Source organism: Pseudorca crassidens, chromosome 13 (genome assembly GCF_039906515.1).
Source record: "Pseudorca crassidens isolate mPseCra1 chromosome 13, mPseCra1.hap1, whole genome shotgun sequence".
NCBI classification, from domain to species: domain Eukaryota; kingdom Metazoa; phylum Chordata; class Mammalia; order Artiodactyla; family Delphinidae; genus Pseudorca; species Pseudorca crassidens.
This window is the reverse complement of record NC_090308.1, coordinates 77624782-77690600: the sequence shown is the minus strand read 5'-3', so window position 1 is coordinate 77690600 and position 65819 is coordinate 77624782. Positions and strand designations below refer to the sequence as shown.

The window sequence follows — 65819 nt, the reverse complement described above, 5'->3', positions numbered from 1 at the left end:
ATTAACCTCAGCTATGTCTGCAAGAATATAGTGATGTGATTTTTGTTTTGAGGTTTCTTTTTTTTCCTTTTGGAATGTGGAACGTTAGGTCATGCCTCAATTTTGTCCAGACTTAACCACCCCTCCTCTACTTTATATGTCTTGCTGGACCCACAGAGTCTGAGAATGGGACAGAGGATGCTTCCACATCTGGAAATGGGACGGGGAACCGATTATATCTATTTTTAAATCTTCAACATTTTTGTAGTAGCTGAAACCTGGAAACTGGACTTGAATTATCTCATTGTTGGCCCTCACCTAATACCCACTTATCCTTTCCCGCATGTGGTCACTTGGAGATTTCTCCTGCCATTTCTGCAATGTTGTCAGAGGCCACCATCACTTCCTCATTCATTCCCCAACCACTCGCCACCCCAATACTCTAATTAAATGATAACCTACTGGCTGGAAAGAGTTAAGATAGCTTTCTAAAGGCCAAACTAAATTCCATTCAGTAAAGCAATTGGATGGTATCTTTGTGAGTTTGAATAGTTAAATAACGTCCACAGGAATGGAGACTAACAAAATCCAATAGAGCAGACTAACAAAGAGACTGGAGCCTCACACTCTGGGGAGGGGAGTTGAGTTTTTGTCCCTTTAAATAACATTGATACACGAGAAATAAGCTGAATATGCTACAGCCACTCCATTTCCAGATGTACTCCCAATGGGTTCTCCATCCGAGATTCAGTTTAACTGAGTACGTGCTAACTGAGTACTTCCTGCAGGAGAGGCTCTGTGTTTACTACTCCTCTCTGTCAGACTCTGTAATAAGAAATGGGTCCCATGCATCCTCCTTCCTTGATGGGCTCATAGTTTAATAGGGAAGAGAGGCACTGACAACTCTATTAGAAAAGGGTTGACCTGGAAATATAGCCAGAATGAGTTGGGACCTCAGCAAAGGGACACCAATCCAGCCTGAAGATAGAAGTGAATAGTTTCTGGAGAGAGATACCTGGTAGATGACAGTGGGTGGATAACAAGAAGGGTGGGAGATGAGAGGAGGTGCTTTTAGGCAAGGGGAACAACACAGATGAAAGCATGTAACAAAGCACAGTACGTTAAGGAACAACAAATTGTTTGGTGTGCTGGGAGCACATAAGAAGGTGTGAGCTGATACGGGCTGGGGAGATAATAGCACGAGATAGTATCATGAAGGGTCTTCTATTCCCAGTCTACAGAATGTGGATTTTATCTACAGGCAATGAGGAGCCATTGAATCAGTGCATGATTTAACCAGGGGAAAGAAGAGATTTTTCATTAAAAGAATTCTCAAAGTAGGATGCTGAGTTAGAGTTGTAAACTAAAGCAGTGGTCCTGGAAATGAGAAAGAAATTTGGAAGCTGTTTGGAAGTGCTCTTGATTACAGGGTATTTGGGAAAAGAAGCAAGTTAGGGAGGGAAATAATGTGAGAGGAATAATAGAAGCAAGTTAGGGAGTGTTTTGATGTAGCAAGTTAGGGAGTGTTTTGATGTAGGTAACTTTGAGGTGCCTGAGAGACATCCAGGAAAAAATGGAAATAATTATACATGTATACACCAATAATGCAGCTCAGGAAAGAGTTTTGGGCTAGAAAGTGATATCATGAGCTCTTGAACAAAGCTCACATGTCACAAAAATATTCAAAAGATAAACAAAGCACAGGTAAGTGAGAAGTTAACCCAGGGATGCTCCTTCCCTGAGACTTTCACTCATGAAGGCATTTGTTCAACCCCATCTCTTGGAGGCTGCTGAGGGATAGACTCTCTGCTGGGGCTTTTAAAGATGAGTGGAATCCAGCTTCTGCCCTCAAATGCTCACAGTGGGGGGAAGGTTCTTAAATGGGAACAAACAGTAGAGTGTGAAGAATAAGTAACAGAGGCACACTACAGTGGTTGTTTAGGACATAATTTGTTTTTCCTAGGAGACAGAGTCATAAGGAGACAGTGTCACAGAAAGCTTCACATAGTAAGAGTGACATATAAGAAAAGTCTTGAATATCTTTAAATGTAAATTAAATGAAGAAGAAGAGAGTATTATAGCACAGAGTTTAAAGTTCCACATAGTAAGACTCTCTAGAGTTCAATAGTGCTAGACACAGACCAGAGTTTCCAAAAAAAAAAAAAAGGAAGAATGGCTAAAGATGATATAAGGCTTAGTTTTTTATGTTTGTTTGCTTATTTTGAGTTTTCGTTTTCAAATAATGATGGATTCGATTAAGCCATGGTTTCTCAAAATCAGCATTATTGAAATGTTGGACCAGATAATTCTTACTGTGAGGGCTGCCCTGTGTGCTATAGGATGTTCATCAGTAGCCCTAGCCTTTACCCACTACATACCAGTAGCACCCTTACTCTCATTTATGACAAGCAGAAATGTCTCCAGACAGTGCAAACAACCCCTGGGGGAAAAAAAACCCCTTGAGAACCACTGGGTTAAGTTATCCATACTTTCAATTTCCCACATCACACAAAAAAGACAATAGTTAAAAGGTCCATGTGCCTTTTCTGCATTCTTAGTACCTAAGTGTTTACCCATGCAACAAAATTATACTCATATTTGAATCAGGGATCACCGGAATCGTAATTTCCCAGCCTCTGAACAGGATTCAACTTATACTTCTGCTCTCCTCTGATTATCACTAAGTGATTAAATTGAGCAATACCTATGCCTTCTGGTCTCCTGTTTATTTCTATTATGTTTTCCTTTTTATTTCCATAGCAATTGTTACTTAACATTACTACAGTACCTTATAGTGTTCAGAGTTCTTCCACAAAGAGAAACGATTAGGCATGTTCCGTGGTTGTGAAGACAGGGAGTTTGGAAGTCTGCTATTGGCAAATCTTAGAAATGAGAAAAAATAAAGAAGTAGACATAGTAACTAAGGAAATAAGCTCTACTGGGAAACAGGAGGGAGAACGAGCAGGAAGGAGGGAAGGAAAGGGGCCTCCTTAATAGACACAATCTCTTTTCTCTCCCTTCTGAGAAGCCCATTAAGCCTTCAGAAACAGAATAATTCATTTTTATATACACTTGATATTCTGTAAAAGTCCATAATTACATTAACAATGAAAACATCATGGATGCATTGGAATAGTGCTAAGGCCTCCCAGGTTCAATACCCTACAAATCATTTAACAGAAAACAAACACAGGGCAGTCATGCAACCAGGTCACCACGTAAATAGGTTCCATCCCCATCTGCTCAAACTTTTGACACATTTAAGCCTCAATATCCTTTCATCCAAGAAATTTTCAGAAATGTTTTATTTTAAGAAGAGCCAAAGGAAAACCTCTTTGCATTTCAAATACCTTATTTAGACACTGAGTAGCTAATGTTTTATTTAGAAAAATGAGTAATCATCCTGCAAGACTTATAAAATGCTTATGAGAGGAAAAAAAGACCTTTAAGTTGGAAAATTCCTCTCGAAGGAATTCTAAATGTTGCAAAGAACATACTGGACCAATTTTTTTTTTTAATTCTCTTTGCATCAGCGTGTATAATTCACATCTGGGTTGCAACACAGAGGCTGAGACTGTTTACAGATCATCATTATCAGAGACAGAAAAATGTAACTCTAGTGAAGTGGGGTCCAGGGTGACTGAAATCACCAGCAAATCTCCCCGAAGGAAGCCCTTGAATCTCGTCTCCCCTGCAAGCCAGAGAAGTGGAGCCAGACCATGAAAACATTTTTGTGTAGATACATGCTACCCCCCCCAGAGGACTCCCTGGAAGGACCAAGACTTCTTGGTGGTTAGCGCTTTCCCATCATTTCTGTCCCCTTCAACCAGTCTGCTTCTGGACCAACTTTACAAGGTTGGATAAGATAGATGTTTTCTGTTAGCCTCCATGTGAGCTGGAGAAAGTGTACTCCAATCCTTTCACTGAAATGAAGAATTTACAGCTTCCTACCAGTAGTTTGGGTTTACGTTCTGGGCCTCAAGGCAAGATTTCTGTGACAGCTTCAACTGCCCCACAGACTGTTCGCTCTACAGATCCTCTGACTGGTCCTCCTTGAAACCCGGTCTTGCTTAACAGAGAGTCCTTCCAAATCCAGTGCCTGAGCAAAACAGGGCCAGACTGGGGGGCCCAGGGGTACCCTGGGTGGATTAGAAGCAACAGAAGAAAACAGGGAGTAAGGGGAGGATGTAAGAGAATCCAAACAGCTAAACATCCTTTTCAGTTGCTTTAAATGCCCTTCTTCCTCCCTGGACCCCCAGGGAGGAAGACCCCCAGGAGGAAGGATTGTATTAATTTGTTGCCTTTCCTTTTGATCAAATGCTCTAGAGCTCAGCTGCCACAGATAGTAAAATAAATCAATGTCTAGAATCCTGCCAGAAGGGAGGTGCTGCTACAGAGAGTGTGAGGAACCAGAAGTGAGTATAACAGCCATGTTGCCTACCGAGAAGCTGCCCTCCCTGGGTGGGTCCCCAGCCCTGGATGAGGCAGCTTATTTACTTTTATATCCATGGTTTCCACAAAGGTATGATCCTGATCATTGTTATATCTGTGAAGAACAAACTAAAAAGGTTTTTCCCTCAGTAAATGAGCTCCCCAGTAAGGAATAGAAGAAGGTCTTCTCAATGAACCTTCTACATAGCATCAAGAATCCAAGGACAACTCTCCATGGACTAAGTTGCCAATCCTATGATCAACTTCAGGCATGAGAATGGACACCATCATTTGTTGTCCAAATGAAATGCAAACCTCAGAATATTTTAAAGGATATCAGTATTTCTTGGGAAAATAAAGTATTAACAGAAAATACTTAATAAATTCATGATGAAGTTTTATTTGCTTATAAAGCTTATGTTCGATTTTTTAAAATCTGGTATTTATCCTTTCTTCTACAGTTATAACTTGACCCTATTTGTCAAACACCAGATGTTTAAAAAATTATTTCTGCTAATATTGTGCTTTTAAAAATTGTATCTCATTAAAGTTCTCATTTGCTTTTTTTCTCAGTATTAGCACTGAGATCATGATTTTTCTTTTCATATGTTTGAGTCATTTCTATTTCTTTTTCTCTCTGGTCACATTCTTTGTGCATTTTATTGTGGTTTCTCTGACCTTCTTTTTAAAATCAATTTGTAAAAGCTATTCATATAGCAAGGAAATTAACCAGTTAGCTGTCTTATGAATACAAAATTACTTTTTTTCTGTCATGTTATCTGTTTTGACTTTTTATAGTATATATGCCATATACAATCTTTTTTTTCCTGACACCACTTTTCTTTCTAGAGGTATAATGGTATATACTATTTCTGGGTTGTGATTATATGTTCTTATCTGTTTCTTTAAAAAGTATTTGAAGGCGGGAACTATATTCATCTTTACAGCCTCAACACAGTGTCTGGTACATATTGGATGCTCAATGAATGTTTCAGTTCCCTCATGGCAGAGGTTTTGTCTATTTTGTTCACTAACGTGTACCTAGGACCTAACCAGAGACTGCTTCTAGTTCTCAAAAAGTATTTGCCAAATGAATGCATGAATGAAGAACTCAAATAATGTTCTGGGAGAAACATTAATTCAGGCATCATTATTTTTTGTCTTTAGAGAAGAAATTCAGATTTTTAAATATAATACAGTGTTATCAACTGTAGTCACCATGTTTTTACATTAGATCCTCAGAAGTTATTCACCTTATAGCTGAAAGTTTTTACCCATTTCCAACCTCTCCCTATTTGTCCCTTCCCCCAGCCCCTGGCAACCACTTTCAACTCTCTATTTCTAAGGGTTTGACTTTTTAGTTAGATTCCATATATAAGTAATACTGTGCAGTATCTGTCTTTCTCTGTCCGGCTTATTTCACTTAGTATAATGCCCTCAAGTGCCATCCATGTTGTCACAAAAGGCAGGATTTCCTTCTTCTTAATGGTTGAGTAATATTCCACATCTTTTTTATCCATTCCTCTGTTAACAGACACTGAGGTTATTTCCATATCTAGGCAGTTGTGAATAATGCTGCAACAAACATGAAAGTGCAGTCATCGCTTCGATATCCCGCTTTCATTTCCTTTGGATATACACCCAGAAGTCGGATTTTTGGATCATATAGTAGTACTATTTTTAACTTTTTGAGGAACCTCCATACTGTTTTCCACAGTGGCTGCACCCATTAACAATCCCACCAACAGTGTACTAGGGTTCCCTTTTCTCCACATCTTTACCAATATTTGTTATTTACTGACATGAAATGCCACCTTCACCATATACAAAATTCCCACGTGAATATTCAGTTTGGTTCCATGGATCTATTTATGTTTTCATGGATCAATGTTGTTTTATTCATTCAGATGCTCAAACTTTCCTGAGCATCTACTAAGTGCCAGGCATTGTTCTGTTTCAGGCACTAAAGATACAGCCTTTGGAGGGTTTTGAGCAAGGGAATTATATGATATGCTTTCTGCATTAAAAAATTATGATGAGAAATGTATTGAGAATAATTACAGGTTGAAGGTGTAGAAAAAGGGCAACCAGTTTAGGAGGTGAACAACAATGGTAGCTTAGAGCTAAATGGTAGAGGTGACGTTGGAAAGAAGTGGTAATAGTATGGATGTATTTTGAAGGTAAAACCAATCAGATTGACGATCAGATTGGAGGCTGAGTGTGAAAGAAAGAGAAACATGGAAGATAAGATTTTTTAACCAAAAAACAGAGCAAATGGAATTGCTATTAAGTAAATTAGGAAGAGTATGAAAGAAACAGGCTTGGGGGAACTATCAGGATTGTTAAGAATTCTTGTGCATTCCACATCTGCACCACAGATGGGCAAGTTAAAATAGCAAAAGCTAGAACCAATTACTATTTTGCTCCAACGATTATAAAATTCGTTAGAGCTGTTCACAAACATTCCAGTTTTCTTTCCAGGCATCTGGTAGTCTTACAATTCCCCATCCAATTTGAAGTTAGGTGTAGCCAAGTAACTAGCTATAGTCAATGAATGCTAGTTACACGGAGCCTTCATCAACTAGAGGCTCCATCAGTCTGAGTCCCTGAACATCCACAAGGAAAAAAGTTCTTCTATTATCCTGTGTTGGACATGTAGCTGGAGGAGGAAATAAACTTTGTTGGGTTAAGCCACTGAAGTTTTAGGGATGTTTGTTACTACAGCATATTCTAGCTAGCACTACGTAGCATATTCTTACTGATACAGAAGTTAGCACATAGTGTGATGTGCAGTCGTGATATATAACATAAAACCACAAATACATAGCATTGCTTAGTAATCAGGTGATGGGCAGCTAGGAAACTGTTACTGGAAGCTGAAAAGATGAGGATTAATGCTGCATACCAATGATATTTTTGGTAAAACTGTTGCCTGAAATAACTTGGAGGGAAGATAATATGTAGAGAGAATCTGTAGCTTTAGTGAAAGACATAAGAAAATAATGTTACTGTTGTGTGCTGGTTGCTGTTAGCTTCGTTTGATAAAGTATTATGAGGAATAGATGAGTTCAGAAAAGAATTGGCTAGCTTCATGCAGAAGTAAAAGCAAATAAACTGGAATAGATAAAATCCACAAATCAAAAAGCTGCAAGAGGCTACTACTTCTCCTTTCTCAATTTGTACAAGAAAGAATTAAGGATGCCTTAGAATGATAGAGACCAGTTAGAACACATGGAGGATAAAATCAAGGGTGTGGCTTTCAAGCTCATTGTTAAAACCTCTGAATTGATTAAGGAGACAGAACAGCAAGGTACAGCTAAAGGTTTAATGCTTATTTCTTCCAACTGGAAACAGGGTTTAGGGAAAGAAGATAAAAGCTTCATACACTCTTAATTAAGTCAAGTGGAGACAGGAGAACTTCAGCAAAATGAATTAGTATGTCTAAAAGGAACTGGTTATTGGCAAATATAACTGAATGGAATCTAAAAGATATGGTGCTTGCTATTTTCAACAGTTATATTACCACAGAAACCATATATGGGAACTGAAAAAGGGTGGTGACTGTTCAAGACTTAAAATGATCTCAGGTGTCCACAGGTATGAAGCAGATTGATAAAACTGCTCAGTACTCAATGACAGACAAACTTCCCAGTATCTGTTTTGATTATCTCAAAGAATAATGGAAAAGAAAGAACATTCTAGAGCGACAGAGTCAAAAGCCATGGGGAACAGTGGACCAGGAAGCTCTCCCATTGAGCAGAGTTGGGGTCTAAATCAAGGAATGTTCCTCACTGTCTGGATTTCAGAATCGTTATGGACCTGAAGCTGCTTTATGTCTCCAGTTCTTCCCTCTTTCTAAATGGGAATGTTGATTTTGCTTGTCCTATGCCTCTCCCACCACTTTGTAATGGGTGTGTGGGAGGTAGGTAATTTGTCTATCACATTCACAGGTCTTCAGACTAACAGCGGCCATGTCTAGACCTGGTAAAGACACTCTGCAGCATCACTCAGAGATTTTGGACTTGGGGCTGAATGCAATACCTGGATGGAACTTTTGGGTAAGAGGTAGCCAACTATTTGAGGACCAGAAAGGTAGACTACGGTAGTCATTGGCTGATAAAAACTGACTAGAAGTGAGATAAGCCACTTCCAGATGGAAACTTTAAGAATGTAGGATTCCCTCACATTCCCTTTTTCCTCCATCTGTCAGTATAAAAGTACATAAGGAAGTGGGTAAGTGCAACTCCTCCAAGTGTCAGGAAGGAGAACAGAAATCCCGATGAGCAGCCCTAATGACCACCAGAGTCTGCCTGTTCTCAGAGAAGAACAGTTATCCCTGAGGTATTCTAGTCTCAGCCTCCTTTCTGCAAGTGAAAGAGAAGTAAAGGAGCAGACCCTGCCCACTCCCATTCCAAATCTACTGGCAGAGAGGACGAGCTAAGTTTTCAGTCAGAAAGACGACCAGAGTTTTAAAATCGACTCACTTTAAATCATCCAAAGTGACCCCAATTCTAATCTGGCCAAGATGTTGTCCAAGATACAACAAAGAGAAATTCATCTGAGCTTGGTCCCAGTCAGTGACTACAGGAAAACCGGATGGTTTCGTGTTCATTCCCCACTGAGTTCAGACTGCTTGAGAAACCAGTTACAGCTGTGACCCCGTCGGAGCCCTGTTGTGCAAAGATAAACGTGGACTCTCAAAACGACAGATGTGGGAAATACCAGTGGATGTGACAGAACTGAGTTTGAAAGCATGTACAGAATGCTTTAAATCTCCTAAGAAAGTGTAGAGTAATACTCAAAAAGTTTAGAAAGGAAAAATAGCTGAGAACAATCTTAAGAGTTTGCCTAAGAGGTGGATTTCTCTGTCATTACTAGAGAAACACCAAAAATAGAGGAGTATAGAAATTGATTTTTGAAGTCTCTGTCTCAGATCCTGAATTTCCAAACAGGAAACGTCTTCATAAACAAGGAGTGCCCACGATGACCTGGATGCCAGAGTCCTGGGGTATGAAAACACTCCCATGGTCCCTCACTTAAACATACCACCCAAGACAGCAGTTAACACACTGAAACAGGCAGTGGGGGGCAGCTGTATTCCCTCTGATGCAAAAAGTAAGTTATCAATAACTGAGTTTATTTCCAGAAACAGAATTCCCACCCTTTAGGGCATTAGTGAATTTGAATGACTGTCTCACTAATGAAAACAGATGCCCCGATGTGTTGAATACCAGAGATCAGAGCATGTCAGTTGTTTGAATGAACGCCAGGAGGCCAGTTGAACAGGTGTGTGTGTAGATACACACTACAATGTGGACGGATTGGAGGGGTTCTAGCCACGGTCCCTTTAGACTCAGGAAATGTGGATGGTCTCTTAAAAACAAGTACAGCACGACAATTTTCGGCCACTTGCTTTGCTCTGAGATCAATTTGACTAAACCCTGACACATCTCTCATTTTTTTCAACTACCGATGCCATTATAGAAAAAAGCAGAGGAAGGCCGCGATGGCCCACCTCCAATATTTGAGAAACAGGCGTCAAATGGATGATTTCAGGGGAACTGGCCTAAGCTGTAACCAGCTAAAGTGGACAAGACATTATCAGAGCAGCTGAAAGCTCAGTCAGCTGCTTTGTCAGCTGTTGGGAAGCCTGGGGTCAGCACCTTTCCTGAGGCCCCTTCCAAAACACACTGGCAGATAAGATAGCTCATACCTACCAGTGGGCAGGCCTGTCAGTCCGCTTGCTTGTGACTAGTCAGTGTGACTAGTCAGGCAACAGGCAAAGGTCCAGGGTTTGCAGGAGAAGGACCGAGCCCACAGTGAGGCTAAGGACCACACCGCACAACCACAACAAGGGGGTTGAGAAGTGCAACTGCCCGTTGGTTAGCTTTACGTGTGGGAAGGGTGAGTGGACTGGAACAAGCTGCAGTCACCAATCTGAAAACAAGGGCATAGGCATCACGTGAAAGCAAAAGCAGGCCTGGTGGAGCTTGAAAACCACAAACCAGGTGGGGAGGGAGAATGTCCTGGTCCCCCAAGAAACTGGTCTCTGACCCAGGTAGGCAAGAGAAAAAAACCTGACATTACACCTGGTGATGGACACGCAGTAGAAAAGGGATGGGCTGCGAAGTGGCAATGCCAGCCTCTCCTGGGCCCAGGAAGGACCTGCAAAGTCCACAGCCTGGATCCTTCTCTCCCAGGGACCTCCGTAGAAATAGAAACATGAAATTTTTGAGATTCTCAGTTAGAGATTCTGGTTGGAAGATCAGCCCAACTTTCAGCTCAAAATTAAATCCTACATGGCTTCCTTTAAGGCAAAGGCAGCTTCTCACTAGCTGATGAAGCTGTGACTGCTATAACCATGGGAAAGTGAGGGGCTCAGAGGGTCCTGGTCCAAGTTTTCTGACCAGCTAAGACCCTGGAACTTTTGCCAAAGCCTCTGGAAGAATAGAATCTTCTCATAAAAGCAGAACTACAGTTAAATTTCCCACCAATAAAGCACAGAGCCTGGAAGCCAGGTTATATTTGAGTAACAAAATATATTAAAATGTGACTTTTTTCCACCTGAGTTTCATGGAGCAAATTCAAATCTAAATACATATATTAGATAGATAGGACTCCAATCAAGAGCTACTCTTTTATACAAAAACATTTTTTGTATTATTGGAAAACATGGATAAAAAAGAGAAGGAATATCTGCATGATTTTGCCACTAAAACTTCAGGCCATTAGTGACTAGTGGGTATATGACTTCAACCAAATGAGTCATTCTAATGAGTCAGACAGCATTATGTACCTCTTGGAACAAACAGCCTTGGAGTTGTTCAAGGTTTGATATAGTTGCTGTTGTTACTCCCAGTCTCATAATTTTTTTATTGAAGTATAGTTGATGTACAATATCGTGTTAGTTTCAGGTGTACAGCACAGCGATTCAGTTATACATACATAAATGTATACTCTTTTTCAGATTCTTTTCCCTTATAGGTTATTACAAGGTATTGAGTGTAGTTCCCTGGGCTATACAGCAGGTCCTTGTTGGTTATCTATTTTATATATAGTAGTGTGAATATGTTATCTCTCCCCCCACCTTCTTTTTCCCTTTGGTAACCATAAGTTTGTTTTCTGTGTCTGTGAGTCTCTTTCTGTTTTGGGAATAAGTTCATTTGTATCTTTTTTTAAGATTCCACACATAAGTGATATCATATGATATTTGTCTTTCTCTATCTGGCTTACTTCACTTAGTATGATAAGCACTAGGTCCACCCATTTTGCTACAAATGACATCATTTCATTCTTTTTTATGGCTGAGTAATATTCCATTGTGTGTGTATGTGTGTGTGTGTGTGTGTGTGTGTGTGTGTGTGTATATATATATATATATATATATACCACAGTCCCATAATTTAAATACCATCTATATATTCTAATGATTTCAAAGTTTATATTTTCATCCTACACTCACTTCTAAGCTCCATGCATTCAACTGCCTGCTTTATACCTCCGCCAGATGCTCGCAAATCACACTTGGTTTGCACATCTCCTCGTCCAGTCGTGCTCTCCACCTTAACTGGTGCCGCTTCCATCACCCAGTCTCTCAAGCAGGGATTCTGAGAATCACTCTTGATAGTGCCTCATCACTCAGTCTTCATTTTTTAAAAAAAATCCATCCCAATTACTGTCAGTTCTACACACAAAATAGATTTCGAACTCATCCACTTTTCATGAGTTCCACTGCCCCACGGTAATCCCTAGTCCCAGCCTCCATCATCCCTCCTCTGGGCCACCACTGCCCAGCCTCCTCTTTTGCCTCGTTTTCTTCTCCCGCTGCTCTCAATGTTATGTCTCCATCATCCAGTTTTCTTCTGCCACATGAGGTCTTCTTTCAGTTCTTCTTGCAGCACTGACACCGTGAAAAATGAAAATGCCCATGGAAATCCAACCTCAATCTAGGATCACAAGATCCCTTCCTTCCCAATGTTTCTTTCAAGTTTGCTTAAAAATGTAAAACATGAAAAAAATTGTACATGATTTTGAAGACCTCAAACATTGCAGTTCAACAGAGCAGACTTCTTTTTCCTACCAACCAAGACTTTCCTTCCTTCTAATGCCAATTTATGCTCAAATACCGTTTTTCCCCTAACAACCTGAAGTGTGAAAACATACGCTTTCCTCTGTTCACACCCTGTCCGTAGCACGTCCTGTAAAATTCCATCCTTCAGCAGTTAACTTATAGCTGTAGAATGATTATAGGTCTTAAAATGAAAGTTTGAGGGCTCAAGGAAAATAGTGGGTTCCTACTGTAAATATATCATGAGGCCAAACATTTCAGAAAATATTTGAGTTCCATAAACTTGCCTTTCTTAAAGGAGTCTTTCGAGAGCTATTGCTTTTTTCGTTTCCATTTAAAAATATGAAGTTTGTGCAATGATCATTTCCCCTAGGTTTGTAAATGGAGGCAAGTTGTACTTGGCTCTCCAAGAAAGATCACAAAGCCTAGCCTTTCAGGATACTCTGGAAAAATGAACCATTTTTAAAGCAGTTTCTGCACTGTTGGGATAAAATGCAGTACTGAATTCGGTGTATGCCTCAGTCTGGAAAAAAAAGTTTTTAAACCCACAATAAACTTTTTTGTCTAATGTGAGTATGATCCCAAAGTATATAAGGTGGCACTGTTCAGTAGCTAAAAATTAGATGGCAAAATGTACTGTAGCCAAGCCATTTCTGTATGGATCCCATAACCTCAGAAAACAGTGCAGTGAATGAAGTGGGTATGAATATCCCATATTCTGTCAAAACCTATAATAATGAAGGGAGTAAGGAGAATAAAACTTATAATTTTAGTGCAGGTGGATTCAATGAGGGGAAAAAAATGTTTTTTGGATCCAGAAATTGCAGAGGCATAATAAGTATCTTTTGAATGAAATAAAAGAGGCAGATAGTCTTTTATTAGTAGCAATGAGCATACATAACTGAAGGGATAACCAGAAGAGAAGATGACAGAAAACAAATCACCAGACCTGGAAGTCCGTTGTAGCAGAGTGGTTGACACTGTGTGACTTATTTCAAGAGGCGACTGATAACTGGAGACGGGTTTCTCTTCTATGGGACTTTGGCATCACTCGGTCTCTCCCTCGTCTGTTTCCGAATGTAAAGGTTGTATGAGATAATGTCCAATGGCAACGTTTGCATGAACAGGCTGTACCATGTCCCTAAGAAAGAATCACACCTGTGCAACTTCCCACAGGCTTTAAAATGCCAGAAAGTACTAAGTAGCCTTTCCAAAGGATAACGGTATTCTATATCTGGAATCCCAGATGCATTTTGTTAAAGAAATACTGAGTTCAGAACTGACAATTAATATGGATGATTCAGGGGGGGTTGTTTTGTTTTGTTTTGTTTTGTAGCATTAAAAGTAACCCTAGATCATGCTGAATAACGGGAGGGTGGAGAAAGATCAAAGTCTGACAAGTAGAAGAATGACTGGGCTAATTGTTGTATGCAGCTACTGAAGATGATAATTATGAAAATGAAACATTAAAACCGTTATAATTTAATCGTCATTGATAAGAACACAACATTGATTATAATCATGGAAAAATATTTTTTGCACAAGGGCTAGAAGGGAGTATAACACATGAAAGTTATGTTTGGATGGTTGTGTGATGGATTTTTAAAAATTTTTAGATCAATTTTAATATTGTTTTATAAATTTTAAAACAATTCCTGACTACCAAGTTTATTATACTCTGTATGTCTAATATGAAAATAGAAATTTAAAATTCGAAATTAAGCAATTTTTATCTTCATTAAAGAGGTACAAGAGCATAACATTCAGCTGGTTCAAAGCCTAGCTCGGCCCCTAGATAAGGGGTTAACTTTAGATAAGTTAACCTTTCTGCACCTCAATTCTCTCCTCCACAAAATGGAAATACTAACTCCTCATGACTATTGTCAAAACTAAATTAGATAATTCATAAAAAGACTTAGCAGAGTACTTGGCACGTAGGAAATGACAACTACTATTGTGAATATACAAAATATAAAGCTCATTTATATTCATGTTTGTATTACATATATATTTATGTATGTAAAGGCACTTAGCACATGCCTGTCACATACACTCAGTACGAAGGAGCGATAACATGATACTCATATAGCTACATCTATGAGCACATAGTATATGCCAAGAATTCTGCTAAGAATCTTTTTTTGTTTGTTTTTGTTTTGTTTTGCGGTACGCAGGCCTCTCACTGTTGTGACCTCTCTCGTTGCGGAGCACAGGCTCCCGATGCGCAGGCTCAGCGGCCATGGCTTAGGGGCCCAGCCACTCCGCGGCATGCGGGATCCTCCCGGACCAGGGCACGAACCCGCGTCCCCTGCATCGGCAGGCAGACTCTCAACCACTGCGCCACCAGGGAAGCCCCACTGCTAAGAATCTTAAACACATATATTATGCACTGTATGTGACATGTTATATGTTCTGTACTATAGCAACTCATTCTTACAAATATTCTGAGGGTGGGGAATTATTATCCCCATTCTACAGATAAGGAAATGGAGGCTCAAAAAGCTTAAATAACTTCCCCAAGATCACAGAACTGCTAAATGCCATAGCTAGACAAGAACAAGGCTAGCTGACAGCAAATACAAACTCTTCCCTGCTGGCCATACTGCTTTCAATAAACGAGAAATAAGGTATACTTAGCTCATATTTCAGCCCAGTAGATGCATCAATGGTCTGTTGACACTCAGTAAAACGGAGGTGCCAGTCAATCTCCTGGGAGTGTAAAGTCCTGTTGTGAAGACCGTGACTTTTCTTGTTGCTAAGAATCCTGGTCCTTCTGACTTCAGCTGCACCCAGCAAAGGCTGTGGGCCGCGCTAATTTGAGAAATGAGGACGAGGGGTGTGAGGTCATCCCAAACTGGTGTTAAGGGAAAACAATTCCCCATTAGCAAGATGTACAGAGAAAGTCTTTCTCTGCAGATATGTCATCTTAACTATTAACACTGTTAAAGAATTTTTTTGTTTTGGGGGGTTTTGTTTTGTTTTGTTTTTACCTTTGGAACTCCTTTAAGTTTCTAATGTGCTACTATGAAACCTGGATCCCCAAGAGAAGGATTTAACATGCAGTATTTCCAAGACTCTTTTTCTCCCTAGAACCCTTTGTTAATACCTTCTGGAATGAGTGTCCCTAGCAGCCCATTCCGGGGATACTGATCGAGCAGAATAAGCCACTGCCTGGCATCAGGAGATGGAGTCTGGGTCCCAGCCCTCCACATATATCCAAGTGATCTTAGGCAACTGCCGTGAGCCTCGGTTCTCGCCTATAAGATTAGGAGATGGTATCTAAAATGCTATGAGTGGTACAGAATGTCTTTCTCTGTCAACTTCTGGAAAAAATCAACCCACACAACTACTCCACACCAGTGTGGCTCTTAATTCCATCCTTCCATGTGGTTGAGAACTGGTTGATACAGGAACAAGTGTTAAAAAGATTGAAGCCCACATTGTTTGTTCTCAGCATAATACAGGAGGAATGTAAGAATTATAAAGCTAATAATGGAAAACTTAACAACCTAACAGGGCTCAGGAAAAATATTCTTCTGCCAGGCAACACACTGATGCCATGCTCAGAAAGCAATCCCAAGTGTTTTTACTGTGGAATTTCTCTCTTTGCCTATCCAGCCCTACCGCCCACCACTCTCCAACACCCCCTCCCCTCCAGCCAAGCCAATGCCTCAGGTAAACAAAGCTCACCACACCTAAAATGCTTACTCCCTTCCCATAATGCTCTATTCTTTTGCCCAAAACAGTGCCTCTCACCTGACATGTGGTGCCTTCCTTGATTCAGGAGATTCTGACCTTCTTGAGAATAAGAACTCTGTCTTCTTGAATTTCCAGTTCCTCACATAATACTAGGCATATCATAAAGACCAAATGATAACACCAGCTTATCATGTTCTCTCCAATCGCTAACGCCTTTTCTACTTCTGTAAGCATACAGATAAGCATTTAAAACTATAATCTGCCACATATAATCATTTTTTCCATATTTTTCATGGCTGCTTGTGATATCTCTTTTGTAGGTTATAAGAGACTTATTCCTGCAGGTCATAATACCAAGAAAAGTATTAGGCAAGTAGAAAGTATTCCTTGAATACTTGGGATTGTCTAGTTGATTGTAGCCCTTTTTTAAGAACCATTATAATATTAATAATATTGCTAGACTGTGATTAGCACTTGACACATATTATTTTCTTTATCCCTCATACTTAACTTTGACATAAGTAACATCATCCCCATTTGTACATAAGAAAAATAAGACTAATGTAGTTAAGTGATTTTCTTAAGGTCATGCAGCTACTAAAATAAGATGTCTATAAAATCTGTTGTCAACTGGGATACATCTGAACATGAGCAAAAGCACAGTCATTAAAGTTATAGGACTTTCTGAAATATTTATTGAGAGTTGGTTTTATTACATTAGTAAACCTACTAAATAATTTTATTCAAAATTTTTCAAAATTATAATTGTTTTAAAATAAAAATAAAGCAAATTAAAAAATTCATGACTAACTGAACATTAAAAATAACATAAATTAATAATTAGTTATGATACATATTTCAATATCTAAAATTGTTTTATAGTATCTTTTGAGGAATTTTATTTTCATGATAGTTTTATTATTTTTACATTTTTCATAAAGTTTCCTGAAATCTTCAAAATTGCATTTTTGATAAGTAGATATAAAATTATAACACTTTCAATGGAATTTTTCCTATGAAACATACTTTTTATTAATTAAGAAAAATACTTTCTAAAGGTTTTGAGGTACTCAGAAAAATGTCTGCTAAAGGAAGTCTATCCTCATTTCTATTTTCCTCATCCTTTTTGTTTGGGAACAGATCAATTTTGTAGGCCAAGTAATTTCATTCAACATTGTCTATTCAAAGAATGTTTCCTTTTAAGGAAAGTTCTTAATATAAGTTGATTTATTACCCCTTAAATACTTTTCCAAACACAGACCCTGCAAAATTATAGGTAGGCACTCTCATTCCACTGCAATTCCAATATATAATAAATATTTGTCCAATTAAAATAGGAGTTCCACCAGAAGGTTCTTCCCATGAGTCAAGATATTCCAAAATACAAGTACAGAGTTTATAAATCATCTTTTTTTCAGTTTTACTGGGGTATAATTGACCTATGAGATTGTAAGATATTTAAAGTGTACCTTGTGGGGCTTCCCTGGTGGTGCAGTGGTTGAGAGTCTGCCTACCGATGCAGGAGACGCGGGTTCGTGCCCCGGTCTGGGAAGATCCCACATGCCGCAGAGCGGCTGGGCCCGTGAGCCATGGCCGCTGAGCCTGCACATCTGGAGCCTGTGCTCCGCAATGGGAGAGGCCACAACAGTGAGAGGCCAATGTACCACCAAAAAAAAAAAAAAAAGTGTACCTTGTGGTGATTTGCTATAAGTACACATTGTGAAAGAATTCCCCTTATCTAGTTAATTAGCATGTCCATCACATCACATCTTTCTGTGTGTGTGAACATTTAAGTTTTACTCTCTTAGCAAATTTTGATTGTACAATACAGTGTTATAAAATATACTCACCATATTTTATAGGAGATCTGAGGACCTTATTCATCTTATAGGTGAAAATCATAGTAACTTTTTAACCAACTTTTTCCTATTTTCCTCACTCCCTAACCCTTGGCAACCACTTTTCTACTCTGTTTCTATGAGTTTTGACTTTTATTTTTGATTCCACATGTAAGTGATACCGTGCATGACTTGTCTTTCTCTGTTTGGCTTATTTCACTTAGTATAATTTGTCCAATTAAAATAGGAGGGTCCATCTATGTTGTCAACAAAGGGCAGGATTTTCTTCTTTGTCATGGCTGAATAACATTCCATGGTGTGTGTGTGTGTGTGTGTGTGTGTGTGTGTGTGTGTGTATGTGTGTGTGTGTATAATACCACATCTTTATCCATTCATCCATCAGTTATTGACATATCTTGGCTATTGTGATTAATGCTGCAATGAACATGGAAGTACAGATATCTCTTTAATATCTTGCTTTCATTTCCTTTGGATATATACCCAGAAGTGGAACTGCTGGATTGTATGGTAGTTCTATTTTTAATTTTTTGAAGAATCTCCGTACTGTTCTCCACAGTGGCTGCACCAACTTACATTCCCCCCAATAGTGCACAAGTGTCCCTTTTTCTCCACAGCTTCCCCGGCACTTGTTATCTCTTGTCTTTTTTGATGAGAGACATTCCAGCTGGTGTGAGGTGATATCTCATTACGGTTTTGCTTTGCATTTCCCTGACGATTAGTGAGGTTGATTATTTTTAGATAATTGTCTCTTCATCCAGGCAATAAGTTTCTAAAAAGCAGGAATTTCTAATTATTAAAATTTGTCTTTCTAGTTACTACTTTATCATCTCTTTTTACTTCAATTAAATAATTAAATCGTCCCTTTTCTAAAAAGTAGAATTTTTTTAATTAAAAAATTTTTGACTCAAAGGTTTCTGTAGATAGGAACAAAGCTATGCCTTGGAGCAAAAGCTCATCACCAACACATAGTGTTAGTGTTTGTAGCAGGTTGTTACAGAACTGGCCATTGTGGATTTTATTAGTCGATGTGTTTTCTCTATAGGTGATTAATTTTTAACTATCTTCCAAACATTAGGGACTTTATAAGGTCCTGGAAGTGCAAACACACAGTGAGAATGTTGAAAGTATTATTAAAAGGCATAAAATTACAAGAGAAATAAAAATAGAAGAAATAAAAATGAAAGTGGAGAAAAAATGACCAATGTTGTACCCCATACAGGATGAGTTGTTTGACAATGGAAATATTTGTGAAGAATAAAGAAGAAACTATGCATGCAAGAGTTACATGGTGCCTGAGCAGTGACATTAATCCAAATAGTTCAAACGTAAGTTCCATGAGGACAGAGAGCCTGTCTGACGTTTCAGCTTTGTCCACTGTGCCTGGCACATGTGCTGCAAATATTTGTTGAATAAGTTAATTAATCAACCAATCAACCAAAGACAAGGAAATGTAATTGGCCAAATAAAGACATTTTAGGGTATATTTAGAGAATCAGCGTCCATGTTTCTTAAAGACTGAAGGGAAAACTTAAATGCTGAGCCTGATAGAAGCGCTATCACCCACAGATTATGACCACCCAGGAATAATTCAGTGGGTTCACGACCCTTTAAAGTCATCAGAAGCAGAGAGTGTGTGGCAAGGTAGTGTCGCTTCCAAGGAGCTTCCTGTCTCAGTGGTGTCACCATCTAGAAAAATAACTGATTTTTTAAAAGATGCCTGAAGAAAGTTGTCAGCCAGAATTATAGGACTGCACTGGTTTACAAATGAGCAAAGAAAATGCATCTACCTTTCCTCACAAGTCCTCATTAGGAAGAGAGTGAGATCCTAACCTTGCAGACTAGTGGCATCTCAACATCTTCCAGTACAAGGGACAATTTTCTGTGACTCTGTCTCTTTTGAATAAAGGCTTAATCATTCACACTTCCTCCCCTCTCCACACTCGCCTTCAAGATCGATCTGGGTTAAAGCAGGAGGTGTAGGAGGTCCACATGCCTTCATTGAGGGAAAGGAGCAGCAATCCTTGTCTCCTCCATCTGGGGGGATTTCTGCTCTCTATGGTGCTGTCCCCAGTTAACCTGGTCATTTGTACCCTGCTGGCCTCCAGGCAGCGGTGTTCTCTTTTCTGCATATCTTGATGACTACGCCTACTGTAGCTTTCACCTGCACTTGGGTCTCCTATGAGGTCTGCTTGTGACTTCTATTCCATCCTGCCTCAACAAGTCTGCCTTTCTCCAATCCTGGTGAAACATCCAGTCACCTCTGCTATGATAAACCCTCTGGCAAGTTCACCAGTCAAATTCTTAAATATATTCCACTTCATCCAGAGAGCATGTCAGAATTTCTGGACCCTTTCCATGACAACACAGTCCAAGGTCAGCTTGATACAAACAAGCTTGTTTTTCCAGACATCTTTTGCTGCTACTGCTACTCTAATGGGAACCACTATTATCCCTCTGCCATGTTGTTTTTGAGACCACACACTAAGACAAACTCTTTCTAGGGTTCCAAAAGGGGAGTGGCCTAACATTCCTCGGCATTGGGTTTTTCCCTTAAACTAAATGACACAATCTGTTCCCTAAGATTTGAGCCTAGAGTTAGAAGTTTTGTCACTTATCTAATCTCCATCTACCCCTTTCCACAATCCCTGGGAGAAACTGTTGGCTTCCTACTCCCTCTTCCTTTCTGGGTGGAACTTTGTCTATATCTTACCCTACTTCTTTCAGAGAAAATACTGCTGATCTCCATCTTAATGGCAAAAAGTTATCCTTTCTTTACAATGGGAAAATTTTGTGATCTAAATCAGGCAACTAAAGATATTCATAAATAAGGGCTTAATATCCAAAATATACCAAAAATTCATACAACTCAATGGAAAGAAAAAACAGATTAAAAATGGGCAGAGGACTTGAAGAGACATTCTTCTGAAAGAAGGCATACAGATGGCCAAGAGGCCCATGAAAAGATGCTCAACATCACTAATCATCAGGGAAATGCAAATCAAAACCACAATGAGATACCACTTCCTAGCTGTCAGAATGGCTAGTATCAAAAAGACAACAAATAAGTGTTAGTAAGGATGTGGAGGGAAGGGAACCCTTGTGCACCTTTGGGGGGAATGTAAATTAGTGCAGCTACTGTGGAGAACAGTGTGCAGGTTCCTCAAAAACTTAAAAATAGAACTACTGGGACTTCCCTGGCGGCGCAGTGGTTAAGAATCCGCCTGCCAATGCAGGGGACACGGGCTTGAGCCCTGGTCCGGGAAGATTCCACATGCCGCAGAGCAACTAAGCCCGTGCGCCACAACTACTGAGCCTGCGTTCTAGAGCCCGCGAGCCACAACTACTGAAGCCCGCTGTGCCTAGAGCCCCTGCTGCTCAACAAGAGAAGCCACCGCAATGAGAAGCCCGTGCACCGCAACGAAGAGTAGCCCTGACTCGCCGCAACTAGAGAAAGCCTGCGTGCAGTAATGAAGACCCAACACAGCCAATTAATTAATTAATTAATTAATTTTTAAAAAGTAGAACTACCATATGATCCAGCAATTCCACTTCTAGGTATTTTTCCTGAAGAAAATGAAAACACCAATTCCAAAAGATATGTACACCCCTATGTTCATTGAGCATTATTTACAATAGCCAAGATATGGAAGCAACATAAGTGCTCATTGATAGATGAATGGGTAAAGGATATGTGAGATATCTATATATAGATAGATATATAGATAGCTATATATATACAATAGAATATATATATCCTATATATAATAGATAATATATATAATGCATAATAGAATATTATTCAACCATAAAAAAGACTGAAATCTTGCCTTTTGTGACAACATGGACAGACCTTGAGGGCATTAATCTAAGTGAAATAAGTCAGGCAGAGTAAGACAAATACCATATGATTTCCCTTATACACGGAACCTAAAAAACAAAACAAAAGAGCAACCATAACAAGACAGAAACAGAGTCATAGATAGATGCAAAGAAAAACGGGTGGTTGCCAGAGGGCAGTGAGGCGGAGAGATGAGTGAAATAGGTGAGGAGATTAAGAGGTACAAAGTTCCAGTTACAAAATAAATGAGACATGGGGCTGAAATGTACACAATGGGGAATAGAGTCGATAATAATTTAATATATTTGAATGGTGATGAAGGGTTCCAGCTATATAATAAATAAGCGCTAGGGATGTGATGTACAACATGATTAATATAATGAGTGCTGCTGTGTGGCACAGATGAGAGCTGCTAAGAGAGTAATTCCTAAGAGCTCTCATCACAAAAAATTATTTTCCTATTTTGTATCTACATGAGATGATGCACATTCACAGTAACTGTTTTTAGAATTATATACTCTATATATTAATAAATATGTATTATTTATAAGTATCATAAAAGCTTAAGATTCAGAAGTAATATATAATTCAAATACTATTCAATTGCTTAATATAATACCACAAAACTAGGAATTTGGCTATATTTTATTCAATTAGCCTGCATAAATACCTTCTGGTGTGTCCTAGATAAGCTCCATTAGTTAAATATAAAGAAGTGAAGAAAAGTTCAAAATCTGTTATTATATGTACCAGTTTAAACGTGGACAGAGAAATATATATGCAGCAATAACCCATCACATTTTGTAATTATTTACAAAATAAATCATTAGCAGTTCAAGGAAGAGTAATGAATTATACTACTACTGAGAAATAATTTAAAATAACAAAATTCTTAACTTCTTTCAACACAGAAAAGATTAAGCCAATAAGAGAAATTATTTAACTCTCAAGAACTGATTATATAGGGAGGGTGGGAGGGAGGGAGACGCAAGAGGGAAGAGATATGGGAACATATGTATATATATAACTGATTCATTTTGTTGTAAAGCAGAAACTAACACACCACTGTAAAGCAATTATACTCCAATAAAGATGTTAAAAAAAAAAGAACTGATTATAACTTTCGTCTACACAGCATGAGAACTATTGATTTCTCCTTTACATTTCTAAATAAAAGTTTTCCATGTTTTTCTTTCTGTTTTATTTTCATGGTGTACATTAAACTAAGATGTAGGGTGTATATATAAGATAGTTTCAAATAAAAATAGCCTTTTATTATCTTAGAGAATCTCTCTTTGGGATGCCAAAAGAGTAATCTCCACTAGCCCATCAAATAAGGCCTATTTCACGTCCGCTTTGTGTAAAGAGTTGGGCTAGAGGACGTAGACTTAAAGATGATTAAGACACAATGAGGGACTTCCCTCGTGGCACAGTGGTTAAGAATCTGCCTGCCAATGCAGGGACACGGGTTCGAGCCCTGGTCAAGGAAGATCCCACATGTCATGGAGCAACAAAGCCTGTGCGCCACAACTATTGAGCCTGCGCTCTAGAGCCTGCACGCCACAACTATTGAAGCCCGCACGCTCTAGGGCCCATGTGCCGCAACTATTGAGCCTGCATGCTGCAACTACTGAAGCCCACACACCTAGAGCATGTGCTCCACAACACGAGAAGCCACCGCAATTAAAAGCCCATGCACTGCAACGAAGAGTAGCCCCCGCTCGCCACAACTAGAGGAAGTCCGCGTGCAGCAATGAAGACCCAACACAGCCAAAAATAAAATTTTAAAAATTTTTTTAAAAAGTATGTTGATGAAAAATCAGAGATTAAAAATAAAAAAGACACAATGAGTATTATTATGCAGTTATGGAAATAGGAAATACAATTTTAAAATATTTTAATATAAAAGAGCTAAAGGTAAGCGACATACATGTGAAACTTGTCACTGATGAGTGCCCTGGTGAGCCCCAGTGGGGTGCGGAGCAGCAGGTACTGGATTGTGGAGGAAGGAACCTGGTCCTTGAGATCCAACAGATCTGTATTCCTCCCTGTTCTGCAATGTACTAGATAGAAGAACTTGGGTAGGTCACTTCATGTCTCTGGGTCTGTCTACAAAATGGGATGACAGCATTCATCGAGGGTTATGTAAGGGCTCAATGGGATGTCAGCTTTAAAGGCTATCACAGTGACTGGCATAGATGATACATCACTTCTCTCCCCAAAGACCCCATACAGGTTATGTTATCTATGTTTCCTTCCCCAAGAGCTGTATTTGGTCGTCTGAATTTGCTCATTCTCTTTGAAAGCACTGTGTAGCTCATTTGTTCTAGAATATCCATCCTGTTCTTTGGGGATTGAGAAGAACAGGACAGCGCAGACTATGGAGAATCAGCTGTTTTATGGTGAGAACCTCTATTCCAGCATTTACACAACATATTACAATGTTCTTCTATGATACTTAATAACATAGTAATGACACACATAATTTTTTTTTACTTTATCTCATTTTATGGTGCCTCTATGGGTTACAAACTTTAATCTGGTAAACTATTTCAGATGAAGAATTTAACTTTATTTTGTCCTTTCCTTTGCATGTTTTATATGGAATCTGTTCATTTCTGTTTTTCCCATCTGGAGACTTGGTGAATTCAGCAGGTACACTTGGTTTTTTGAATTGCCTTGTTCACATTTGGTTTAATCATATAAAAATGTCAGAAAAAAATAGATCACTATGTAAAAATACCTAGTGTTTAAAATAATAATAATAATCAAACAAGAAATTAAGAAAGTGCTCCATTGATTGGTATTTATAATTTTTCACCAGGCCCCCAAAATGATCCTTTTGTAAAATTATGGACAAACAGCACTTAAATACGTTGAGCAAAATTTACCTTAATAAAACCCAAATCCAATTGAAAGCAAAGATCCAGAACCTGGAGCCCAGAATAACAGCAAATACTGCCATCTGAGAATGCCACTCTTCTTTTCCTCAAAGTGGTGGTTTTACCACCCACTCTCTGTCCTTCTGTGCACAATTTTAACAAGCTCCCTTAAAGTTATTAGAAAAAAAAAAGGAGATAAATTCATGTTCCATTGAATGCTATGATTTTTGAGAATTTTGTCACTTTTTTATTATGATATAAATCAGTTTCTAAGTGCGTGTGTGGTGTACAGAGAGATAGCGAGACACAGAGATAGATATTGATTAAATGTACGTTAAAAAAGATCTAGAAAGATGCACCATTACCTGTTAACAGTGCTCAACTCTAAGGAGTGAGATTACAAAGGTAGATTTTTCTCGTATACTTTTATACTCTTTGCATTTCCCACAAATATTACACTTGAAAATATTTAAGTAAAGGAAAAATATTTCTTGGTGCACTTAACGTAACAAAACATAGCAAGCTACATTCAAGGGTTAGGATAAGTCTTCCCTCAAGATTTCCCCCCTCAGAAAAGAAAGGCAGCGTTCGCCGTCTCACATAGGAGCAAAACATAGGATTCCTGTGTGCTTCTCTTTCCTTGACACGGTACTTCCAGCAAGATCTGTTGGTACCTTACCTCCTTCACCAGCAGCAGGCCATGTCCAGGGCACATTCTTGTCCATGTGGGCTACAGCACATGCCTGAGAACTGGTCTTCTGCTTCCGCTTCGCTCTGCTAAGTCACTCATGTCAATCCCCCGTGCAAAAACCTGTTCACACTTACTAGGAACAAAACCCAGCTTCCTTATCACCACGTGATCCAGTCCCTGTCTGTCTTTCCAGTCCTATCTCGTACCACTCACTCTTCCCTTCTCAGTCTGATCTACCTGCCATTCAGCAAACATATCGAGCTCTTGACAGCTGACATACTTGTATTAGTCGGCTTGGGCTGCCATAACAAGATACCAGAGTCTGGGTGGCTTAAACAATAGAAATTAATTCCTCACAGTTCTGGAGGCTGGAAGTATAGGATCAGAGTGTCGGCAGGTTTGGTTTGTCCTGAGGCCCCTCTCCTTGGCTCACAGATGCTACCTTTCCTGTGTCTTCACATGACCATCTCTGTCTGTTTCTGTGTCCAGATCCCCTCTTCTCATAAAGATACCAGTCATATTGGATTAGAGACCACCCATGTGAGCTCATTTTACCTTAATTGCCTCTTTAAAGGCTGTATCTCCAAACATAGTCACATTCTGAGGTGCTGGGGGTTAGGACCTCAACACTGCAATATGGAAAGGATACAATTGAGGTCGTAACAGTGCTCTTGTCTCCGCCTAAAATGTTCTTTCCCAAGGACTTTCATGGTTCCTCCTTTCATATCATTCAGCCCTCTGCCTAAATATCATCTCTTCAAGCAGGCCGTCTTCTATACCAGTTTACAGTAGCACGTAGGACCTCTTCATCCTATACCTTACCTACTTTAGCTTTCTTCACGGCACCTCAATGCTTTAGTAGCGCTATATGATTTCTTTTTTAATTTTCATTGTTTCTTCACCCTCACTTCCAGCACACATGCACACACTTGCATTCACACACATGCACACACACACAGACACACACACATTAATGTATGTTTTATGAAGGCAGGGATTTTTATGTCTTATTTATTGCTGTAATTCAGTGTGCATAATTCTACCCAGAACACATTCTCAGCTCAGCAAATATTTACTTAACTAATTAATAATATTTCAAAGATTTTGCAAAGAAATTTCCATGAGGTCTTTCTAAGAGCATAAAAGCATGGGGTAAAAAATAAACAATTCCTTATATAGACCATGTACAGAAATGAGCATGGAACATGTTATTTTGGTCATGTTCCCTACAATTAATGTTTGCTGTTGGCTATTTAACAACAAATTTAACAGAATGTGTTTTACCGTGATTGATGTAGTTTATTAATTATGTACTGAATTAGACCAGCTGTTCTCAACCAAGGTCACTTAAATTCTCCCCAGAAGACAGTTGGCAGCATCTTATATATTTTTGGTTGTCATGACTGGGGCAGGAGTTCTCCTGGCATCTAGTAGGTAGAAGCCAGGGATGCTTTAAACATTATACAATTCAATGGATATCTTCCCACAACAAAAAATTATTTGGCCCAAAATGTCAATAGTGCAGAGGTTGAAAAACCCTGATCCAGAGAAATTTAAATCAGAATAACAGAGATTCTTCTACTAATTACCCCTAATTTACTCCTATAGCTTTTTTATTTTTTTGCATAAATGATGGGTTCTATATAATAAAATATCAGTGTGTCTTTTTAAAATGCCCTATTCCTAGCCAGCTCTAGACAAAATTGCAAATTTTGTCTTCGGAGGCCTTTCACTTTTTCCCTTCTGCCTTACTCCCCTTTTAATACCTCTTTATCCCTGTTAGTGTGGTCCCTTAAAGACTAAGATGTTCTCCCACTGAAGCTCCCTAGGGGCCAAAGTTTTCACTAGATACAATACCAGGATCTATCCTTACATGGGATAAGCCCCAGATGCCCACCAAGCTTTGTCACTTGTCTATGTCAGCTCAAAATGCTAGAACAATGGAAACAAACCATTAAAAAAAATAACTAGAAGGGGAAAATATAGAGCTCTGCATTTACGTCTCATGGACCAAATTTCACCAAGACGACTGGATCAGGGAGATGATTTTCATGTTGAAAAGATCTGGGATATTTTATTGAGCCCCAAGCTCAGCATGAGCCAGGACTGTACTGGAGGCTTAATGCCCTAATCTAAGAGCATAATAAAACAACCATACTTGATCTGGTAAGCAGAACCTGGAATATACAAGAAAGTGTTGGGAACCTACAATGATTATGTGAGCATCAATTTCTGGGGGTACACTAATAAATCACTCTATTCAGTGGAACTGCTGAAGTGACTGGGTACCTCAAAGCCATGCTTTATATGGAACAACTAAAGAAACTTGAAATGCTGGTGCAGCAGAAGAGAACACTTAGAACAGACAGAATAACAATCTCCAAATATTTGTGCAATGACTACCCAAATAAATACTTTTCCCTTGCTTTAGAGGGAAGAACTAATAGTATTGAGGTGAAGTGGCTGCCTTATGCTCAATATGGAAGAATTTTATGACATCTTGGTAAAAAGTGCTGCTTCACAAATAGTGTGTTTCTCATTACTAGAAATATGCAAGCAGAGACCACAGGACTGCTTCTCAGAGACACTGCAGAAGAGATTCCTATTTTGGGTAGGAAGTTAGACTAGAAATCTCTATGTGTCCTTCCAATTCTGGGATTCCATGAGTCTAACCATTCTTTTATTAAAAGCAAAATATTTAACTATTTTCTCCCCAAAGAAAATATATTTGAAATAAGTTTTTCTCCTTACTCTCAATGGCCCTAAGCAAATCTTGAGAGAAATAGATTATCGAACATCTTTCAAACACTAGAAGGTTGTCATTAAATAAGTACCCTAACAAAGTTATAATAAAAATTATAATTGATATCACTTTTTTGACATATAATTATAGTTTACTCTGGGCATTAGAGTAAGAATACATATAACTTTTAGTAGCACTATCTGTCTATTAATCTCTTTTGATTTTTATTTAAATGCTTTCTTAGATATATTTTTTCAGGTAGGTATAAAAATTTTCTATAAGTTACATTTTTTTTAACAGACATTAGGGAATAATCAAAAAAGCTATTAATTAGATACAGAGAGATGGGTTTCCAGTTGTGGCTTGTTCCAGTATTCTAGCATTCTGGCCACTAATGACTGTGTCCTCTGTCCAATTAATAAGTCTCTGGATCTCATTTTCCTCATCCTTAAAATTAGAGTTTTGTACTCGATTATACCTGAGATTTCTTTCATCACTTATTTTTATTATTCTATTACTTGCCATCATAGATTAAGTTGCTACACAAGCTACCAGTGTAAGTCTTGAAGACTTCAAAGAATTACAAACAAAAGAGAGGTCAGAAAATCAAAGGAATAGGGCAGACCCCAGACTCCTCAAAATGCTGACGTTTCATGTGTTATTACTGACATATAAAAGTGTAAACAGAACTGTGGTGCCCCAATCAACTAATTTTAGAAATCATAGCTTTTTGAGAATTAATCATTCACATGGTCCTGTTTGGTATGATGGAATCAAAAAGGAGGATGCAGTGCACATGTGAATAAGAGCAAGGGAAGTAAACCTATATCATATTTTTTCTTTTCCTTTCATTCAATTCTACCCAAAGACTCAGTACCTGCAGCAGCTGAGAAAAACTGAGTTTCTTTGGCATAGGTGAAGAAGCCATTCTGAAATGTCTATAGCAGCCTAAAATGCCAAGCCACAGTGCTGATTAATATTGGTGAGAATACTGATTGGTTCTTCACACTTGGGTTTCTTCAATGCCACATCAGTGTGACTGTAAAACCACATGGAAGCCCCAATGCTATGAGTGGACCATTGAAATAGAAGAAGTCACCATAAAAGCTGTTGCCTTCCCCTCTTCATCAGATAGGGAAATTGAGATCCTTTACTTGAAATCTGTATGTTATATCAAAACTTTAAGCAAGTTACACTCTTGACAATTAAAATTGTACTTTAACAACTTTCTCAACTTGATGATGAAACAAAATCATTGTTCAATTATTTCTTTTTTCCTACAAAGGAAACCCCTCAATATTATGATTTAAATCAATAGTTTATTGGCTATCATCTACAATGTATGTCTCATTTTTAACCAACAATCTCCAATTTCCCAGCATATGATATATTGCTTGAGATTGAGAACACACACTCAGAACTGGTACGGTGCTGTGCCCCTCCAATGAACTCTCCACCCTTCTCCACTCTGCTCTGTAGCCTAAGAGGCTGACCTGTATGGACAAGATCAGTGAATTCCAGGGCCCTCTGTTGGCTTCCAGTTGGGTTCACCAATGGGGAATTCCATCCGGAGACAGGAAGGAAAGAGCAGAGTGAGGCTGGGGCATATACTTCCTGCCTCCTTTTCCGCAGGGTCAGTGCAGGCTGGCTTTGACTCTGCACTGAAAGCCATGGAAGATGGCTTCCCTGCACAACTCTCCTCTTCCACGTTCTACTTGTAGCTTCCTCTCCTTGTCCCTTCAAAAGTGAATAGTGATAACAACTCTACTGTTAATACCTGAAGATACTGTGCTACTTTCTTCATTTCTCCTACCCCGTACCCTTGTCTTAGTGAACAGTATCTTTTTCAAACCATCCTGGAATTATTCTAATAATTTGAGTGAACCATTTATTTTTTTGTTGGAGCCTGATCGTGTCACATATTTAGGTGAAGTTTAATAGAAATATATAGTTTTCTTTCAAAACACCTGCTTTTGGACTCATTTATCCTTTTAATAATTTTTGCTTTCTATTTCATTAAGTTTAGGTCTTATACCAGTTAATCCCCTCTTCCCAGTTTCTTTTCGTTTATTTTTAATTTCAGTAAGAGAAGTAACTAGTTATTTTGTCTCATCCTTACTTTTTAATAATGGTGATATCTAATATTATACTTTTTTATGAGAACTATAGCTGCTAGGTTTCAATGAACTTGAATAAAGTATTTTTTCCCATTGATTTCTAGAAAATGATTTTCCTTTTAATTTCCTTTTTGGTTCAAATGTTATCTACCACTATTTCTTAATTTTTAAATATTTTAAGTTTTTGATGGGGTCTCCATCTTACTATTTATTTGTAATTTTAACATGGTATATATCCTTTAAAGTCTCCCTTTTTTTGAATTCAGTAAGGACTTCTTTGTGGCCTAGTACATAATCAATTTCTTTGTACTTAGATACTTGAAAAAAGTATATTTTCTATTTGAAGAATGTAAGATCCATACATCCAATACATCAAGTTTGCTAAAGAAATTCTTATTTTTCTGCCTAATAAATTAATCTATTTCTGAGAGAGATATAATCAAAAATCTTTCACCATCATTGTACTTGTATGAGGTTTTCTTTGCATTTCTAATAGTTTTTGCTTTGTCATTTTATGACAAATATTTATTGGCTTAGATTTATATCATTACACAATATGTCTGTTTATTCTAAGTGCTTTTAATCTTCAATTTCATCTTGTGTGATGTTAATATTGTCATTCCAGTTTTCTTTCGGTTTGCATTTCCTTATGTGGCCCTACCCCTTTACTGGGAAGAAGGAAAGAAGGAAGGAAGGAAGGAAGGAAGGAAGAAAGAAGGGAGGGAAGGAGGGAGGGAAGGAGGGAGGGAGGAAGGAAGAGACAGAGAGAGACAATTATTTATTTTTTTTATTTTTTTGTTTCGTGCTATGCGGGCCTCTCACCGCTGCGGCCTCTCCCGTTGCGGAGCACAGGCTCCGGACGCACAGGCTCAGCGGCCATGGCTCACGGGCCCAGCCGCTCCGCGGCATGTGGGTTCTTCCCGGACTGGGGCACGAACCCGTGTCCCCTGCATCGGCAGGCGGACTCTCAACCACTGTGCCACCAGGGAAGCCCGAGACAATTATTTTTGACTCAATATGCACTTCATTGCAGACTCACATATCTGGAATTTGTTTTTTAGCCCAAAGTAGCAGTTTCTAGATTTTAATGGATGAATTCAGTCCATTCACATTTGGCACAAGATCTAATGTTGTTGATTTTATTCTTTCCACTTTACTCCATTGTTTTCTACTCATTTACATTGTCATTTCCCTATTTTTCTTCCCCTTGGTTTTGCTAGTTTGATTGAATTGCTGCTTGTTCCTATTTCCCCCATGTTAATTTAAAGGTTCTGGTGGATTTTTCCATTTCCTTAATGGTTACCATCTCTTTCCCTGCTCTCCTAATCAGACACATATGTCACTACGATTGCTTTAAAAACAACGTACTAACTATATTCCTGTTTCCCCCACCATGATGTTCTAATCCTACCTTCTTTCCCACCTTTCCAATAGAAAAAGAGCTTTAAAGTAACTGATCATCCCTCCCATCCTTCCCCCCTGACATATGCCCCCCATTCCTTGGGATACTTTTATCTCTCCTTTCTTGCCCCTACAGAGCAAAGGTTTGCCAGGATTCTTAAGTGCTCACTGTATCAAAACTTCCCTTATGGAATGTCTCCTCTATTTCAAGACTCCTTAACCAGCAGTTATATTGTCTATTCTTACACAGCATTTTCTTAAACTATTTTATAGAATCATAATGATATAACATTTACTGAGCATATATTACATGCCAGATTCTCTTCTAAATGTTTTACATTTATTAAACCACTTATTCTTTGCAACCACACTATGGGATAAACTCTACCATTATTCCCATTCTTTATTTTACAGATGAAGAAACTGAGGCAAAGAGATGTTCAATACATGCCTAATGTCACACAGAAAATGTGACACAAGCGAGAATTGAATCCAGGTGTGCCACTCAGACCTTGTGTTTCCAAGTTCTGGACCACACTCTCCCACCACTGTGGTTGTCTCTCTTCATTGCTGTTCAGGTTGAAGTCCCTACTTCGGTTAATTTGTTGTCTAGTTATAGTCTATTTCGTGCATTTTCCTAATATGGGGAAGGTGGGTGGCATTCAGCCTGAGTTCTTGCTTATTCCCGAGTTCATGCCTTTTACCCGACATATGAATGAGTGTTGGCTCTGTATAGGATTCTTGGACTGCGAATCTTTTCTCTATATGGCTTGTCTCCTAGTCTCTGAGACTGAAAATGAGAAGCCTTCCTTACCTTACTTGACCAAGAAACTATGGGAAGGTAGAGAGTAAAGAGACTTTACATGGTGCTAACATCCTGCCTGTAGCCCATAGGCTAATGGATGAATTGCAGCAGGATTCCCACCAGTCCCACCAGTATTTCAAGCTCCAATGTGCTGGCAGAAAAAAATAACTACTGATCTGTGGAGCCCCAAAAGCCTAAAAGAAAAGGATCAAACTAACAATTTGAACACACACTATAGAACTGCTAGAAGAGACAGGTGATCATCTGAATAAAAATTAATCATGAATGCTTAAGGAGAACAAAATGGAATAACACAAACAAAAACAATTTCTAGAAATTAAAATCATTTTCAAACTAGACAAATCAGTAGATAATAAAGGAGAGTTTGACCACCGAATGCTCAGATCAGCAGCTTAATTTTAAGAAATATCTTAAGGCACAAGAATGAGAGAAGTAAAAGTCATGTGGGAAAAGGTGAAAGAGTGGTAGAAGATCTAGCAAACACATCATGGGTGTTTGGGGAGAAAAAAGTGGACCAGATACATGAAAGAAAAATATTCCTGGGGCTGAAAAAAGATCTGAATCTGCACACTGAGATTCAAATGGTTTTCATGAAAAAAAAATCCACGTCTAGGCACGTTCTGATGGATAAGAAAAATACATCAAAATCTAGATAGAGAAAAAGTCACCTATCAGTGCTTATTTCACTCTCAACCTGTGAACAGAAAACTCAAGTGTTGTCAATGTTGAGAACAAACTGAATCCCATCCTAAAATAATCCACAAAGTTGTTCCTGCCATGGTTGTTGGGCAATATATTTAAAAGAAGGAGACCCATCCTGCAGGCAAGTGGCCCTGTTTGTTCAGCAAAATGGTGTCACGATACAAAGGGACTGTGATGGAAAGAGACTTAAGGGGCATAACTACACAAAGCAAACTGTGGCTGTGAATTGGATACTCTTTTGGACAAACCAGCCACAGAGGTCATCCTGGAGTCAACTGGAGAAATTTCAATAAACTTTGGGTTATCACGTGAAAGAGAGATGCACTGATATAGTAAAATGGAGATGGTTAACTGAAGAAAACAGGTTACGAAGTAACAAACCACACACACCATACACACGTATATGCATGTATTTTATATGTATGTACATACACAAAACATACAAATGTGTTTACATATACATAACAACTATATATATATGAAAAACCACATATGTATATTATATATGTTCTATATAGATATGAGACCTGAAATGATGTACATTAGAGCTTAAAATGATGATCTATGGTTGGTGGCAATATGATGTTTATTCATCCAATTTTCTAATTTTTAACAATGCAAAATACTTCTACCATTAAATTTATATCTATATACTTATATCTAAATCTATAAGAGAAGGAAGAGGAGGGGAGAGAGGAGGAGAAGAGAAATGGGAGGAAGATGAGAAGCAGGAAGGGAAATTGTAAGAGAAAATCCAAAGGCCTCCAGATAGAAGGAAGGTGTAGATTCAAGGACAAAGGACACCCACATTGCATGATCGTCGTGGAGTGTCTGGTGCACAGCACAGATACAGATGCAGAGTATGGAAGAGTGTTTCTTGTTGCAAATCACCCGAACTACCATCGGAGGAAGATTTAACCCTGACCGTTTATGTTTAGTTTTTCACACATCAAAATGTGGCATAAAAGGTTTCAGAAAGACAGAACTAGATTCAATTTTGAAAAAAGAAGCCCAAAACATAAATTAATTATTGATGTCCCCAATTTACAGTGCTTGTTTATACACATGTTAATGATTTGATGAGTTTTACGATGTATATTTCTCTTATAAGAATATCTAAAATTATTTAAAATGAACCTGGTCTTTGTTTTGTTAGGTCCATATTCTCAGCAGTTTTAAATATCATTAATTTAGACTTCACAATTTTGAACTATATAAAATTTAAGCTGGTGCAAAGCAATATTTACATAAAGTAGTCCATGAAAAGGGATTTGTGGACAAGTTCATCTTGTAAATAAAATTGCATGAAGCATGTTTAATTTTCATAAATTACATACTCTTATTGAAGAATTTGTAAAACTCTATGTACACTGAAGATGCTGAATTCGGTTAAATCTTAGTATACATCAGCAGCAGCTGATCAAACTCATCAGTATTTTTTTTCCCTGACTTTTACTAACTATACCAACTTGACAAAATAGGCTTAGTTCTGTATTTATCCTCCCAACAATTAGTCAAGATTGGGGAACCTCGAATGTTCTGAGAGTTAAATATATTTAAAATAAATTTCCAATTTAGTTTTTTCTCTATTTCATAAGGAAACGCATTGGGCATGTTGATATTGCTGCACTGAGCCACACTCAGGGTTAACTCCTGCACACGCTGTGATAATGTCCCTCATCAACGGTTGCTAGGACAGTATAGAATTTTCAAGCCAAATGGTTTGATGAATTTCCTTCCACCAACTGACTGATCCTAATTAAAATTTCCCCCATTTTTGGTTCTGTAACACTTCATTTTGGGGGGGTTCCCAGGAACTAACAAACAGCCACAAAACCAACATAAGAATACAAATTATTGACATTGTTAAACAATCAATGTGATGTATATACAATGATATTGCTGAAGCCAAACCTCTCACCACCAGTGTTTGGCCCTGTGACAGCATGAAGAATCAGATTTCATGCTGCTTTGAGAGTTTTCCTCTTGCACCTAAAAATGATGTCTATGTGGCAGCATAGAAACCAAGCATTCAGTCACTCATTTTTTCTGCAACACAGTTATTTTTAGTTTGTTATATATGTAAATACTGAGTCAACAAATAATGTTACCTTCGGAGAATTTTGATCCTCTTTCAAGTTCATTACTGTTTGTCAAAATACAACAACATATAAAGAATTCGTTCAGGGTCCTCTTTTTTTTTTTTTTTTGTACATAAAATTCTTCCGAAGGTATTCAACTAAATATGGTTCTAATGAAATGCTGGCAGTAATGTCATAAAGTAGCAAAACCTTCCAGGCAGTCTGAGATTTTGTTTTCCAGGAAGCATGAAATGTAAACGGTTGGAATGTATCCTGGGATGAGGAATATCAGTGGCATGCTTACACAAACAGAGGAGATAACTTTTCCAGTTCTCTGATGTACTAGATCCATGGAGCACATGGACACAGTTGGCATTATAGCCTACTATCTTATTCCCTGTGTGCTGAATTGAACACGCTGTCCTCTGCCCCAAATTATCAACTCTTTCCCATTCATGGTTAGTCTGAATACTTTCACCTAGCCGCAGAGCCCACAGCTGCCAGAGCTGCATACAGGCACACCCTCATATTCTTAAAATGGACGTACTTAGAAATTTCAGAGCTCCTTTGCTTAATGTCTCAAGATTTTCTGCTGTCAGCCTGTCTGTTCAACTTTAAAATAAGCTTGTTCCCGTAATTGTTCAGGTTTTAAAAGCGTGGGTGTGCCTAAAATCTGGGACACGGTTCACAAGCAACTTCAGTCATTCATTTTTGCATTAACTCATTGTCATTTGTTCTAATTAGGGCCTTGTTTCAATTTGGATGAAGGTAGAAATCTCCCAAAAGGAAGAAGCATGTGGAGAGAGAGACACTTAACCAAGGTTCGCACAACATGATCTTTTCCTTTTCCACAGTCATTCTTTACTTCCCATTGGTTTTGTCTGGTTAACGCCTTTACACAAGGCAGGTACTGCAGTCTTTCCTAACTGAACGTGATGAAACCATTCTTAGTGATCAGATCCCTTCTCTCTTACAACCAGGCCACCATGGTGGCTGAAAGGTAGGGTCAAGTGTGAAAGCGGGGGTTGTCTGTGACAGAGGCTCCCTCAGTTCACTTCAACTGAAGATACTTGTGGTCCAGCTGGAACTGCCACCCCCAGGAGACTGCCAATCCTTCTGTCTGCACATGTGCTCAGCTCTCATCTCACACTCATTGTTCACTTCTTCTTCTATGACCTTAGTTAACTAGCTGCTTCTCCAACTGCCAAACCACCTCATTAGACACTGGCCAAGCCACAGCTGGACACATTTGAGTCAATAGCCTGAGTCTGATGCAGCACAGGTCTGCCTCTGAGCCTGGGGATGAGTGTAGTCAGTTCAGCAAGATTGAAAATAGTACATGGTGAGTACCCACTCTGGCAGATGCAGCGCAGGTCGCCAGGCTCCAAAGCTTGATAAAAGGTTTTATAATGTAGCATGCCCCACAAGACAGTATTTTCCACTCAAGTTTTGAGCCACATCTTCTTGGTTACCCTTGACTTTTATACAACTGATTTTCGGCAAAACTCAAAATGCTGGTTTTGGTGGATGAAGTCCCAATTCTGTTTTCTTATTTTGACAACTTGCATTTTCAGTAGCCGGTCTATTGAATTCTTCTAACTGACTCTAAGACTTAGCTCTTCTGGTACGTAAGAAGAATTCCAGATCTGTAAGGCGGGGAGGTGAAACTACACAAAAGCAATACTGCATTTTTTAGCTAGCTTCCTCAAAAAACAGACCCCTTTACCAGAAAAAGAAGATTATACTAAGAAATTCATGAGATGGCATGACAGGTAGGGAACTCAAGGGTCTTCAGTTAAAAGGTTTATGGATAGAATTATGGATTATGGAGGCTATGCCCTCCCTACACCAGGGCACTTGCCTGGAATAACTGCCCTTCTTCAGTGCTTTCAGATACTGTAGGAGTGAGAATGCAAGTGGAAACCGATGTTTTGCTAAGTTGACTCTCAGGACAGTTTTCTCCCCTCTGGAGGTGTGTACATGTGTAGAGCCTGGGTCCACATTTACTGCTGAAGAGATCATCCCATTTATGTAACCAGCTGTTTCGATAAATGTCACAGATTTTATATATAATTACAAAAAAGGAGTTAGAGAACTTCAGTCCCCTAAGGAAAGCAGAATATGTCTTTATTATTTAAAATGTGATCCCCAGACATCAGATATGTTAGGGTTAGCCACAAAACAAACAGATTCAAAAGAAGACAAAATCAACTAGGTAAAATGAGTGATGCCAGGTGAAGAAAAGAAGGAACAAGGCAATTCTATAATCTGGACTATTAGTTAGATGTTGACAAATTAAAGACAATTCTCTTGGATTTCAGAAAGTCACATTCATTTCTATTTCCATATTTCTTATATTAGAGCACAGCTTAAGGCTGCACAGGTTGTTCACCGCACAAATCTAGGGAGTGCAATTCATATAGACAATACTCATATGAATCATATTATAGAGATAAGACCCTAGGAACTGTGCAGGGCAGCAGCTCTGCCTTCCAGTCTGTGTAGCATAAGAACAATAGCGTTAAAAGACACTTGTCTGCTTACAGGTTCCTCTCTCTTCTATGGCTCATTTGATACAGTATTTCTTTATAATTCATGGGAATTTAAGTCTTCCTAGCTTGCCCAACACCTAAACAAAAAAACAGAAGTTGAAGTCAGTTCCTCACCCAAAGTCACACCTCTTCCAAGGTGGCCCACATCCAATGATTAATTGATGGAGAGACAAAGGCTTGGTCCTCTCCTCTACCTCGAGACAGCTCAGAAAGGCCATCCCATCGTAAGAACTTTGTCACTGTCAGCTGAGGTCTCCATTGTGGCTACATCAAAGCTCGATTTCTTCCTCTCTCCTAACCCTAACCCTAACCCTTCTTTCCTTCCCTTCCATGGATGTTGATCTCAAGAGCACCCCCCAGTAAACCTCCTACACACGAATTTCATCACAGATTCTGTTTCTGGGGGAACCCAAGTTGAGGTATCCTTGAATTCCAAATCCCATGCTCTCTTTACCGAATTGCACTTGACACCCTCATGAAGTTTGTCTGTAGTAGATTTGGAACAACTCAATCATACATAGAACAGACAGGCCCTTTTCTGTTCACACCTCCTTAATTCTTCTCATCCCCAGACATCGCTTTTTCATCACTGATTCTTGAAATCCCCTTAACAATGCAAAATTATCCATTCTACAGAGTATATTTTTATGACAATACCTACAAAGGGTAACACAATAAAAAGTGACTACAGTGCATGATGTGCAGGCCGAAGTTCAGGGATCCTGCTACTGGAAGTGTATGGGGATAAGATGAATGATAATACAATCTACCTGATAAAATAAATCTATGTGTAATCCGGTCATTGTTAGCTCTGTGTTGCATCTACACACTCAGCAGACACGTTTGTGCATAAGGGTCAATGTCTCATAGACTTACTTCCTCTGCCCTCTCTCATGCCTCAGCTCCCTGGACAACAGGTTTAATGTCTCTCTTATTCGTGAAGATTCAATCATGCCTCTTATATAGCATTAACATATGACAACATAAAGTCATAAGCTAGACAGATCTGCAAAAGCAACCAGATTCAATTCCTTCCTAATTATTAGACAGAAACAAGACAGTATTCTCCTTGTCCTCCTAACGCAATAAGAAATGGAGGAGGGCTTCCCTGGTGGTGCAGTTGTTGGGAGTCTGCCTGCCCATGCAGGAGACACGGGTTTGTGCCCCGGTCCGGGAAGATCCCACATGCTGTGGAGCGGCTGGGCCTGTGAGCCATGGCCACTGGGCCTGCACGTCCGGAGCCTGTGCTCTGCAACGGGAGAGGCCACGGCAGTGAGAGGCCCGCGTACTGCAAAAAAAAAAAAAGAAATGGAGGAAACAAACCCCAGACGTGACCATTGTTCCTCGTACACTCACTTCTCTAATTATAGGTAGAGAGAGGAATGTGTAGCCTGAAGAATGGGAAAAGTTTTATCATCCAGTGTCCTCACACAAATAAGGATACATGCACAAGATCACACATACACACACACACACACACACACACACACACACACACAATCCTACTGATCCCTTGTAAGCCTCTGTTGTTGTTGCTATTGTTTACCTAATTATAACTTTGTAGCAGTCAATGTACATCAAATCATACTGTGACAAAAACCAACCCCAGTGGCTTGCACCATAAAGTAAATATTCACTCAAACTACCTGTGCATCACAAGACTTCTCCACCTTGTCTTCATTCCAGGACCCAGGCTGAGGGAATGGCTCTGATTGGTTTTCTTCTACATATTTAGTAATATATTGATATTGTGTGAAATAGAAGAATGTGTTTAAGTTTCTTCATAGGTACCTGGCAGAGGAAGCAAACCGATGATTTTTTATTTTAAAAAACTGGAAAACTGAATAATAAAAGGCTTTCTTAGCCATATTTTACCACATATAAAAAATAAATTTCTGTTTTCTAGGTTGAAGACTTTTTTTTGTTTTGTTTTGTTTTGTTTTGTTTTGTTTTGTTTTTTTGGTTTTGTTTTTTTTTAATTTTTTTTATTTATTTATTTTTTTTGAAGACTTTTTATTTCCTTAAGGATTTAGTCTAGAAAGACATACTGTCCACTTGGAAGGAAGGATAAGGTAAATCTGCACTCCTTTGTCCTATCACTCATGGCCAAGGTAAATGTGATTATTCAGGTCACTATGAGGTTATAACTTAGAAAGATTATCATCTGCCATCTTTGTTCCTGATTCTTTTGTCCAAGTTTGACTCACAAACCAGTTACAAACCTCCTCTGACCTCACACCTGCTGAGGGAAGTGCGTCAACCTGACCAGTCTTGGCCATAGTCAGTGACCTCTCTAAAGAAAACCGAAAAACAAAAACAATGAAACAAAACAAAACTTGAAAATAGTACTTCAATAACAGTTTCAACTATTATCCTGATGTTCTGGCTTCTACTGAAAATCTTGCTTAAGATTATCTTAATTTCAGATTTGGGGGGTTTTCCCCCTAAAAAAACTATCTCCTGGTTCACCTCTGTCCCATACTCCATTTTGTCAGCAAGTAGCCACATAGGAGGGCGAGTTATTACAGGAAGACAGAAAAAAAGACCAAACAGGAAAGCAGCTAAGAAAAGAGTAAGAAGAATAAATGGCTTGAATGGGTATTCTGTGAAAATTTTTCAGTGTTAAGGACCATGTTTTGATGGAGAAGTTGAAACAGGAAGCAAATACTCATTCTTAAGAGGAAGTTTACTGTCCTAGCTACATAAAGACCACACCTGGGACTTTAGCAGGGAAAAGCGATACATGAGTAAGACCGTTATTCCAATCACTTGAATGACCTCAGGCATAAAAGTTACAGAAGCCACCACATCTTGATCCAAGTACTGCAAGTTGCCAAGAGTGCTGCCCCAGCCTTGACAACCTAGATTGCTGGAAGTAACTAGTCACTAGTAACTAGTCACTTCTTTGGATTCAGATATTTTAGGGCCATTTGTCTAGTCTTAATATAATTATATTATTTTAAAGAAAGAAACAAACAATGTTTAGTTATTTTTTTCTACTGTTTATTAAAGCCTTAAGATGAAAGAAATATAATATTTCCTAGAAAATAAGAAAGCAATGTCTGGGCTCAGCAGCAGTACAAAGGGGCCCCCCGGGAAGACTGAAACCCACTGCCCATAATCTCCATCAGCCTCTCCCAAAGCACCTCAAATATGTGTTCAATTTGAAGAAAATGCTGTGTCTGTTCACAAATGTAGCTTCACAGCACATCTCACAGATTTCCCTTCCAATCAGATTACCCATCCTAATTTCCTTACACAAACTCTGCATCGGCCAGACCACAGGCCTCTCCCGACCCTGAGCAGAGCCAAAGACAGCTCCACATATGGAAGCTCTGGAGAGCAGGAGGGTGGCATTTGGTATCTGGCAAGCTAAGTTGGGAAACTTAAGGAAACACAAATTGGGGAAGGCAGCATTGCAGTTCATGGCTGTATCAAAACAGGCTTCGTGGAAGCAATGGCAACAAGAATTCCAAACTAGCTGATGGAGAAAAGCACCAGCCAGAGCAACAGGAAAGTTTGTGACTGGGAGGAGGATTATGTACTCAGAGCAAGGCCCCAACCAGGATTAGAGGTTCAGAGAACAGAATCAAACGCCCTGGGAAGAGGACAAGCATTACGCAAGGCCCCAGCCGAGGAGGCCCGGCTCAGCTCGTGCCATTCCCAGCACAATCAAACTCAATTTTTGCCAAAGAGAAGACCCACCATACCAGGCCACGCCTGGCTTAGGAACTGAACTATGTCTGGGACTAAACACAGGCGCAAAATAGCGCTACCTCAGGAACTCAGGAAGAAGCAGCAGGGGACAATTTTTAAAACAATCTGTATCTTATGATGCATGTTCTAACAAAGTTCTCATGTAATAAAGCTTAACACCGTTGTAAAAATTTAAAATAGTTGGCTAATGTTATTTTGATTTTGCTAAGTTTTTAGAAAGAAAATACAAATGGTAGCATATATGTTGCAATAACTTTCATCTTAGAACAAATAGCTACTCTATTTCCTGTGTACTCTGAGAACATTACTCAGTAATCTGTTAATATATTAACACTCAAATTTGATCCAATGATTATATGCACAAGAAACAAACATTTCCACTTGTTTGACGTTATTCACCTGATGTTTAAAATTTAACATGTAGTTCCTCGTGTATATCAGCTGTCTATACGGCTCACTATAAATATTTAAACTGAACCACACTTGAACATCTCAAGTAGCTTTCCCCTGGGATTATGATCATGTACAGAAGCTCTAGATAAACACGATCCATCAATTCAACTGTGAGTAGAACAGAGACCTCTCTCAAGGGCTGAAAACAAGACCCACAATGAGAGAGGGGCAGGGGAGCCAAGGAAAAGTTGATGAGGAGACTGGCTAAAACATATCTCTGTTTTTACCATTTTTTTAATTATTAATTTATTAATTTTTGGCCGTGTTGGGTCTTTGTTGCTGTGCACGGGCGGTGAGCGGAGGCTACTCTTCATTGCAGTGTACGGGCTTCTCATTGCGGTAGCTTCTCTTGTTGCGGAGCACAGGCTTCAGTAGTTGTGGCTCACGGGCTCAGTAGTTGTGGCCACACAGGCTTAGTTGCTCCACGACATGTGGGATCTTCCTGGACCAGGACTCAAACCCGTGTCCCCTGCATTGGCGGGCAGATTCTTAACCACTGCACCACCAGGGAAGTCCCTGTTTTTACCTTTACGAGTCACTTTTCATATACAAATGTGAAGTCTCTTTCAGATGGGACTGTGCCCCTCTTATGGCTTAAAGATACTAAAGACAGAGGAAATAACTTGTGTCTCATGTTCCATGTTGGCTTCTGTGGAAATTTATTGGTTCTCAAAAAAAGAAAAGAAAAGAAAATCAAACATACTTTGTATCTATCAGGTTTACAGAGCTGTGAATAGATTTGAGCCTTCTTCCATGTTGATAGCTCTACAGTGTCAGCAAAGTTCCTTGGAAACACATAAGCTTGCAGTCCTAGGAATAAGGGATACTCAAACCATCAGGGAATTCCAGCATGCAAGGGGATTCAGATGCCTGTGTCCAGACCCACTAGATGTCACTGTGTGTGGGAGTACATCTGAGTTAGACTGATACATGCAGAAGAGGAGAGACATCACAACATACAAAAGAGAAAACCACGAGAGGACAGAGGTAGCGATTGACATGTGCGTCTACAAGCTAAGAGAAAGGTATGAAACAAACTCTCCCCTAGAGACTTCAGCAAGAGCTTGGCCCCTCCAACACCTTGGTTCTGGACTTCTAGCCTCAAGAACTGTGAGAGAATAAATGTCCATTGTTTTAAGCCTCCTAGTTTGTGGTACTTTGTTACGGTAACCCCAAGAAACTAAAACAGCCCAGCCACTTCTAGACCAGGCTACCTGACCAGCAATGCCCCAACTGAACACACTCTGCCTGTTCAGCAATGTCCAGACTTCCTTGCTGCCTGGAATACTGATAAATGCTCTTTTCAACAGCTACCACTAATTTTTACCAAGAAGTTCCAGTTACTTTTTCCACTTCTGGCTCATTCCAAAGAGTTCAAGAGGTTTATGAAATGTTTGGAAAACTAGAGGTTTCTTTTTACAAAAGGAAAAAGAACTCTCTCATCTTAAACCTCTCTCCCAGAATGACCTTAAAAGGCTTGAAATTGTAGGTTATTATGGGTACTTAAAAGCCCCTATTTGAAGACTTGTTTGGGGACTGTCTCTTCTGCGGATCACACTGGGGAAAGGACACGAGACATTCCTGCTGTACGTTGGCCTCTCAATTGCCGTCTTCTAGGTCTATCCCAGAAACAACAGTCAGGGCTTTCTCTCAGGGAATTAGGAAAGTAAGAATCATATTCTCCAGTTAAAACCACTGGCCTAGCAATTGACTCAGAGTATAGACCATAGTTCTCTTCCCATATACCTGTGATCTGAGTCAAGACATTTATTCTCTCTGGATAAATTTATGACTTATGATATGTTGAAAGCATATGTTGAAATGCTCTTTATCAGCTCCCTTGCACCAGTAAAATCTGATCATTCCACACCTTGCTTGGTCAATTCCTTACCCTCATGTCTTCTCACCTAAATTAGAGCATTAAACGTGTCTTTCTCCAGCACTGCTGCAGACATTTTATTCAAGAGCTTGGCGGGCTCTTCAGGCCTCTGTAACTTCTCTGACTTGTATTAGAAGACTGAAGTTCTTACACTTTGCGATGTGTGCCTGTGGCTTTATCTCCCAGCTATTGTCAGCATGAATGGAAATCACATTTGTATTGCCCTTCAGTCTCAACAACCTGATTAAAAGGTTTGGGATACAGTGGCAATCCTGGCCATCCCTTCCTTCACCTAAATGAGTAATTCAGGGGAGATGTTATTTGGGAGAAGTGGTGGGTGGAATGGAACCAAGAGGAATGAGAAGCCCACACTAAAGCTGTCTCCCACATGCAAAATTTTGGGGTGAACTTCTTCGAAAATGAGAGAATTTGGAAGAGAGATGTACATGTAGTAACATTAGCAATCCTTATTGCTATGCATATGGTATGAATATGCATACCATTCCTCTTCACAAACTGTGCTTAAAATTTGATCTAAATGAGCTGTTTAGTCCAGAAAAATCTGAGAGCCCAAGCCCAATTTCTGGGATATAGCAGTCTACTAACAAAATTCCAGCCAAAAGAAAAAGCCAGAGATGGTTCCCTGGGAACTAATATTCTCTTCCTTTTTTATTGCAGAGTTGCACTGACCAAGATTACAGCCACTAGCCACACATGACTATTTAAGCCTTAAATTTAATCAACATTAAATAAAATTTAAAATTCACTGTTTTAGTCTTGGTAGTCACACTTTGAGTGCCCAAGAGTCCCCTACGTCTAGTGGCTCCTTATTGGACAGCACAGACAGGCTTCATCTAGAAGACGCTTCCAACAATGAGTTCATAAGGGGTTCTCAGCCTTACATCACCACGTATAGCATTCTTTCATTTAAAAAAAATTTAAGCTTACAATTCACAATAGTATAATTATGTATCACATTTTCTTCCTAACTAGAAAAATATGGAAGCAATTTGTTTATCATATTTCTCATTTTAAATATGTTTTTCTCCAATACTATTCTATTCCCTTAGAAAATAAATGTCCAAGATCATTGTAAAAACAGCTGTCTTGGCACTTTACCATATAATGAACTTGAGTCTACTGTCTTTGTGTTGGAATATATAGGTAATTTGGTTTTTAAATGTAAGATATTCTGGAAATATAATAAAGTACCATGAAATTAATAAATTTTCAATAAAACACTTCCCCCAGATGTTTATAATTTCAATACTGTTTGAATTTTTAAAAGAAGGGTTTTTTTTTAAATATAGACACACATCAGTGAAGAGCTATGAAAAATTTTATGGCTATCATAAAATAAGACAATATTTATATACATGTCATCTATGTACCATCCCAATTTCTGTTGACTATATGCTTTGCACCTCACCATACTTTGAACTTTATAATAGAGCCATGCTAACAATATTCTGATGATACAGACATTCCCAAGTCAGTTTCAATTCTAAGAAGCAGTAACAATTCTATTTCTAGGTTGTTGGTTGTATTAGCTAAAATCTATATGAAGAAAATGTAAGCACCTCTCCCTACTAAACATGAAAAAATGAATACTATCTAGTAAATAAATGTCACTGATCTGAACTAGGTTTAATTTTTCCTCTGTAACTTTCATTAAAAAGTTAGAGAGGTGGGGCTTCCCTGGTGGCGCAGTGGTTGAGAGTCCGCCTGCCGATGCAGGGGATGCGGGTTCGTGCCCCGGTCCGGGAGGATCCCACATGCCGTGGAGCGGCTGGGCCCGTGAGCCATGGCTGCTGAGCCTGCACGTCCGGAGCCTGTGCTCCGCAACGGGAGAGGCCACAACAGTGAGAGGCCCGTGTACCGCAAAAAAAAAAAAAAAAGTTAGAGAAGTGGCTGGGACATAGTCTGCAAGGAAACCACAGATACATCAATATAGGTCATGCTAGTGTGCTTTTTGCCACATGTGGAATGTATGCTTAGAAATTCTGTTGAACTAACTTTCATAGTGGTTATCTACATGGTTTTTTTTTTTTTCATTAAAATGCACGGTTTAAAGTATCACACATATGGAAGACATTTTAAACTACAGGAGAGGTTCTTTACAGATAGAAATATATAATAAAATATTTTTCTTTTCATCTAAAATGATATTGTCTACGGTATAGCACAGGGAACTCTACTCAATATTCTTTAATAACCTACATGGGAAAAGAATATGAAAAAGAATGGGTATAATTATATGTATAACTGAAGTACTTTGTTGTGCACCCGAAACTAACACAACATTGTAAATCAACTATACCCCAATATAAAATAAAAATTAAATTAAAAATAAAAAATAATAAAATGATATTGTCAAAATACAAAACACAAAATCACCTTACTTAAAAAGAGAACATCAAGAATACAGAAGAGGGGCTTCCCTGGTGGTGCAGTGGTTGAGAGTCTGCCTGCCGATGCAGGCGACGCGAGTTCGTGCCCCGGTCCGGGAAGATCCCACATGCCGCGGAACGGTTGGGACCGTGGGCCATGGCCTCTGAGCCTGAGTGTCTGGAGCCTGTGCTCCGCAACGGGAGAGGCCACGACAGTGAGAGGCCCGCGTACCGCAAACAAGCAAACAAAAAAAAGAATATAGAAGACAACATTTTTAAATATCACTGCTAATCAAACTCTATTGAGTAAATTAAATGTGTCAGAAAGGTCTTTTCATGATCTGAGGCTATGCTTCTCAAACTTTAACATGCATGTGAATCACCCAAGGACACTTTAAAATGCAGATTCTGATTCAGGAGGTCCAGGGTGAAGCCAAAGGAAATTACATGTATAACAAGTTTCCAGGTGAAGCAAGTGCTATTGTTCCTTCTCACCTTGAATAGCACTCGTCTGAAGAGTATTTTTATCAGCAACGATCACAAGCAAGACCCTCTCCTTGTGGACTTTATGACAGAGTAACTTATTTTCGAATTTCACAATTAATTTCAAAATTAAGATCTCAGTTTATCAGTGTGGATGGACAAGAGAGTGGCCCATATTTGTGATTTAAGGGCCATTAGAACAAACTGCTCCCAAGAAAGAAGAAAAAAAGATACCAATCGTAGAGGATGGCGTGTAATCATCAGAAATTGAGTTATTTGGCCTAAAGTAGTTTTTTTTTTCAAACTTGCCCCAAAATATTAATTCCTTAGGTAGTTATTTAAAATATAGATTCCCAGAGCCCATCCTGGACCACCTAAGCCTGAATCTCCAAGGATGGGATTAGAAGGTTGAACAGCCTTGAGTATTTCTTGCCATCAGGCAGGTTTGGGAAACAAAGGATTGCTTCCTCAGGAGTTTTATTTAAAATGCAAATGCCACGGAGAAAAGTCACCTTGTAAAATGGTCTCAGTCATAACCTATCCAACTGCATTTCTTGTGACAATTAAGATTAGACCTGTTGGGAAAGAAATTTGGATAAGGAGATGAATAGGTCATTTTGCAGTGCTGTCAGGGGAAAGCTAGACTGGGTTAGGTGTCTAGGGTGAACTTTCCTAAGCAAACAGATTATGAGAAGTGGGGAAAGAGAACATGGAAACCATAGCTCTCCTTTACTAAGAGCTTATTAAGTGCCCAGCACCATTTTTAAATGTCACGTTCAATAACGCCTTTCACCCTCACAGTGTCAATAGAAGGTGTGTTCTACTTTTAGCCCCATTGCACACGTGAGGAAACAGAGGCAAAGCAGCTAGAAAATGGCAGAGCCAGTTTTCAAACCTAGGCAGTCTCGCTCCATAGCCCACACTTTTATTCATCATGTTAAATTCCCCCCCAGATATCTTCTGATGCTCAAGGCCAACCGTCTTATCTGGGTTAGTATCTGAGGAAGGAGGTGACTTTGAGCCAGTCACAATATCACCACAGTGACATTTTGGGGTCAAAATCAATCAAATATTGCCCATTTCATACAACTCAATCTACATCAAATGTTTTAGTCAACATTTGAGTATTCCTTCAGCACTCGCTTTCTGCTCTGTCCTGCACTAGTTATAACTGTGTTCTAAGGTATATCAAGCCCTCCTCTGCCTACGAGCGCTGACACTCTAGGTGGACAGACCGCAAGGGGATTAGCAGAGTCAAATGGCTGTTTAGGGCTTCTGTGATTGAGACCCACACAATTTCTGAGCCTTTAACCCGTTACCATTCTCTCTCCCAAAGAGTTCCACTCTCCTTCTAGAAGTCAATAGCACAAAGGAAGATGACCAGTTTCTCCCTAAAGGCTTTCTCGAATAAAAGAAAGGCAGAATTCTACCTTCAAGTAATAAAGAGTGCTCAGCATGGCATACCATCGCAGAGTTTGCAACCCATCAGTTATTAACTAGAAATATGTTTTAGTTAGCCTACACAGTACTTTTTTTAAAAACCAACTTGAATTAAATTCCAATGTTTCAAATGTGAGAGATGTCTTTACATGAACGACTGGACTTCTGGCATGTCCATGTCTCCCTGTGACAACAGATGGTGGCAGCTGATTGGCAGGGGGAGCTTTCAGACCTGCGGTCCCCTCCCAGCCCTGCTCCTCACCAGCCCCCTTGTCTCCTATACCTGCAGTGATTTTGAGCCATTGGAGTTTGAATCTCCCTGTTCTACTTCCCCTTCCTTAACGTCTTGTGTCTCCCAGAAGAGCCTTGAGCAATTCCATCGAGTTACCCTCCGAACAACACCTCCAGGGACTGTTCACAGGAAGATGAAAGATGTAGGGACACAGGCTTTGGAGGAAGACTGACTAGAGTTCTAAGACCTCAGGAAATGTCTCGTGTGATAGCAGTTTCGCTCCCAGGTGAGTCACAGAGACAACCTTGTCCACGAGTCTTTTCCATTTGATCTTTTCATAATTCTGTCTTATTCTCCCCTCACTTCTTCAGTTTATTTAGATCTTTGTTGAACCTGGAAAGTGCTTTACTGTTTCATCTTTCATCTTATTCTCCCGCCAGGACAGAATGTTTTCCCTGCCATGCATTTGGCCTAGGTTGGGAGTTACTCCTTCTCAGCATTACCAATGGTATCTTTAGTTTACTCAAGACTATTCAGAATCAGCAAGATGTCAAATGTATCTGTAAAGTGGAAAAGTTATTCTTCAATTTTTGTTTGTTTGTTTGTCAGTTCCACTGGGGCTGCACGTTCTTAACAGAACCTATGATGAGATTACAGTCTGGCTGGCACTGTGCTGAACGTTTTTACCTATGAAAAGGAATTTGTGTTTTCTACACTATCCTTGAATTATTTTCTATGCGTGTTTCTCCACCTAAATATAAAGATCCTTATGGGCAGAGATGATTCTTCTATATCTTCCGTGCATCACTGGGTGCTTAAAGTAGTATTAGGCCCATCACAGGCCTCAAATAAATACTTCTTGGTCACTGACTCAGTTTTTTTGTTTTTGTTTTTGGTTTTTTTGCAGTACACGGGCCTCTCACTGTTGTGGCCTCTCCCGTTGCGGAGCACAGGATCTGGACGCGCAGGCTCAGCGGCCATGGCTCACGGGCCCAGCTGCTCCGCGGCATGTGGGATCCTCCCGGACCAGGGCACGAACCCGTGTCCGCTGCATCGGCAGGCGGACTCTCAACCACTGCGCCACCAGGGAAGCCCTTGATACTCCATCTTAATGATCCAATCTGATTTTGAGAAGCATTTCCAAATATTTACTCTTTATATTTCTCATTTAGCTAAATTTCCATTTGGCCATGAAGTTTCTACTCTCTATATACAGTGATTTTAAATTTACATCTAGGAAATAACATTTAAAGTCATTAAATGTTATTAAAAGTTATTAAACACGGATGTGGAGTGGATATCGGGGTTATGCTTTCCACCTAAAGCGCACCTTCAAAGGTCTAAGTTTATTAACATCACCTTTCATGAGGTTTGCCCAACTAGAGTCAACAAGTCTTTACTGAGTCCACCCCTTGGGCAGGGCATTTAGCACTGGGTCCTGGGGAAAGGGCAGTGAGTATCACACAACCCCTCCCCTCAAGGACCTTCCAGCTGAAAGGGTTTATCTTATTTATACAGTTGATGTCTTCCTCTATGCCAGAATTTATTTTTCTGAAAAGAAAAGTCATCATTCAGTGACTGAAGTAAAGAATCATGATGGAGATAGACGTGTAACTAAGTACAAGAAGGAAAAGACAGAGTGTCTCAGAAAACACTGACTTGAAGCCTGCCCTTCACTAGCCTATACGCACTAGAAGGATTTCCAGTGGTACCAAATGCTAGCCCTGTCAGGACCTTCTGGGAATATAAACTTTCTTTTAATCCCTACTGAAAGAGGAAAAATTCTGTTTAGAAAAAGCTTGATTAATTTCAGTGTTCTAATCATGATTTTAGTCGAATGCATTATTATTATTACCGGGTATTCAAAAGTTTTTGGTGAAAAATCCAGTGGTGTCTTTGTGAGCTTGATTTCCTCAAAGTCCGCATATCATAAACTTCTTGAGGAAAAGTAAAGAACAGAGTTTTGTCTTGCCCACAAATCTAGCACAGTGTGCAGCCTGCAGCAATACCTCAATAGGGGATAATTTATAGAAGATGGTAGTGGTTTTTCAGCCAAAAAGTAATCTAAAGTGGACCTGCTGGTTCCAAGGATATGCTCATTGAAAATTTAATAACTATAGATACCCTAACCCCAAGAAAGGTGGTACCAATTTACATTTTTCACTAACAGGGAAAAAGTGTACATTTCCTCAAATCCTCACCAGTGCTCAGTTTTGTTAGTCTTTCCACCCTTTGCCAATCTAATCAATAAAGCATTATAATTCAATGTCCTTATTTGCATGGCATAGTGTAAGGTTGATCATAATTTTGTGTCTCTATTGGTCTATTGTTTTTCCTTCTGTGAATTGTCTGTGTTTTTGTACATGTTATTAATGATATGTTTAACTTTCTGCCTATTGATTTTATTATAGTTTTTGCAGATATTTTTGTAAATTTAGTGTGTATGTCTTTATTTTGGCTTTATGCCCCAGTGCTCACTAATAAAGAATTTTGCTGAGTAGAGGATAGTACTTGTATACCATGGAATATTACACAGCCATTAAAAATGATGATGTAGCTCTCTATTCATGAATACAAGCACATGTTCATTACACATTGTTGAGTTTACATGAAAACACAGTAAAGACTGGTTTGGGTTCTGTTACCTCATTTGTATAAAGTGTATGAATGTATGAGTAAGTGCTCAAAGGTCAGCATTTTCCATATTTTTGGGGTTTGTTTTCCAAAAAGGAATTCCAGTGTCATAAGTTTGGGAACTACTGTACGCTAAATTTTTCTTTGTGGTTCTCACAGCATAACCAGATAGTAAAAGTTCTGAGGAAGTTACAATAAAGAAATATGCTTAACATTGTTCAAAGTAGTATTTCTCAGACTTAATTTATCACTAAACCTTTCTCATTAAAACATAATATATTAACTGAACCAGGGTTCTGAGAGCACAGTTTGAGAACTGTAGCATGGAAAACCATTTGGAAGGACAGTCGCTAAAATGGTAGGAGACGTTATTGCTGGATACTGGAATATAGGTAACTTTTACTTTGTTATAATATTTTTCTTTAACGGTGGGATTTTTTACATGTATTATTTTACAGTTAAAATAAATAATAGAACCTTTTTCATTTTGAAAAATAAAAGGAAAACCTTAAAAGAAAACCAAATTTAGGGAACTTAAAAATAAATCACCATCAGTTTAACTGATTTGTCATAAGAAGTTTAATGACATTTGTTTTGTAAACAAAATGCTATCAGTATCATCTGGAATTGTTTTTCCAGTCACATGGGTGGATTTGGACTGTTTCTGTCCTACTCATTTCTCAGGTACTAGAGAATATGCATCTGTGTACTGATACCCTCAAATAGAGGTTCCCCAGCAAAGAGCAGTTATTCTACTAGGCCAGGGGATAGGAGATACAGAGATGAGGAAGGCCTGGGTTGACAGACAGCTGGCAGATTAGGGTTGTTTTGGGTTTTTTTTAACATCTTTATTGGGGTATAATTGCTTTACAATGGTGTGTTAGTTTCTGCTTTATAACAACAGATTGGGGTTTTTATGGACCAGAGTCCCTACTCCCGTGTTGATGTTCAGCATCTGTCCACTTCCTTAAGGACTATGTTTGTATAACCTTATCATAGTGATCGTGTTGTTTTAAGACAGGAGGAAAGCAGGGATATTATTCAAGGAAAACATGTCTTTGACTTTCTTCTTAAAATTAAAATGTCTCACTATTTTTATTTACATAAACTTTTTTCCAGTATTTGCTGAAAGTGCCTTCAAAAAACTTTCTAAAACAAACTTCAACTCAGATGAAAATGCAGTTGAGCTTGAATAACCTGAGTTCTTAGGGAGAATGTCTCTTCATCAGCTTCTATGAACAAAACCAAAGACACAATTTTGCAACAGATTTGGTCATATGGTGGCACTTACGGGCATTGCCTTCTTGGGCAAGCAGCAGCTTGGAAGGAGTCATGCTGATTCCAGCTAAAAAGGTTTTATTAAAAGTGTAGGCAAACTACAAATGGTATTCATATCAGAAGGGGTGCTGCCTAAGGCCTTAGGCACAAGAAAAGCACCGCAGGGTGCACCACAGTCTCATGACTCAAGCTTGGTCAAAGTCTTATGTCGGAGTCTTTCAAGGTTACTTCAAAAAAAATCTAAACATCTGGGGGGAACAATTGGTTCTGGACAAAGAAGATACTAGAGCTCAAATTTCAAACAAAACTAAGCTTGCACTTAAGGAAAGTCCAATTAATCAGGAGCCCATGACTCTGAGACAGAACTGTCAGCAGTAATACCAGGAGATCACCGCACATCCCTGGCATAGAGGAGTTTTCAGTGGGAACCATAACTAATTTTCATCAAGATGGCAGAATGTGTCAGCTCAGCCAACAGAGACTAACTAGCACAGTGCTGAGAAAATCATGGAATTTCACATTTACTGATTTCTAACCCAGATTAGGGAATGGAGTTCAGGAAGGATTCATGTTCACATTTTACTATTTAAGACAATTTGTATGTTCTTGAAGCCCAATGCTGCATCTGTCTGATTTTTTCCGTGGAAACGAAAGGTAATTTGTGACAATGAAGACATCTCAAACCTTCCTTAAGAAGCCTTCTCAGACTCCCCTCAGGGTTATTTATCCCTCTCTTGACTCTTTAATACTTTCCTGATATTTGTTTGGATCTGAGAGCATGGATCTAATTTTTCTTATCTCTGTCCCTCTATATACTTTTTTACAGTGAAAATAAAGGGAAACAACAGACATTGTAAATCAGAGGACAATGTTATTGAAGTTATTCTTCCCATCTCTAGGCAGAAAGTCACCTAATCTATTCAGAACTATGTTAGCTACATAATGGACACTCAAGAAAGATGCCTTACATACAACTAAAGTGACTCTTCTCCTTTGCAGGTGTATTTGTTCTGCTTTTTCTTAGATCGTAACCAATATTTGTAATACATTTGTATAGAACTGAATTATAGATAGAGTACACATTTTTTTAGCTTGAAGAGACTTCAGCAGATATCATATAATAATCATATAATCATATAATATATATATTATATATATTATATATATATTATATGATTATAATCATATAATCATATAATAATAATGAGTCAACACTTACACTGTACTAACAGCTTAGTAGTTATTATTCATGCAGTCCTCACAAAAATCAGACAAGCCTATTGTCATTTTACAGCAAAGAAACCAAAGCACAATGAGTTAAGAAGTATGCCGATAGTCATGTAATTAGCAAGCGACAAAATCAGGATTGGAATGTAAGGCTGTCTGGTCACACAGGCGGTACCCCCCCCAGAGCGTCCTCCTGTATTTCGGCTCAATTGCTCCGTTTACAAATAGACTCAGTGTGATTCACGGACTTCCTAAAATCAGAGAACAGGGTCTACATTCCTGAGCCCAAGATCAATACTCTTGTTTTCTAAATTTGAGTACAGCCCACCCAGCTACCTGCAAATAGATTCCCAGAGATGGACCATGATATTTATTTACAAACCTTTCAAAGAAGAGATTTAATAATTGACAGGAATGTATGACAGCCCGCACTGGCAAATCCTTCTTTTCATCCCATCTGGTCTCTGCTTCTCCACTGCCTTCACCCTCCAAGGACTGAGGACAGTCACGCTCTACAGAGCAGCCCTTCATGGGGAGCCTAACGGGGGCAGAAGAAGCAGGCCTGAGTCAGGCGACAGTGTATCTGAGTTTCAGTCCTGGACCTTCACTAACCAGCTTTGGAAACTTATGGAAAAGATTTAATCTCTTGTGGTATAATTCCTCACGTGAAAAATAAAAGAGTCAGATAGATTGCTTTAAAAAATGAAAAACCCTTTAGTTTTCAATAATTTGTATGACAGAGTGCCTAGCACAGAGTATAAGCGCTGGACAAATGTTTGTTGCACTAAATAAACTTTGGCCAGACATTCAGTGTTTTAATATTCTGTTTTTACACATTCTTGTCCTCTTTCAGTTGTTACTTATGTGGGCTCAGTTTTCCGGCTGGGACATCCTTCTGCAGACAAGAGAAGGCTGTAAATGCTGGTGGGAACCACTCAACGTTCCCAGTTGCTTCAGTGACACCAGTAACCACCCCTTATCTCGGAAAAATAACTGTGAATAATACTACTAATAATGCTCTAATCCAAATTTCCACCATGGTGATAATCAACTCATTTTCTAGACGCTTCAGAGAGTAAATGGTTTCCTTGAGATGATCCAAACTCTAGCGGTCCCCTACCTCTTATAACACGCTTAGCTAAATCCTAGGAATAAGTGTCCGGTTGGCACAGTGTGTGTGGATCACATGCCCACACACTGAATGTCCCCAGGGCGAGAAGAAGAATCTGGCCCCTTTGACAGTTGTACTAAGAGGGAAAACTGGGAACCCCATCATATCAAGGCCACTTATGATGGTAATTCCCCACCAGGAATTCAAGGCTCTCCTGCAAACAGAAAGGAATATTGGGAAACCAAAGAACAAACAAATGTGTACTCACAATATTAATGCATATATCCCTTCAGATTTTCTGTAACAAAGTCAAAGTGACTAATCATTTGCTATTTCTGATGTAATATGACTTGACATATTGTAGCCAGATTTAATAGATTACAATTTTCATGCTGAACCTGAGGATAAAAAGTTTGGACAGCACTGAAATATTCTTGCTAAAGAATCTGGCATGGCCCTTTTGTTCATTGTTTGCAGACTTTGCTTACAAAATAGTCCTGTTTGGAATTTCACAACCACATTAGTATATTAAAATGTGTGTATAATTCTGCACAAAAGAAACTTGTTTCACCTGGTATAATCCACATTTATTTAACCATGGAACAATTATTTTAGTTTTATTTGACCATCCTTTTTCACAAAATAAATATCATTTCAAAGAAGTGTTTAACAGGGAATGCATATCAAAATCATCTGTGGAATTTTTTAAAAAAATACATATGTAGCTCTCCCAACTCCAGTTGGTGGGGGGATAGAAGAAGGAATGGAAGATATTTGTATCTTTTAGATCTCTAGAAGTGACTCTCACTCCCAGTTGGAAATCAACCTCCTAGAGGAGGACAAGAGTCCTGTAGAACCCAGCGTGAGCCAGGCTCCCTGAGCTGATGTGTGGGAAATATTAGCCATTTTGCTCTTAATCATTCGAAACACAGATTCCAGCCCTTTTAGATCAAACATATGCTTAATAATCTGTATATTCTAGTGCTGTGCGTTAGAGGGTATACAAAATAATAGCTATTTTCTAGGTAACATGTATCCACAAAGGAAAGAAATCTGCAATAAAATATAACATTGCAAACTTGGATTGCTATTTCTCATTTAAAAGATCATCACTTGAAAATGTAAGGTGACTTACTCAGGTTGCTTCCTTCCAGATTGAGGCATATTAGAGTGAATTCTCAGGATTTCATGGACTCATCAGTATGGCTCCTGGGGAGTGCTGTGGGTTTAGGAACCTTGCCATGCCAGAATCATGTTTCTTTCCTTAGCTGTAACTCTTTGAAGCCTGAGTTTTGTCCCTTTCTGGTTTTGATCGCTGCTTTGGACTTTTTTGCCTAGTTTTTCCTTTGTTGTTGTTTATTCCATTACGAATTGGAGCAGGGAGATTCTACAAGGCAGCAGATACTTCATTTCAGTATCTTATCCAGAAACTGTCTCTTAAACGTAACTATGTTTATGAAATAATTTATATTTAATTTTATATTAGCTAGTTCTTTCAAACTCAATTACTTTGCTGAGATCTAGGCACAGAACTTCTTACACTTAACTAAACTGGAGGCGGTAAGAGCTCTCATTTGAAAGAGAAAAAACATGAAACCAGAAATGTGAGTCTCCTTTTTCCAGTCAGCTGTAATTTTGTTAAAAAATTGTGAAGCCATTCACCGATCACTGAGGGAATTTATTTTATTCCAGCTCTGTGATGTACATATCTTCTCTTTGCTGATGAGAGAAGTTAGAGGATGCAGAATACATATGACCCAGGCTGCTAAACTAAGGACTATTTTCTATGTTCTAGTGCAATTGAAATTATTTTCTGTTGTGTTTTCACACTACTCCATGTAACAAAATAAGGATTATATTGCTATTAAATTCTTTTAACATAAAGGATTCTTTTTAGATATCAGCTCTATAAACTTCTAAAAGCTTTTATACATGTAAAGAATCATGAAATATGTTTCATGCTATTGTGGTAACTCACAAACTGGTGACAAAAAAATGTAATTTTTAATTTTCAGTTTTTCTCCCCAAAGCTATATCGTTGTTTCCACCAGTACCATAAACACTACTGTGTTAGTTCCAGTGTTTGAAACGGCAGCACTTTGTCTCTGCTCTGACACGTTTAAGACAAAGACTGCCTCTAAAGTCACAAATTCTATAGCAGAACTCAAAACTTTGTTTATTTTTCAACAAGGTCAACCTGTAGAAAAAATTTGTTATCAGACTATTAATTTTAATTCTTTTCTTCTCCACTCCTTTTTTCGTATCTTCTTGTCTCTTTATTTATGCTCTTCCTGTTTTATCTGAGTTTCTCAGTACCTATAATTTTCTGCTCCTTGTTCATAGTGGTCAGGCGGGTTGTTCTGCACCCCACCTAGGATGCCAAATAGCATATAAAAGTTTTCTCTGACCTCCAAGGAAAATCATTTAGAGCAGCATGCTACAAAAGGTATTCTTTTTCCACTCTCCTTTTGTATTTCTATTGGCTCTGTGTAAGTTTTGTACTGTCTACTTATCCTCAAATAAGCCCTATGAAGACCTGATGTTTCCAAAAATCCTGGGAAATAGCAGGTCCTTGGCCCTGCTTATCCTTTGATTGGGTGTTGGTCAAAATTCCATCCATCAAAATTCTGCAGAGGAGCGAGCATGTTAACACGTGCACTTTCTAATCCAATTCCCAATGTCTTTGAGGCTAAACTGAGTTGAGATTATCTTCATATCCCACTCCCTAGAATCTGATATTCCTAACAGACTGTGTGCACTTATGAGCCACAGCACCCACTGAAACCAGGACTCTTCCTATTTCTACCCTTTTCACCTCAGTTTTAAATGTCCCAGGATGCAGTCATCACCACTCATTCTCTCCCTGCTTCCTAAACTGTGAGAGCTAAGACCACTTGTGTCCACAGAACTTAACTATTAGAATGGAGGAATCCGGCCGCATGTGTCAACATGACTTTATTTATTCCAGGACATTATTGAAGGAACATAGGGATGCAAGTCGGTAAATAATTTCACCGCTGGCTTCAGTAAATTCTTACAAACCAATGTATTTTTTATAATCTAAGCAAACAACTTGCTTAGTAAGACTTTCTCAAGATCGTAATTCCACTGCGTTCACTAACACTAAACTATTATGTCATGAACTTAGCTCAGTCCTAATACATAGGCTTCCCACCCTGAACAACTAGCTTTAAGCCACTTTAGCCTGGATACTAACACTCTATAAATATCCTTCCCAGACCTTCCTCTTCTGAGACACTTCTAAGATGACAAAAGTAGTGTTCTCCTTTATTGCATTAGGTCTACTAAATACATATTTGACCGATCACCAGAATTTTTGGTAGTCTTCTGGAGAGTTGACATCTTCGGGAGATACTTGTCATCCTAATGAGCTTACATTTTATTAATATGGAGGAAAAAAAATGGGGAGTAGAAGAATAGTATCATGCTTTTCCAAAAGCATGAGTAGAAGAATCCCTTGCCTCATTTCCTAACTGATTCACCACCTGGGTCTAAATCTAGACTAGTAAATCAAGGAGATGTCTTCCATTACTTCAGGTATGTGAGGTTTGTTTTGTTACATTAGGCAAAATACAGCGAGGCTAGTTGTACTGTTATCAGTCCAGGTATTGGCAAACTTATTATCTTGGGATTTCTCCAAGAATCTCTAGTAGGTTGTCTCTAAGACTTACAGTTAGGCTGTGATTTGATTTTTACTACATTTTTATTTTCTTTAACTATTTTAGAAGAAGTTGGAGGATATTCCATAAAGAGTTTTTAGGCAGATATTATTTCAAACCATAAGTTTGTACTCCTTTTCAAAATGAAATATCTGTGCTTGTCATTCAAATTGGCCATTCACTTGTTTTTTTCTTTTCTTCTTTAAGCTAATATTTACAGAGTATCTACCCTAGGCCAAACCTTGGGAAAGGAGTTAGAGTTTTGCCTTCCCCACTCTCAAGGATAATGTATTAGAGCTTTTATCTGCCTACCATTTATGTGAACACAGATTTTCTCCTTGAGAAGAAAAAGGTATTACATAATGAAAAATGGGGTTGAATGGTAGAGGGAAACAGAAGGTATTAAAAAAAAAATCCCAACGATTTAAGCTAGGATAAAGGTTCTTGCCTTAAAATTGGTTTTGAAAAGGCCACATTTCCAAGTCTTATTTTCTCATGTTTTGTCTAGAATAGCCTTATAAAGGGTCACTTTCATAAACACCTGAGAAAAGTTGTTATGTGTCTCAGGCTAGAAGCTGACACTGACTTCACTCCACTTCTTTCCACGCACCTCCATGCCGGAAGGCAGCCCAGCCCATAAAATATATGATGAAGAACTAGTCTTCTGTGTGCTTGTTGGAGATGATTTTCAAGTAAATTCAGTAATTGTATCCTCAAGTCCACTTACACAAGTCTATATTATGAGTCTTACTGAAGTGAAAGTGACTTCAAAGAATTTCTAATAATGTGTTAGCTTTCCCAACTTATGTTTGACCGATTTCCAGAGTTGATGTTAGTAGCCTAAATCCACTGTTAACTAGCAGTTAAAAAAAAAAAAATGAGAAGGTAACGTTAGGCAGGATTTTGACTCATAATTAACACAAAAAAAGTAGAATATATGAAGATACAATGGGTGACCTCTCCAGTGTAGAATGACCTTTTGCCTTAATTTTTCCAGGACAATCTCTAGTTCAAATGTTTTGCTCTGTCATCACATGAAAACTATTTAAAATAGTTTCAAGTCAGAAATTATGGTCCAAGTTCCTATATTGTATAATTTCTACAGAGTGGAGTCCACTACATAGAACTCTACCTCCCATACTACTGATTGATTGGAATTCCACAGAAAGTTTCACAGTTGATTTACTCAGTGATCTTTGGTATAAATAGTCCTGGTAGTGCTAACACAATGTGGATGCATTTTTCATCTCTTCCTGAATGCAAGTTTTTAAAAAGGGGGGTGGAGGGAACATGTAAGAGTGCTGGGTGCATGACAGTCTGGAAATTTGTATTAGAGAATACTAGGATAGTGCCTAGATATGGAGATTAAAAATATAAAAACATATTTTGTGTCCTCAGAATTTGCCTAGATTTGGCCCTGCATGCAGTGCCTTCTCTGCTCTTGCACATTAAGAGTTCCATATCGGGGCTTCCCTGGTGGCGCAGTGGTTGAGAGTCCGCCTGCCAATGCAGGGAATGCGGGTTGTGCCCCGGTCCGGGAGGGTCCCACATGCTGCGGAGCGGCTGGGCCCGTGAGCCATGGCCGCTGGGCCTGCGCGTCTGGAGCCTGTGCTCCGCGACGGGAGAGGCCACAACGGTGAGAGGCCCGCGTACCGCAAAAAAAAAAAAAAAAAAAAAAAAAGAGTTCCATATCAGTTATATTCTCACTTTGACTCCACCCACTATGCATATCTATAGCTATTAGGTGGAGAATGTTGTTCTCCTTTCCCTGAATACAGAAGGGAAAAAGAGATTTTCATGGTAATCTAACACCAAAGTGACTGTGAGGAAAGGAAGGTATTTTTCTACCACTAGAAATTACTCAACTCTATCCCAGCTTTAGGGATGTTTACTGAGGCCAAATTCCACAAGTTAAACCCCAGTCTTTGCACCCAGCATAAAAGCCTCTGTAGGCCAGCCAGTTCTAAGGCTATCTTGGTATTAAGGCTCAAAACAGTTTGCTCAAAGTAGGCCTGAGGAGTTCTTAACAACCCAACTTCTGAAATTTGACCTGGAGCTGAATCTGGAATTCCTAGTACATTTCAGTGTCAAACTATCCTCTGAAATGAAAGAGACGAAAGGATTTGACACCCTGTCAGTTCATATCATCCATGTGCGCATTTAAACAGAAGGCAGGATTTCTTAAGAGGTGTCATTAAGATGCTAGTGAAGAGGTTATACAATTCCCATTGGCAAAGAATCTGTGTGGGCAGAAGTGAGAGTCTGCCTTGGGGTAGGGAATGGCCCTCCAAAAGTCCCCTCCGAACCAAGACATTTCACGACCTACCATTGGACGCAAGCTGTACTGAGATCGTTGTGCTGCTAACGGTCATAAACACCTCTATTACATGTGTGTGCTTTTATTTAAAGGAACTAGAAACACGATAATGGACAAAGGAGAACAAGGTTAATACAATCCCCCACCACCACCACGTGAAGAGTGATAATGATGCAGAGGACAAAGGAAGCAGGAAGCAAAGGAAGTAACCAATCAGGAAAGGAACAGTAACCGAAACAGATGAGCAAGTGACTTGTAAACAAACGCTTCATAATGAAGGCTCCAAAGCTGATGTGATAAGCAAATCCTATTAATTTTTGTATTACACAGAAATGTGGTAGTAGGCTGACCAAGGGCAGGGAGGAACCAGAGTCTGAGAGGAAGACACAGATCTGATGTGGAAATAGGAAGAGACGCTATCTGGTATCAACCTGCAAAATCTTCATAGATACAGAATCAAGCTTTCAACGTGCAGGTGTTGGTGTGAGCCAATTTGCGACCTCTCAAAATAAGAAATTCTTGGAAGCAGAGGGAGGAGACTGGTTATGAAAGAGGTGGAGGAATTTTAGTAGCCAAAGAAAAGGCTTTCTGCAGCTTGGAATTCCCTTCAGGTTAAGCTGGCATGCCAGAAACTTATTCATTCCAAGGTCTTTTCAAAGAAGCCTGCAAGTGAAATAAAAACACCTGTCATGACTGTGATGAACCTCTCTTGACAATTTGCCAAAAAGTGATCCCCTTGCTCTGTGGTGAAGAGTGCACCCAGTTCCATGCTGTAATTATTGAGCAATCGGTTGTATAGAAGGCAGAGCCTATATGTACTTTCCTTCCAAAGACTGAGTGGCCTGGCACCTAAATTGTACTATTCAATTCTGTAGCCCGGAGCCGCCTTCTCTCTTTAAAAGCATGAGAATGTCTTTTCTATTTGTATGACCTGGTTGGGAAGGCTGACTACAGCAGACGGTGCAGGACCAGCCTCATCACCTCCACCCCTGTGCCTTCCACAAAGACATGGACCCCATGCGTGAAGCCTACAGAGTACACCAGTGAAGTCTACAACTGGCTTTCAGGCTCTTCCTGGGCAAATTCAAAAAGGTAGGCAAAATTAGTCTCTTTCTACCACTTGAGCTGCCTCAGTCGCTCAAGGTCAAAATTTTATGGCCCAATGGACCGGGCAGTTTCCATTATTCCAGACCATTGCACCTCCTTCCCCTAAAATCATCGTAAAATTCACATCAACTGGCTGCAAGTCCATAAGTAAGTTAATCCGCTTGCCAAGGCTTGGATCTCCTCATTTTTTAAAAGGCTCATTGGCTTTATACATTCCATATTCTAGGTAAACTTGCGTGTGATGAATGGTATCTACAACTCTTTTGGTATTTGTAATTGCAAGACACAGAAACCTGCTAAGAAAAAAATTTAAGGAATTTATTAAAAGGACCTAGCTCATAGGATCTTAAGATGGCTGCAGAATCAGGAATGGAAGCTACACAGCCAGAGCAATACCTAATATCACAGCACAGAACTACTCTGCTGGTGAAGACACAGAGCCAACACTGGGCCTAAGCTCACCCCACTGATAACACCAAAACTGGACAGCAGTGCACAGCAAACTCACCCCTTCCACACTTTCTCTAGAATGGATTCCACATGATCCCTTACTCTTCTTGTCACTAGATTCTTGAACAATTATAAACTATTTTTATTATCCTAATTTTACTTATATATGGTCATTAGAAATAAAACTAAATTTATTTTCAAATAATCTACAATTCAGACTTTCTTATGAGTCACATGGGCTTTTTCCCCTATAATTTATACCAAATTAATTACTTTTACTTATAATCAAGTAAATGTGGTTACCATCAAGAAAAAATAAGACAACTTATCATGAATGAGCCCACAGCGTCTATAAAATGTCAGGGAAGGCAGAAAGATAGGAAAGGTTTGAGTTTTTAAAAATCAGTGCTTGAATCATTATCATCTCAATTCAAAATTTTGAAAGAAAACATGAAGCAGTTGATCTAAAAAAATTGGTTTACATATATCCATATGCATCCAAGCAAAATTATATTTTGGAAAATATTCAATGATATGATAAAATGCTTAGATTTCTTGTTAAATGAAAAAAGCTGGTGTCATAATAGTGTGACTACTGTGATCTTAATTTAGCGTGTGTGCTCGTACACACACACACACACACACACACACACATCCATGCATACAGACTGCAGGAATATATTCCAAAATTCTTAATGTTTTTATTTTTAAAAACTTAAAGTAATTTTATCTCACGATATGTCATCTCTCATCTTAAAGTGGTTGCCTAGTGGGAAGTAAGAGTATGTCATCCTCCTGGGTTTAGTTTGACAATCCAATGCTTTTGGTGATCAAACTCTCCTTGAGTTAGTAAATCAAGTATTGAAAAATTGAAAACTACCTGCCACCCACTCTTAGCACTGTTTCTTTTTGTACTCAATTTTAAATTAAAATGTATCCAACTATAATCCTAATAAAGTTCTGGACTTATGGAACTCAGATGTGAGGTAATATGGCTACTACGAAAAAGAATTCCAATCTTTACTTCTGTCTCATAGCAGTAAAAAGGAATACAGTTCATAACATCCAGCAACACTATTCATGGGCCACATTCTCAGTGACCACACAACCTACACTCCTCAGACTTTTCTTCCATAGCCCCCAACTCTTCATTTTTCCTTCACTGCCCTTGATTTTACCTCTCTTTTTTCTGATATCTCTCTTTTATTACAGCAGGATTTGATGCTATTTATTTAGGAGGTAAAGAAGGACCAAAGGGCGGTTGTTGCTTGTGTAATTTGGAAGAATCTGATGACATTTACTGAAATAGGAAACAAAGAATAAAAAAAAGAGAAAATAGATAATATTGAGTACTTACGATTGTTGAAATCTTGTGCAGTTTTTCTTGATGAATTATCTTACTTGATATTTACCACAAACCAATGAAAGGGATACTATTATAATCCTCATTTTATAGATAAGTAAACTAAGTCTTCGAGAAGCTAAATTACACGTGCAAGGTCACAAAATTAACACATAGATGAGTTGTCATTTGAAAGTCAACAGAGCACATGATCTTCAGTACTTACCCTCCTTGAGGAAGAATGTATAATAACTTCAACTTTAGACCCTTGGAGGAAGAGGTACCCATAGATCAACCAAATGAACATTTCTAGTTGGAATTTAGATAAACAGATCCAACTCTCAAGAGATGTGAGTATTAGGTAACTAGAATGAAATTTTTGAAGAACGTCATAAAACCACTTAAGAATTTTAAACTAATACGTGAACTCTTTTTTTTCTAGCATTCATAAGCTGTGAGACTCATAGGTAAATGAGAGCATGGGACAATACATATGATTTTGAAGGTCCTTCTCTTTGACAATTTATATTTGTAAGATTCACACACACACACAAAAAGTTACATTTCAAGAATAAAATAGATTTAGTTTTCTATAAAGTAAAATCACAGATAAACATATTCAACCTGCAAGGATTCTTAAAGTTTCCTAGTGAATCTCCAATACTGGGATTTACACACGAGAAGGAAGAGAGAAAATCAACAGAAAGCATACATCTTCTCTTTCCCAAATAACAAATTCTGCCTCAGCTTTCAAAAATTGATTCTTATGGTTTCAAATATCCTGTGGGTAGTACTGGAGATGAAATTTAAACAAATGTATTTAGTCATTTGAAAAGATGAGTATCATAATGTTTCAACTTGTCTATAAGTGTCTATGATTCATTCTGTCTCCAGATTAAGCAAAAGTCACCATGTGTAGAAGCTTGTCAATGAAATAAGAGGGGGGATAACTAGAAAGAACTAGAAACAGTAAGAGGGAAAAGAACTGGAAGAATCTGAAACAAAATAAGATTAGGGTAGATGATTTTTTCATCCATATAGAATGATTCTATGATTTTTATGGTACACTAAGCTTTCTTAGGGTAGAACTTACATACTACAAAATTCACCCAATTTAAGTATACAGGTCATTGATTGTTTTTCATGGGTTTACAGAGTTTTGGAGCATTCTCACTGCCCTAAAAAGTTTTCTCAGCCCATTTGCTCCCATTCCCAGCCCAAGTCAACCACTGCTTTGATTTCTGCCTTTTCTAAGAATTTTATATAACTGGAATTATACACTATATAACCCTTTTGTCTGGTTTCTTTCTCTGAATATAATTTTTGAGATCCATGCATGCTACAGTATATATCAAATGGTTTGTTCCTATTTATTGCTGAATAGTATTGCATTGTATGGATAGATGACATTTTGCTTAAAAATTCATTAGTTGATGGACGCTTGGATTTTTTTCCAGTTTTTGGCTGTTGTGAATAATGTTGCTCTGAACATTCATATTCCAAGCCCTTGTATAGACATACATTTTCAAGTCTCTTTCAAGATTTCTTGGAGAGGAACTGTTATGTGATTCCAGGATTCTAATGGCAAAATCTAAATTGAAAAGTGATTAAAGCAAAGATATTTTCAAAACATGGAATCAAAGAATGAAAAGTAGACAAATTTCGCTCTCAAACTGCCATGCTCATTTCAGGAAAGCCCATTGTTTGTTTTTACATTTTCAGTTCTCTCTTTGATGGTCAGCCCAGTAAAAACTACTGCACCTCACTGACTAGATCCATCTGTCTATCTTAGAGAATGGCCTTCTCTTTGCCACTTAGAAAACAAAAGAAAGCAAGAAATCCAACATCATCACCTCTAACTCTTCTTCCCCTGACACACTTTCCCACTAGAAATTCATGGAATTCGGACTTCTTTTAAGTAAGAGGAGACTAGTCAGCTCCTTATGAATTTGGAAGGACTTAATAAAACTGTACTTAAATTTCTCTGACAGTTTTCTCTCTGACTACTTTGCTGCTGTCTCCGCCTCTCTTCATCCTGTAAATATCCATATTTTCTGGGGAATCAGTTTCTTGACTTCTCTTCTTGCTCTGTGCCTCCCCTCTTCACGTACCCAGGACTTTCACATCTGTATTCCCTGACCTCCCATCCTACCCCAAGACTTAATTTGCAGCTTCCTTCCCAGTCTCCTCCTTAGTCACCTACTGTAGCT

At 38.8% G+C, this 65819-nt stretch overlaps 1 long non-coding RNA gene across 1 annotated transcript; it reads right to left on the bottom strand.

The window, feature by feature from the left end:
- Positions 1-16240: 16240 nt before the first annotated feature.
- LOC137205069 (uncharacterized) lies at positions 16241-56211 on the bottom strand. The gene is made up of 3 exons (XR_010933989.1): positions 55849-56211; positions 53985-54140; positions 16241-16401 (listed from the first exon to the last, which is right to left on the bottom strand). It is a non-coding gene; the product is annotated as an uncharacterized lncRNA (long non-coding RNA).
- Positions 56212-65819: the final 9608 nt, after the last annotated feature.